Raw genomic sequence first — 71699 nt, 5'->3', positions numbered from 1 at the left:
GGCCGGGCTGCCGACGCTCTCCGGGTCAGAGCTGCCGCCTGTCAACGCCGCGCAAGGCTGACATCCCGGGAGACCGAGTGGGAGGAAGCAAGTCCCCGAAGGCCAGAGGAGCCTTTTCAACCTTTGCAAACGTGTTTGGTCGGAAAGGCCTTTTTGTGCTCTGGCAAGAGCCAGAAAAGACCAGTTTTGAGGAAAGGTTTCTTTTGTTCCCTCGGTGGGGAAAGGTCATGTTTTCTTCTGCTCAGATCATCAGATCAAGGAGGCCTCCTTTTAAGGCGGCCCTGGAGTGAGGATCCATATATCTATATCATGTTCTCGAAAGAGTATTGAACCCCTCTGAAAGGGGTAAGAAGGAGAAGGCCGAGAGGTCTCTCCTGAAATTCCAGAATCTGTATTCAAATGTGGTCCCCGGAAGCATTAGATGTCCCCAAATTTTGTGTTACTGATGACCGAATTGTCCACTGATAAAGAGAGGACATTAGAGGCCAAGTGGCCTGGTGGTAAAGTTCAAGGGCATCCGGCTCCTGCAGACTGGGTTTCCACCTCCTTCCTCCCTAAAGGGGGCAAGCAGAGCTGGTGCCCCCAGGGGTGGGGGGCGGTGGGGGAATGGAGCGGGTGAGGCAGAGCAGTACTGCTGGGTGGGAGCCAGGCAGCGTCCAGGTGGTGGCGGTGGGTCAGCTGTGAAATGGAAGTGTTGTCGCCAACCAGGGACACGCCGTGCATCTACCCATGTTGTCCTGGAACGATGGCCAATAAGGCGCCAAAGAAAAACACAGATTGCAGATCAAAGATGCACAGTATTATTCCAAGTGAGGAGCGATCCGAACCCAAAAGTGTCCATGTATGGATAAAAGATTCGAGTGTCTGGAGAGGTACACGATGAATTATTAACAGTGGTTACTTTTAGGGATACGTTTGGAAGCAGTGCCTTGTGTTTTGGTTTTTGGGTTTTGCTTTGTTTCTTTTCTTTTGGAGATTTTATTTATTTGAGAGAGTGGGAGACCACAAAGGGAGAGGGAGAAGCAGACTTGACAGTGAGCAGGGAGCCCGATGTGGGGCTCGATCCCAGGATCCTGGGATCCTGACCCAAGCCCAAAGGCAGATGCTTAACTGACTGAGAGCCACCCAGGAGCCCCTGTGCTTTTTTTTAACTTATATGTCATTTTTATAGTGTTTCATCTCGAGGCAACTATTTCTTTGGGAAGTAAAGGGGGGAAAAGAAAGAAATCCATGTACTGTCTTATGTGACAGATTGCTAATAGCTGATCACAAAGTAAGGCAGCTGCTGGTCACAGTTTCCTGATAAGCAACAGCAGTCTACAGAGAGATCTACTTGTCACTCTATATACCCTTTAGCACTAATTCGCCATGGGAATGTGTGCATTATTTTTTTACCAAAAAAAAAGTTTTCACTTCTTAAAAACAGGGCAATTTAACTTTGTATTTTGTTCCAACAAAAATTTACGGAGTGTCAAACACTGTGCTAAGCTCTGAAGGTATGGAAATGACCAAGATGGTCTCTGCCGTCCAAAAGTTCATGGTCCAGTTCAGCTTCTTGCACTAATGTGCTTCCAAATCACCTGGAGGTGTTGGGTATTGGTTAATTATTGCCACATAACAAATCACCCCAAAACTCAGCAGCTGAAAACAGCAAACATTTATCATCGAAAGTAGTTGCTGAAAGTCAGGAACCGAGGAGTGGACAGCTGGGTGATCTTGGCTCTGGGTGTCTCATAAGGTTGCAGGCAGGATGTCGCCCGGGACTACATCATCTGAAGGCAGGACTGGGGCTGAAAGATTCACTTCCACGATGGTGCACATCATGGCTACTGGCAGGCGGCCTCAGCTCTTGACCCTGTGACCCTCTCCACAGATTAACTGCTTGAGTGTTCTCACCACATGGCAGCTGGCTTTTCCTAGACTGAGTGATCTTGGAGAGAAAGGTAAAAGCTGCAACCTCTTTTATGACCAGGCAGCCTTGGCAGTCACACTCCATCGTTTCCACCATTTGTGAGAAACAAGTCACTAAGCACAGCCTACACTCGAGGCAAGGGCCATTAGGCTCCACTGAACAGAAGAGTATTCAGGAATTTGTGGACATAGTCTAAAACCACCACATCTTGTTAAAATGCAGATTCTGATTCAGAAGGTCTGGGGAGGAGCTCCAAATTCTGCATTTCTAACATGCTGCCAGGAGATACCACTGCTGTTGGTCTATGGACCACACTTTGAGTAGCAATGGAATCGTATCTCGGGTTGCCTCTTTGGAACTATGCTGCTTGCCAGAATAACATCCTTTGTCCTCCTGGCATCATCTTTGGATGGTGTCCAATTTTAAAATCACATTTTCCCTGAAAGGTCAGAGCAGTAAAGTAAGGGAAAGACAAGATTACCTTGTTAATACTCGAGGACAAGCTGTAACAGAATTAAAAACAACCACAGGGGGATTTGGAAGATCTCTCTGGTCTTGTTCTGGAAGCTCTCAGAAGCACAAAACATCAGCCATCAATTCTGAAGGGGGTGCTAAACAAACAGCAACAAATCTGGGCTTTTAATAAGTATTGTACAAAATATCTTTATATGACTAAGATTCCTGACTGCAATACTTAAAAATTAGCTTTGACATGGGAGGCCAAGATGCAGCATCAGCATCTCAGAAGATCAAGGCTTCTGCATGCTTTGCTGACTTGAAGGGTGGCATGTTAAAAGAAATCATTTCCCCACTCAATAGAGGGGATTGAAACTTGCTCTCATTTACAGCAAAAAACTATAAATCCTGTATTTTTTATTGCATTGCTTCACATACCATAAAATTCGCCATTTTCAAGTGTTTGATTCAATGTTTTTTTTTTCTTCATTATTGTCACCAGGTTCTGTAACCATCACCACCAGCTAATTCTAGAACATTCATCACCCCAAATTCTAGAAACTATCTATTAGCAGCTACTCCCCATTGCCCCCCATTCCTTACAACCTAGGCACCCACTAGTCTATCTCTATGGATTTGCCTCTTCTGGACATTTCATATACATGGAATCATACAACATGTGGCCTTTTGTCTGGCTTCCTTCACTTAGCTTTTCTTTTTAATTGTAGTAAACTATACATAATATTTATCATGTAACCATTTTTATGTGTAGAGGTCAGTGGCCTAAAGTACATTCACATCGTTGGGCAACCATCACCATCTTTCTCCAGCATTTTCATTTTCACATTCTGCAACTTTGTGCCCGAATATCATGTTTTTAAGGTTTATCAATATTATAGCACGTTTAGTAGTACTTCATTCCTTTTTTTTTTTTATATACTTCGTTCCTTTTTACAACCAAATAATATTCCAAGGTATAGATATGCTACATTTTGCTTATCTACAAATCAGGTGATAGACATTTTGATTGTTTCCACCTTTTGGCTATTAGGAATAACATTGCTGTGAGCATTCATGTAGATGTATTTGTTTGAACTCAGGTATTCATTTCTTCAGGATTTATACCTAGAGTTACTGTATCATATGGTAACTGTATTTAATTGACTGAGGAACTGTTACACTTTTTTTTCCCAAAGGGGCTGCACCATTTTTGCATTGGCACTAGCAGTGTATGAGGATCCAGTTCCTCTATACCCTTGCCAATAGGTCATTTTCTACGTTTTGAGTAGTAATTGTGGGTTGTTATCTCACTGTGGTTTTCCCTAAGGACTAATGATTTGGGGCATCTTTTCAAATGCTTATTGGCCATGTGTACATCTTTTTTGAAGACAGGTCTATTCACATCCTTTGACTATTTTTAATGGGGCTATTTGTCTTATTGTTGAGTTGTAAGAGTTCTTTATATACTCTCAGTACAAATCCCTTATCAGATCTATGATTTGCAAACATTCTCTCCCATTCTGTGAGCTATGTTTCACCTTCTTGAAGAGCACAAAAGTTCCTATTCTGATTAAGTCCTATCTATCTAAGCTTTTTTCTTTTGTTACTTGTACGTTTGGTGTCAAATCTAGGAAACTGGTCTAATCCAAGGTCACACAGACTTACCCTTATGTCTTCTTCTAAGAGTTTTAGAGTTTTGGCATTACCATTTGTATTTTTAATCCGTTTGAGTTAATTTTTGTATAAGCTGTGAAATAAGGGTCCAAACTCATTCTTTTGCATGTGGATACCCAGCCTGGTTTTTGTTGCTTTCTTTTTAAATCAGCAAGAAGCACAGAGAATGGCCTTTCTTTGGTTTCTTGGTAGCATGTTTTGCTTTTTTGTGTGTGTGTGTGTGTGTGTGTGTTTTTTCTTCTTGGCTGGAAGATTTTGAGTTTTATAGCAAACCATACTCTATAGATCTAGAACCCAGGGGCCCAGCCTGACTTGGTAGCGTCTTTTCAATAAATCTCTACTGAATTTTGTGGAGAAGCACATGGAGTAGTCTTGAATTACTAGTTATGTGAAAATGACTTCTAACAAGGGAGAGCTATTTCTTCATCCAATCCCACTGATGGCTATTTATGTGCCAGTGATTAAAATGATTCCTGACCTATACAGCTTACGGTCTTACAGGGAGAAACAAACAAAAACCAAATAAGTACAGTATATAATATGCCAGAAGTTGATGAGCATTATGGGGAGAAAAAAAATGGAAGAGTTGAACAAGTGGGATGAAGCATGCAGTGGGATAGGGTTTGCAATTTTGAAAGAGGTGGTCAGGGTAGGCCTCCTTTAAGAAGTGACATGAGACAAAAGTTTGAGAGTTGGTGAGGGATTTGTCCATGTGGCTATCTGCAGGCAGAGGGAACAGCCATTGCAAATGCCCTGAGACAGGAGCTTGCTTGGTGTTTTGAGAAATGGCAAGGAGGCCAGCATGGCTGGAGCACACTGAGGAAAAGGGGAAGGGGTCAGAGGGCCAAATCACGCAGGTTCTTAGAAACCATTTTAGGGACTTTGACTCTGATGCTGAGGGAACTGGGAAAAGCCATTGGGGGGTTTCTGAGCTGAGCAGGAACATGGCCTGGCATACAGTTCAAAGGATCACTGTGGCTGTGGGTGAAGAATGGATTGTGGGAGGACAGGGTAAGGCAGGAAGAATAGTAAGGAGGCTTCTAAAATAATCCAGGTAAGATGAGGGTGGCAGCTCCTGAGGCAGTGAAAAGGCTTTGGCAGAGCCTGTAGGATGTCCGGGCAGACTGGATGGAGGTGTGATTTAGGTAGGTGTCAAAGGTGAGTCTAGAGATTTTAGCCTGAGGACCAGAAGGATGGAGCTGCTATTAACTGTGATAAGGAACGCCGCTGGGGCATCGGGATGGAGGTGGGGGAGGAGTTCAGATGGGGCACGTGGAGCTTGAGGGTCTCTCTGACTTCCAAGTGGAAGAGCTGGGTAGACAGTTGGATATTTGGAAATGAGAAAGCTGGGCTGAAAAGGGAATGGTAGGGAATGAGCCACAAGGCAGGATGGGATACCAAGACAAAGAGGACAGACAAAACTGGGCCATGCAAGACACCCTGGCACCCTCTGGTAAGGAGAAATCTAGAAGAGAGGAAGAGCAGCTAAGGAGGCCGCTGGAAATAATGGCAGTCTTCTATTTAACTAATGGATTTGACAGTCTTGGTTTGTTGATCTTCAACACCCTCATGTTTGAAATTACTTTTGGTTAGGAGTGAAATCAAATTTTCTTTCTTAAAGATTTCTCTTATTTCTGGGACACCTGGGTGGCTCAGTCAGTTGAGCATCCAACTCTTGCTTTTGGCTCAGGTTATTATCTTAGGGTCGTGATATCAAGCCCCTCGCCGCGCTCTGTGTTCAGCAGGGAGTCTGCTTTGAGATTCTCTCCTGCACTCATGCGTGTGCATTCCCATCCCCTCCAAAATAAATAAATAAATAAATCTAAAAAAAAATTTCCCATTATTTTCTTAACGATTCATTCTTAATGTTTTACAAAATAATGGACTATGGAACAAACAAGGAAGAGCTACATTTGTTTTAACTGAAATAAACCCGGTGAGCGGTCAGCCTTCTAGCAGAAGGCAGTACAGGGGAAAAAAAAAACACTAGAGAGTTTTATTAATGAAAAAAAAAAAGCTCCTGCAGTTTATTAACAAGTTTCATATACCAATAATTGCACATTTCCTTTACTGCCAGTGCCACTTGTTAAATCACTGTCATCTTTTGTAGACAGGGAAAAATGGACATACTTTAAAATCTTTCTGATAAATATATCGCCATGCTGCATCCGGCCTGGATAAGGTTCTTCAAAATGGTGTATGCTGGAGCCTGTTAAAAATGATAATAAGCAAACAAAAGAAACATGTTCTATGTTCACTTGTAGCAGGAAGACATGGCCTGGTATGGCAAGGCTGGAACTCTCTGGATAAGACTTAAGATCTAACAATGTCTTTAAATTCATCAGGTTGGGGTGGTTTCATGACTATCAGAGCATTTGAATCAATTGGTTTTTGGTCAGGAAGGGGAAGGAAGCTGCTAGTGGAAATGATGAAGGGAGAAGCAAGAAACAAGATCCCAGCTGGGAGCAACGCATTGGCCTGCTTTTTTGTCAAAGCACTGTTTTGGTTTGTTTTCTTTGGTGGTTACAATGAAATCTACTTCTCAAGACACAAAAACCTCTCACCCCTTAATCTTCCAAATAAGGTGCCCAGAGTCCCACAAGCAAATAGTAAAGGGAGGTCTCCTACCAGTTGTGCATCATGTTCAAGGCCTATGTCATGGTGCTCTAGCTCTTCATCCCGAAATTTCCTTATCACCTGGTTAAATACAAAGAAATCAAAGCAAGTCAGGATCCAACTCTCCTTCTGTCCTATCTCCTCCTGGAGGTTAAATCCTCATACTACCATCTAAGACAGGGGTAGGCAACCTTTCTCTATGAAGGGCCGGAGATCAACACTTCAAGCTCCACGGCAGTATGGTCCCCTTCACACCTACTTAACTCTGCCAGGGACAGCAGCCATGGACATCTAAACGGGCAGGTGTGGCTATGTTCCAATAAAACAATTTACAGAAATAGGTGGTCTGCCCCAGGCCAGGATTTACCAATCCCTAATTTAGACTTAAAAAAAAAAATTAAACAGTTCCCTCATTTGCTATAGAACATCATCTGAAGATACCTATTATTTCATTTATTTATTCTGAGGGTTTTGTGCTCACATTTGTTCAGAATCTTTCAGTGATCCAGAAGTGGAGAATATAGATGTGGGCTCCGGAGACATAGCTTCTGGTCCCAGCTCTCCCTGAGCATGTGACCAGGGCCCACGGCTTTGGCTTTCTGTGCTTCCTACCTTTAGAATGAGGTGCTCTCCTAGGTTTCTAAGGCCTGTCATTCCCTACTTTTCTATTTTTTTTCCTCCTTACCAAGTTGCCCTTTTCTCCCTTGGCAGCCCCTTTCCAGAGTATATTCAAATACCTGAAGAAGCTCCTCGTATTTTTCAGGATCCTTCTCCATCAGCGTCCTGATCTGGTTGTTATAGTGATGTGCTATGGACTCTTCCACAGCCACAGTGCAGGCCATTGCTCCCTCTTTCCCAAGCAGGGCAGTTCCTGCACCTGGAATTGTCAAATCCAGAGCAGAAAGGGATGGGACTGAGACCACACTGGTGAGGAGAGATCATGTCAGGTCAGAGTTCGTCGAGCTCAGTACTCCGGGCTCTGGGGCTGGGTAATTCGCTGTTGTTAGGGCTGTCCTGGGCATTGGAGGACATTAACAGCACCCCTGGCCTCTACCCACTGGATGCCAGTAGCAGCCCTGATTGTGACAGCCAAAAATGTCTCTAGACACTGCCATCTATGCTTAGGAGCAACCTGCCCAGTGAAAACCGGTTTTAGGTGGTATTAGGTCACACTGCTAAATCCCGAATCACATAGTAAGAATGCTATTCTCTTTTCAAGGCTCTTCTGAACCCTCTCAATATAGCAAGAAGAAAGTCTTCATTTGGGGTATGTCTTTGATTCTTTTCTAACAAATAGTCTTCTCCTTTTTTTTTTTTTTTTAGATTTTATTTATCTATTCATGAGAGAGAGAGAGAGCAGGGAGCCCGATAAGGAACTTGATTCCGGGACTCCAGGATCACGCCCTCATCTAAAGGCAGGCACTAAACCATTGAACCACCCAGGGATCCCCAGTCTTCTCCCTTTTTAAGAGTGAGCTGATCTCAAGCTTAGAACCTTTGTCAGAGAATATCAACTGGATACACCTGAATTGCTCTAGTTTTTTTCCTTCTCTGTTGTATTTGCTTTTATCGCACCTTCTATTTATAAAAGTACTGATTCAAATACATAAATATTTAAGTAAATTTAAGTAAAATTTAAAAAAAAAGTAAAGTAAGTAAAATTAAGTAAATTTAAGTCCCCCAAAAAAGTCCATTTGACTTTTAAAAATGTTAAGGAAATAAAAAGGTGGTTAAGAGGACACATAAAGAATTATGAAATCGGTATTTTACCGATTTAATCATTGCCAGATCCCTAAGCTCATGTAAGCTCTTCTGGACAGACACATACCCAGTGCAAACCCCACCACGTTCCAAAAGGGCATCAGAATCGTCGGCCGCACCCTGAATGCAACCATCAACTCGTTGAACTTTTTCAAGTGGTCCTTTTCTTGATCCCACATTTTCTGTAAGAAACATAACAATAAAGACATGCAAGCATCACATAGAGGTCACCGGCTACATACCAAGGAGAAGCTACATGCCCTAAGTCGGGAAAAGGAAGCAATGTGGAAATGGAATGAAAAATGAGAACTTTATAAAAAAAAAAAGAAAAGAAAAATGAGAACTGCTATTTCCCCCTCTCCCCTTGAATTATTGGAGGAAAAAAGCAAAACATCAACTGAAAAGCATCGTGGATACAGAGGGTGCCAACAAACCAAGAGAAGAGTCTGTTCCCTCAATTCCAGATAAGTGGGCCATGAACCACGGCTCCAGCAGTTCTTGGACCCGCATAGCCTATTCAAGGACAAAGTCCACAATTAAGGAGAACTGAGGTGTTCAGCCCATTCCAAAATCAGGAGGGCAGCATATCACCTATTGTGTCATTTCCCTCTAGACTGCTAGAATAGAAGTGTCATTTATGTCAAAGGAAAAAGGGAATTTACCCCAATGATTCAGATGCAAAGAAACGCCGGGACACCTGCACCCCGATGTTTCTAGCAGCAATGTCCACAATAGCCAAACTGTGGAAGGAGCTTCAGTGTCCATTGAAAGATGAATGGATAAAGAAGATGTGGTTTATGTATACAATGGAATATTACTCAGCCATTAGAAACAACAAATACCCACCATTTGCTTCAACGTGGATGGAACTGGAAGGTATTATGGTGAATGAAGTAAGTCAATCAGAGAAGGACAAACATTGTATGTTCTCATTCATTTGGGGAATATAGATAATAGTGCGAAAGGGAATAGAGGGGAAGGGAGAAGAAATGGGTAAGAAGTATCAGAAAGGGAGACAGAACATAAAGACTCCTAACTCTGGGAAACAAACTAGGGGTGATGGAAGGGGAGGAGGGCGGGAGGTGGGGGTGAATGGGTGACGGGCACTGCGGGGGGCACTTGACTGGATGAGCACTGGGTGTCATTCTGTATGTTGGTAAATTGAACACCAATAAAAAAATTTATTATTAAAAAAAAAAACGAAAACGGGAGAATGATGAAAGAGTTAACATATGGCACTTTTTTTTTTTTAAGATTTTATTTATTTATTCATGAGAGACACACAGAGAGAGAGAGAGAGAGAGAGAGAGAGAGGCAGAGACACACGCAGAGGGAGAAGCAGGCTCCATGCAGGGAGCCCGACATGGGACTCGATCCCGGGACTCCAGGATCACGCCCTGGGCTGAAGGCAGGCGTTAAACCTCTGAGCCACCCAGGGATCCCCCAAATTACAGCACTTCTTAAGTGCCAGGCACTCACTATCAAATAGCTTTATGAAGGCAATTCACTTAATCTGCACAAACTATTATTATTATCCCCATTATACAGATAAAGTGAGGCACAGAGAGGTTAGGCAACTTGCCCAAGAACTCAGAGCAGGCAATTTGACTCGTGCTGTCTATTACATGCCAGACATGGTGTCAGTTGCCCTATGCCTGCCACCTCATTTATTCCTCACCCAAACCCAATGAGGTAGATGTTATCAGCTCATTTCACAGATATGGAAATGGAGACCCAGAGAGGTCATGGAACCTCCTCAAGGTCACACAGGTAGGTGGAAGAAAGCTGGAACGTGAACCCGGGTCTTTGTGACAACAATGCCCAGGACCCTCTCTCTGCCTCTCATTATAAAATATAAAATATTGGGGATCGCCCACCTTCAGCCCAGGGTGTGATCCTGGAGACCCGGGATCGAGTCCTGCATCGGGCTCCCTGCAAGGAGCCTGCTTCTCCCTCTGCCTGTGTCTCTCATGAATAAATAAATTTTAAAAATCTTTAAATATATATATAAAAAATATCCCCACTGGGGACAGGATCACCACCTCTCAGCAACTGGTGCTTTCACCAATGCAATTATTCTCAACCCTTTTTTACTGCCCATTCCATGATGTAATTTTAATACTTCAGGTATACTATATATCTGTTTGTGTACTGTATGTCTGTGCTTTACACATAAAAAGGATACTTTTTTTTTTTAAAGATTTTATTCATTCATTTATTCACAAGAGACACAGAGAGGCAGAGACATAGGCAGAGGGACACAGGCTCCCTATGGGGATCCTGATGTGGGACTCGATCCCAGGACCCCGGGATCACAATCTGAGCCACCCAGGTGCCATACACATAAAAAGAATAATATATTTTTCACTGGCTCCACTGCCCACCCTAAAATAACCAATTTTTGCTCTCCCTTGCAAATGTATGACCTCATGTGATTCATGGCTTGAAGGCTTCTGGCCCCCCCTGCTGTTCAGTAAGACTAGGCCAGTGGGTGGGTGGGTGGAGATAATGAAGTACCCACCTGAATGACTGGCCCAACACTTGTCCGACCCAGGACAGCCATCTGTCCTGCATAGATTCGGTTTGCTCCATATTCACCCGCATGATCCACCCGGATTATTCGATCCACAGCTGCCCGATTGACATTGTCTAAGGTCATTCCTGAACTGTAAAACCTGACACCAATTCTTCTTCCATACGCTGCAACACAAATGTTTTTATTCTTTATTACTCCTGAGTAAAACAGATGTTTCCTTTTATAGGCAGAAGAAAGAGGCGCCTTAGAACAAAGGTCACAGATGAGTTCCCCGTGGGTAGGGTATGCTCATAAATGTATTCTGTTTAATCTGCAGTGTTCTTTTGCTTTTTTGCTTTTTTTTTTTTTAAGTAGGCTCCAAGCCCAATGCGGGGCTTGAATTCACAACCGTAAGATCAAGAGTCCCATGCTCTAATGACTGAGCTAGCCAGGCACGCCCCCGCCCATCTTTTTTTTTTTTTTTAATTTTTATTTATTTATGATAGTCACAGAGAGAGAGAGAGAGAGAGAGAGAGGGGGGGGGGGCAGAGACACAGGCAGAGGGAGAAGCAGGCTCCATGCACCGGGAGCCTGACATGGGATTCGATCCCGGGTCTCCAGGATTGCGCTCTGGGCCAAAGGCAGGGGCTAAACCGCTGTGCCACCCAGGGATCCCTATCTTTTTTTTTTTTTTAAATGAATTAGTTACCAACACTTAAAGCATAGATTTTACCTAAAGATCTGGATTTCTGGCTTCACATTAATCACAGAAAGATCTGGAAATACTGAACCTGTCTTTTCACCAGGCAGCTAACGTGGCAGCAAGGCACATGGCCTCTAGATGAACAATTCACCTCCCCACCCGGCCTACTTTATTCCTGACCCTGGCTGCACAAAACCTCCTGAGGAGCTTTCAAAACCATGGATGTTGCTCCCCAATTAATCTCAGGGTGGATTTTTATAAAAGCTCTGGACAAATCTTTTCTGCAGTCAAGGTTGAGAACCACAGATTTAAGTACTCTCAAAACACCCATGGGCATGGGATTTGGAAAATGTGCCCTGGGGCTTAGGTTTGATCTTGTTATGGTATACTATCAGTTCAATGAAATTCTTGTCTTTGAAATGTAAATTATTCAGGACAGATTAAATTTAGTCTTTTAAAAAAAAATCTCCTAGTAGTAACACCTTCAATGTGTTCTCTGAGCCTTACATTAAGGTACCCCCCAAATTTTTTCCCCTAGAGTTTTACAAGTTTAGGTATATAACATGTTATCAGCTCATTTTGCAGTTATGAAAGTGGAGACACAGGGAGGCCAGTTAGTTTGTAATGTGAACTGTGATGTGTGTTGGTATCATCTTGAGATGTGTTCCAAGGCTCTTATGTATGCCTACCATATCGTTAATACATACTTCTTTTCATTTAGGCTAACATCAACACCCTGAAAATGTGCAGAAAACCTCACTTTGAGTACATCTGTAGGGTTTTCATTAAAAGGCTTGAGTACTTTGGACAAAAAGTGATGGGGTAGGCCAGGTAAAATTTGGGGTGATTCTTCATTTGAACTTTTTGACCAGGTGGGATTTTAAATGCCTCACTAAACAAAGGAACATGACATGGGGGTCTGAAGCATGGTGACCCAGCTTTGATCCACTCTTCCATATAATCTGCTCCATCTCACTGAGCACATCTGACTCACGAAACTGGATGGAACCTGGGAAGTAGTCATCAACAATTGGATGGAGTCCAAATGCTGCTAGGTATAATGCACCACTCAGATCTATGCCATCAGACAGCAGATCACTGTGGTTAATGCCCATGTTTTTATATGGAGAACAATTTGACACATTTGACGAAATCAAGGTAGCCTGTCCCAAGTTGTTGCCTCTAAGTCCAAGAACTGGTGCTCCCATTAATTTGACCTCCTTGTAGAAACATGACTGCTAGGAATTAAAACTGAAAATGATGAGCTGGCCCTATTCCTCAAGATAATCTTGTTCACCTTTTCTTTCATTTGTTACTCCTATCTAAAAATATATTAATGGGAAGGAACTTTAAGACAAGCCAATACTCATTTAAAAAAAAAACAAACAAAAAACACATTTAATGAGAAATAGCAAGGGATTGAGTACACAGGATGAGTTCAAACACACAGCTGACTTCTGATGGGCAGCACTATATTTCTGTTAAAAACATACTAAACAGGGGGATCCCTGGGTGGATCAGTGGTTTAGCGCCTGCCTTTGGCCCAGGGCGTGATCCTGGAGTCCTGGGATCGAGTCCCACGTTGGGCTCCCGGCGTGGAGCCTGCCTCTCCCTCTGCCTGTGTCTCTGCCTCTCTCTCCTCCTGTGTCTATGATAAATAAATAAAATCTTCAAAAAAAAAAAAAAAGAAAGAAAGAAACAACATACTAAACAGTTCCCTAGCACTGCACCACTTTCCCAGATTCAGGCACCTAATAGATGATGTTTTGTGGGGTGTGTGGAAGATTGGGTATTGAAATATTTGCCATTTCTACCTTTTCACAATCTCTACAAGGTATCTTTAAAAATTATGGGATGGTTGGTGCACCTGGCTGGTTCAGTTGGTAGAGCATGTGACTCCTGATCTCAGGGTTGTTGGTTCAAACCCCATGTTGGGGGTAGAGATTACCGAAAAAGAAAAATCAAGGAAGGGAGAAGGGAAGGAACAGAGGGAGAGAGGGGTAGGAAGGAAAGAAAGAAAAGAAAAGATGTTTTCTGTCTTTAACACTAACCTTGGGCAAATCAGAATCACCATTTCTTATATATAAAATTGGCAATAATCATCAGGTTATTTCCTTCCTAAGGAGACATACAATAGTAACACCTTTCTTACTGAGTTATAACGATAAAATGAGATACAGGAAGCAAAGTAACTTTATAAATGAAAAACAAGGACTCTTATTCTGTTACGCTCACTGGCTCAACAAAAGAACGTTAAAAGTCACGTTTAACAATCCTCTGAGTTTTGCCTGCATTGTCACACATCTTAAAATTGAGTAAAAATAAAGTTGGGGCTCAGTGCTAAAAGCTCTCAAATGCATTATATCATGTTAGTGCCTTCCCAAAGGGTGAAACACCTAACAATGATGGTACCTAGATTTTGAGCGGTATATCGGAAGATATTAAGTGATTTACGAACATGCATTAAATACACCCATGTAGTAAGAGTTACTTTCTTCTAAATTCCTTTGCAATCTTTTTGATTTCATCAAACAGAATGTCTCAGTTTACAAATACCTTCCTAATACTTGCCAATCTCCTACCCCTCCCCCCCTTTTTTTTTTTAAACCCATAAGGTTCAGGCCTTGGTAGACAACAGTACCTGATACAATTTACTTTTTGTTTTTGTTTCCAGCGCATTTCGTTTTTTGATTACTCTGTTAGGGGCAGGCAATACTGGTTTTCCGTCTTTACCATAAGGATTCAGTTTCCATGAAATTACTGAATTTGAAAACGGAACACGGTTGTAGAAAAAGCACATCTAGTAATCAAAAGTACAAATGGTATTGCTAAAAGGCAAAAAAAGAAAAAAAAATCTTCGGGGGACACTTGATGGGATGAGCACTGGGTGTTATTCTATATGTTGGCAAATTGAACACCAATAAAAAATAAATTTACAAAAAAAAATAAAATCTTAAAAAAAAATCTTTAGGTGGTACACAAATGATTTAAATTTGAGAAAAAGACCTCACAACAATTTTCTGGGGCAGCTCTAATGGAGAAAAAAAAAAAAAAAAGGTTGGAGAAGGACCGGAGATCCTAACCCATCTCCCTAATCCGAATTCTAAGCTTCCTCCACCCCCCTGGTGCTTCTCTAGCTTTAGAGTGCATGCAAGTCGTTCGAGGGTCTTGTTAAAATGCAGACAAGGCGACCCCGTAGGTCAGGGGTGCGACCTTTGAACCTACGCTTCTACCAAGCCCACGCCGCCGGCCGCACAACCGCAACGCGGACTCTGCACTTTCCAGGTCGCCACCTGTCCTCGGCCCGGAACGCCCACCGCTACCGCAGGGACCGCCCGGCACAGGTGCACAATGACGTCATCGCCCAACGCGCCGCCCCGCCTATCAGCGCCCCCAGGTTCACGCCTCCGTCGCAGCCGGATGACGTCTACGAACGTCGGCCCCCGTGACCTCTTCGGCCCAGGACACCGACGAATTCCCTGGCCCACCGATTTCCCACGCATCTGCGTCCACGCTCCTCTTTTACCTGTGAGAGGCCGCAGGGTGCCCGCGCGCAGCCGCCACAGGGAGCGGACCGCCGCCCGCGCGGCGCAGCTCATTGTAACGACAAGGCAACCGCTCCCCGGCGCGGAGCGGGCGAAACGTGTGTTGAGCGCAGACTGATGACGCACAGCAGGCGGCAGAGCGACACTGCCCCCCGTTGCACCGGTGGGAACGCCCCCTCGGCCGCTGCTTCCATTTGATTGGTTGGAACGGGCAAGTGAGAAGACGGTATTGGATGCGATCACCATCAATCACTCAGGACGACGATTGTGTAAGAGACTTGGGTTGCTAGGGAGATGAGGATGCTACATTGGTCTTCCAAAGATCCTGCCCCGGTGTAAATTCTGGGGGAAAAGGATCACGAAGGGATTCTTTATTGGCGCAGCCACTGTATTTTTTTGCATTACTAACATGGAAGGAGAGTTTCCTCTATGTATCCTACATCGACTTTAAAATAGCAGAAATTTTAAAAAGTAGAAATTGCGGAATGAAATTAAATTCACCACATGGTCACTAGTGTCCGTGGTGGGGCTAACAGCCGATTTAAATTTTGTCGTTTTCTCTAGTTTTAGGATTCGTATAGAGAACATTGATTTTCTGTTTGTTTTCACTTTATTCTTGGTATGCATCCGTATTGGTGCAGATGGTTTGGGGCGGTATGCAGGGTAATGGAGAGGAGGTCCAGCGACGCGGATCCTAAGTGAATACCCAGTGCGTGCGTGTAGGCTCATCACCTCTAACACATGTGCCATTCTGGTGGAGGATATGGAGAATGGGGGTGGCCATGCATGTGTGGGGGCCAAGAGCGTACTGGCATCTCTACCTTCCTCTCAATTTTGCTGTGATTCTAAAACTAAGGAAAAAGTTCTATGAAAATATTTTTATTGGATATTTAAAAAATAACACAAATCCCCTGATACAACAGCCCTACTTACTTTAAGGGATCTATCTAATAGGAATAATTTTTCAAATGTAGGATATATGAGAAGGGGAAAAAAATCAAAGATGCATACCTGGGAGGATATATAACAAAGCATTTAATATTGGTAACTTTAGAAGGTTGGGATTGTGAGAAGGGGGCTTTCACTTTCTGCTTTACACCCTTGGATTATATATTTTTTCCAAGTGACTATAAAACATTTAATATACACTATAAAATAATTGAGGTGCTAGTTGCTTTCAAACTACTCTAACAAACTACAATAATTTTATTTATTTATTTTAACAAACTACAATAATTTTAAATTATGGTGAATTGTAGTTTCTTAAACCTAAATTCTTAGTGAAAGTGAGGATGATAGAACATTCTCACTTTATACTGAGTATAAACCTCTCAAAGGCCTTCAAATGTTCTTTTTTTTTTTTTTTTCAAATGTTCTTTCTAAATCTTTGTTGTAATCTCACTTCTAGGTCTCTGCTCCTAAGAAGAAAAAAAAGTTAATAAAAATTTATAGAAGTCCCAGTTATTGTCAGGAAAATTTGAAAACAAAATGTTAAGCAGCAAAGGAATGTTAAAAATTATGACCCATCTGGATATTATATTATGTAGCCAATTGAAATGCTTATAAAGAACTTTTGAAAAACACAGTAAGTGAAAAAGAAATGAGAATACCAACATTTTTTTTTCTTTTCATCCCATCCTCCCTCCCTCTGTGATATCTTAAAAAGAATTTGGCAATAGGGTGCCTGGGTGGCTCAGTCAGTTAAGCAGCTGCCTTCGGCTCAGGTCATGATCTCAGGGTCCTGGGATTGAGCCCCAGTCTAACTCCCTTCAGTGGGTAGTCTGCTTCTCCCCCCACCCCCACCACTCTTCTGCTCTCTCTATCTCTCTAATAAAAAAAAAAAAACAAGTATTTTTATAATGAGAAAACAAAATTTCAAAAAGAAAAAGCATATTAGTCCCTAACTCCATTCTCAAAAATAAAAGTAAATATATGTTTTATTTTCCATTTAAAGATAAGGAAATTTTATCTGAGAAAGGTGAAGACACCTGTACAAAATTATACAATTAAGTAGCAAAGCCATGCCAGGTCCCAAGCACCCTTCTCTATTGGAGAGAAAATACACCAGATGGAATTTACTAATAAAGTCATACCGTATGTAAAGAAGACACATTCAGAAGTCCTATTTTCCCAGGGATTAGACCTTGCAGCTCCACTCTGGCAAAACCCATACCTTTTTCCATCATTATTTACTCATGAGTAGCTGCAATGAGATATTGCCACTTAAGAGTTAATGCAAACTAAAAACTTGCCTAATTGACTTCTGCTCTTCACTGGGATGAGAATATTTTGTGATTTCAAGAATATGGAATCCTGCTTTGATAGAGAACAAGAACCTGTTCTTTAGGAGAAAAAGGCAGAACAGAGAAATAGAGACATGCTTGGCAGGGACTTTTAAGATTCCAGCTCCTCGAGTTTGTAACAGGATGATGGATGGGGAGCAGTGTTGGTGAGCTGAACCAAGTATCTAGCCTAGCAAGGAGCTAACCCTTGGGGCACCTGGGTGGCTCAGTGGTTGAGCATCTGCCTTCAGCTCGGGTCGTGATCCTGGGGCCCTGGGATCGAGTCCTGCATTGGGCTCCCTGCATGGAGCCTGATTCTCCCTCTGCCTGTGTCTCTGCCTCTCGCTGTGTCTCTCATGAACAAATAAAATCTTAAAAAAAAAAAAAAGGAGCTAACCCTTATGGAAGTATACACTGATATGGTGGAATGCTGTGTAGCTATTAAAAAGAATGAAGTGACTATTTATATGGAAAGATCTTTAAGATGCTATAAGGAAAAAAAAAAAGAGAAGCTCAAAAATATATACTTCATACATTCAACCACATACATGGATCTATTTGAATATGTATTATAATTTTCTGGGAGAATAAACATTAGCAGTGGCTCCCTCTAAGGAGATGGGGGGTGAGAAGGGGAGTGCTTGAAATATCTTTTCTCTTTTTTCTTAAAGATTTTATTTATTTATTCATGAGAGACAGAGAGGCAGAGACATAGGCAGAAGGAGAAGCAGGCTCCCTGCAGGGAACCCGATGAGGGATTTGATCCCAGGACCCCAGGATCATGACAGGAGCCAAAGGCAGATGTTCAACCACTGAGCCACCCAGGCGCCCCAACTTATGTCTTTTTAGTATAAAACACACATAGACTCCTCCTTGGAGTCAAGGAGTCTTAAAAGCACTCATCTGGTGATTGCATTAAATAGTTCTGTGATTCTAGGAAGAGGCAAAGAGCAACTTTACAAACTGTTACAGTTTTCCATGATTGCTTGATTGCGATGACAAGAAACCTCCATGAATTCAAATATACACAAACACATTTTTAAACCTTCAAGATACTGTTTAATCAGTAGTTTTAAGGCACATTTGTTAGAGATCTGCGCTTCAGCAATTATACAGACATCACTTGAAGTTATTAAAGTTATCAAAATATATAAACATTCAAGTAAAAGGTATGTAAATCAGCAGCATGTAACCAAAATGACTATATTAGCATACATTAACCAAATTCATTCATTAACCAAATGAACATATTAACATATACCAGTATCAACTTTATAATAGGGAAAGAAAACAGTTTCCATCTCACACACTTACATACATACGCACACACACACACACACACACGCACATACAACACAACTGGACTGTCCTCAGAAGCATGGTGAAGGCAAAAACATATGTGTGCTAGGCAAAAATGCCAACAATAAGAATTTCTTTCAAGTGAGGATAGAGTGAACTTTTGGTTACTCAAAATTCCATGATACTAGTTATTATTAGCTTGAAAAACTCATCAGTTTCACAGGTACATAAATAATCCCATGTTAATGCTAATGTTGGGGGAAGACCAAGAAAATGAGATGGCAAAGGGGCAAATATACAGAAATGTGAAGCTATAGCAAACTTGCTCTGCTCCTCAGAGCAAGGAGGCAATCATTTTTGAGTAATGGAGGGCAGGGGTGCGGGTGGGAAATACTCATAGCAGCAGCTTTCTAGAACATGTACCCAGCTTTAAACTCCAGGATCCTCCCTAGGAAAAGGTTTCGAGCCAGTGAAAGTAAGGAAAACAACAGAAGAAAGGCTCAAACAGTCTGTTCTAAAACTAAGTACTTTGGAAAAGATTCTGAAGATATTAGGATGAGAACTGATGATGTGAAATAATTTAGACTTCTATTAAAAGGTTCAGAGCTATCAATTTCAGGTAAGTTTATGCTGAGGTATTTATTGCACATGTTTGTTTTTTTTTTTTTCTTACTATAACGGAAACCTTAAGCAATACTCTGCATACTTTGTAAAATAAAACTAAAAACTTTAGGCACAAGAAAACAATAGCCCTATATATATGCATATGTGCCTGGAAGACACTGTTCTAGGACACTCAGGTTGGTCTGATGCTGCAACCCACCTCTTCCAACACGCATCATGCACATAAACTGTGGAGCTCTGTGCTCCCTGGATATACTGAACTGCCCTTCTATGCCAGGCTCCAAAATGTGAAGTGTCTGTCAGAAATGGAGACCTCAGGGCAGCAAGGGAAATGGCATTTGGAAGACTTGAAATTTTGCCTCTTAATTTTGATGACCCAGAGCCCTCTACTAAGTCTTTGGAACTTAGGCCCAGAAGGGACTCAGCACCATAGAGGCAGCTTCCCCTGAGTAAGAAGGCTGCAGCAAAATGCCCAGGAAGCTAAGACGTCAAGGCCCTCAATCTGTGGCTGTTCCCCTCCTCCTAAAGCTTAATCCAGGTATTCCTGCTTATTCACACCGCAGGAATGCCTTTTCTCTCTCATATTACAACCAGGTAGCTAGGATTACACAACCATCCTCTCCCATGTTTCCACCATCTGTTCCAAACATCCCAATTCAAGGATTTCTCTTTATGAAAAAAAGGAAAAATCTGGTCTCCTTTTAAATCTACAGAATTATTCAAAGAGGTAACTACCTCTTAAGGAATACTTCTCTCCTAAACCCCCAGAACCTGGTTCCAAAGAAACCAGCCTCATGAACGGGTGACCTCTACAGTTAACTGTAAAAGACAACATAAATAAGCTTTTAGAAATATAAAAGGGCTCTCTTTCCTCAGTCTTTGTTCTAACAGCTTAAACAGCTTAATAAGTTAGTTTTGAGGGAGAGTCACTAAGCTGCTGGTCTATATGCAAACACTTGGTTTGAACCTGCTTTTTCTAAGTCACTGAAGCCCTACATAAGGGCCCGGGTGCCAAAAATACCACCACCGCAGCTGCACATACGGAGTCACCTTCAGAAAACATCAACTCCAGAAAAATATATTTTAAAACTTCTGCTCCGAACCCAGACCTGTAGTCTTGGCAGGTCACTAGGTCAGCTCATGAGCCACACGTGGCGGGATCCTCATTGATAATCCAGTCGGTTCTTCATATCCCTCTGGGCTTCTGTGAGTTTCTGGATCAGGTAACGCTTGTCACGACTTTCCTAAAGATAGAAATCAGTGCAAGAGCACGTTCAATATATTTGAAAACAAGTATCATCATTGCAAACTAATCAATTACCTGTCAGACTCAGGGTTAAGGATCCTAACTATGGACAGTTGTAATGGCCTCCAAACTGGTCTGCCTCTAGCACTTGTGCCCCTCCACAGTGCCTTGTTCACAACGTGGCCAAAAATCTTTTAAAAATGCACATCAGACTGATGGGGCGCCTGGGTGGCACAGTTGGTTGAGTATCTGACTCTTGGTTTCCACTGGGGTCGTGATCTTGGGGTCCTGAGACTGAGCCCTGCATGGGTGGAGTCTGCTTGACATTCTCCCTCTGCCCCCCTCCTCACCCCCACTGGCTCGCACACACGCAAATGCACACACATGCTAAATAAATAATAATCTTTAAAAAATGTACATTAGGCTGCTACCTAACACACTTCATTGGTTTCTCATCACACTCAGAATTAAACCCACACTTGTTAGCAGAGCCCTCAGGCTATGCTGTGACCCCAGCTGATAATCCAGCACCATCTTGTCTCTCCAGCCAGGCCACCTGTCCTTCAGCTCCCAGGAGTGCTCTCGCTGTCCCCTCTACCTCTTATTCTCATCCCTGAGACCTCCCACAATTGGCTCATCATTCAAGCTTCAGCTCCAATGTCACCTCCTCAAAGAGGCCCTCTGAGGCCACCATCTACAGCAGTAGAGGGCTGCTCATCATCTAACTACCTCGTCCGTATTACCTTCATGGCAGCTACTGCTACTGGAATTCATGGTTTTTAACTATTGAGCAGTCTTGTCATCCTTTGTCACCACAGTATCCCAGCACAGTGTGAGGAACAGGTAGTGGTCAATGTACATGTTGAAGGCATGAATGAGCCTGTGACTAGATGAAGCTGGGGAAGGCCTGGCCTGAACACAGTTCAGGGAAGTAGGGGTGAGCAGGGCCCCAGCATTCCTCCCTCTCTCTAGGGAAAGCACCACTTTCTGTTAGGTGTCCTGGGTAGATGTCCTCAGCCATGACCCTCTGCACCTGTTCTTCCTTACCAGGGACAGCTGCTCTCGAAGCTGGACCACCACTCGCTTGTGTGCTCCGGCCAGGGCGATGAAGTAAAACATGATGAGGCTGCAACACAAGGGAGAGGTCACTAGGGAGTTTGTGCCACTTGACAGCCACTGGAAAAACAGCTGGATCCACTTTTCCCAGAACAGGTTTATTTGTGTGTGTGTGTGTGTGTGTGTGTGTGAGAGAGAGAGAGAGAGAGAGAGAGAGAGAGAAGGGAGAGGGAGGGAGGAAGGGACGGATGGATGGATGGAGGGGAAAGAAGAAAGGAAGTTGGGGGGAGGGAGAAGGAAGGAAGGAGAAAGGAGAAATCTGGGGTTGTGGGTGTGAGCCTTGTACTGGGTGTAGAGATTACTTTTTTAAAAAATCTTTTAAAAAGAAAGAAGGAAAGAAAGAAAACTCTCCCAAGCAGAGGGCATCAAAAACAGCCCCAGAGGGGTTTGTAGCTGGCAGTGTAGCAGACACTGATTCATGCCTTGCGTCTTAATAAATATTAAAGACTGTTGGTGTTCTCCTGTCACACACGATATGACAGGGAGAGAGAAGGAAATGGTCTAGACAGCTCAGTGGGGAATGAACTGGCTGTGGATGATCACTGTTGAGACCTCTCTGACCTTAGTTTTCTCATCTGTATAATGGGAATAATATAGTAAGACCAGGGACAACAAGCCTAGGATAATACATCCTTGGATAAAAGCAACTGGCAACTGGTTCCTATCTTCTGCGAGGTCCCAAATCTCAAAATGGGGGTGGTTGAAGTTATTATCTTTGGGGGAGAGGGGCAGTGGAATGACCCCCCCAAGAAAACAGAAGGCAACTTCATTACATTCCCTGAAGGGCAGATGGATTCCTGTCCAATCTCCCTGTAGAGTGCTAAGGAAATAAGGGCCACTGGAATCACTGATATCAATGATACTCTTCTGGAAGACACCATGGCCACAGGACAAGTATGGCCAGATCAAGTAGCCACCACCAGATGGTACTAGCCAAGCGAACACACTAGAATGGAGTAGCTGACCCGAGATACTCAGAATTCCAGCCTGACTGACTGCACAGCTTCCCAAAGTCATTTCATTAATCTCCATCAAAGATATCCTCCTTTGGGGTACCTGGGTGGCTCAGAGGTTGAGCATCTGCCTTTGGCTTAGGTTGTGACCCTGGGGTCCTAGGATTGAGTCCCACATCAGGATCCCTGCAGGGAGCCTGCTTCTCCCTCTGCCTATGTCCCTGCCTCTTTTTGTGTCTCTTATGAATAAATAAATAAAATCTTAAAGAAGTATCCTGCTTTTATTTATTTTTTTAAGATTTTTTTAATTTTTCTGTTTATTATTGATGCTCAACCACTGAGCCACCCAGGCATCCCAGTACCCTGCTTTTAATAAGTAAATTTTGGGGGTTCACTTCTTGCATGGTGGTAGGGTTTTACTGTAAGAATATCTGTATCATAATTGCAATGATGTCATTACAGTTAATACATGCCAGCTACAGTCAATTCCAGTTATGTGTGGTAGTTATATTCTATAAAGTCTCCAGGAACACTGAATTAATGAATTCTGAACAAATGTAGGGGGAAACACAAGGAGGGGGTAGGTTCCTGGAGTCATCTGTCACAACATTTTTGTCAACTGATCAATACCTTGTTTTATGTTTCATATTTATTAAGAAAGAAAGTTATCAATAATAACCTCATTTCTGTTTAAGGACACCTTATCTAGGGGCAGCTGGGTGGCTCAGTGGTTGAGCATCTGTCTTCAGCTCAGGTCATGATCCTAGGGTCCTGGGACTGAGTCCCACATCGGGCTCTCCACCAGGAGCCTGCTTCTCCCTCTGCCTGTGTCTCTGCCTCTCTGTGTGTCTCTCATGAATAAATAAATAATTAAAAAGAAAAAAAAACCTTATTTAAATACTATTGTTGATTCCTTAACGTTGAACTCTGTCACCAGAACTATAACACATCTCAATGAAGCTTATCTAACATACCTATTTTCTTTGTAAGGCACATCACAGCCCTCTTGGACTTAGGAATGACTCGAAGCACTTCAGCACTATGCTCATGGCCATTTTCAACCATGAAATGACCCACCCAAAGCACAAAATGCAAGAAACTTAGGTCCCACATAGATCACAAAAGGACACTTAAGTATAGTACGAGAGGTGAAGCAAGAAGGCAGCCTATTGTGCTGACTCCAGCTGGTAACATGCATGCTATGGTGTGAATCTCTGGGCCCAATCCCCCTCCCCGAGAACATATGTTGAAATCCTAATCCCGAGGTGATGATATTAGAAAGCAGGGGCCTTTGGGAGGTGATTAAGACATGAGGACAGAGCCCTCACAAGTGGGATCAGCGCCCTGATAAAGGGACCCCAAAGAGCTAATCATCTCTTCTGCTATGTGAGGAAAAGAGAAGTCTGCAAGCCTGAACAGGGATCTCACCTAACCATGCTCATTCACACCCTGATCTTGGACTTGCAGCCTCCAGAATTGTAAGAAATAAATTCCTGTTGTTTATAAGCCACCTCACCTATAATATTTTGTTATAGCAGCCCAAACAGACTAAGACAGTGCTTTTTGGGTGATTCAAAGTTTTTGCTACTCTGAGTCCACAAATGACCATGAAACTGCCTTGAGTACTGATTTGGGCAGTTTAGCAAGTAGGCATATTTACAATACACAAACAAAAAATGGAATCCATGAATAATGAGGATAGACTGTAATTAGAACAACACCCAGCACACACTAAGATTTCAATGCACACCTGTGACTAGAATTACTTTTTTTTTTACTCTTTTTTTTTTTTTTTAATGTAGACTCTACACCCAGGGTGGAGCCCAGTGTGGGGCTTAAACTCACAATCCTGAAATTGAGACCTGAGCTGAGATCAAGAGTCAGACATTTAACCAAATGAGCCATCCAGCTGGCCCAATAATTACTTTAACACTGAAAATGATTCACTTGCAGAAAAGACTTGTCACCCTGACATACAATACCTATCATTTACTGAGCCTTTTTACCAAGGGCCAGGTCCTCTGCTAACGCATTTCACTTTGTTAACCATACTTCCTTCTTCTCACAACCAATGCTATTCTTACTCTCGTTTTCCAGGTGAGGAAACTGAGGCACAGAGAGGACGCATACTATGTACAAGTAGTATTGCCAGGGTTCAAGTGCATATTTCTAATCTGGTGCTCTTCTCTCTGCCCAGTAATCACTTCCTTTATCAAAGAGCAAGTGATCTTATAAATAATCAGGAATATTATTTAGCAATGTTTATTGAGTTTTTATGTCGGGCATTGGGCTAAGTGCTTTAGCTGCAGGATCTTACTGAACTCACTCAGTGACCTTCTTAAAGAATCACTATTGGGCAGCCTGGGTGGCTCAGCGGTCTAGTGCCACCTTTGGCCTAGGGCATGATCCTGGAGACCTGGGATCAAGTCCCATGTTGGGCTCCCTGCAGGGAGCCAGCTTCTCCCTCTGCCTGTGTCTCTGCCTCTCTCTCTGTGTGTCTCGCATGAATAAATAAATAAAATCTTAAAAAAAAAGAAAAAAGAATCACTATTATGGAGCCTCTGGGTAGCTTCCCACTCTTGGTTTCAGCTCAGGTCATGATTTCAAGGTTGTGAGATTGAGTCCTATGGCCAGCTCCCCACTCAGCATGGAGTTTGCTTGGGATTCTCTCCCCCTCCTCTTACTTCTCCCCCATTCACGCATGCATACTTTCTCTCTAAATAAATAACTAACTACATAAAATCTTAAAAAAAAAGAACTCACTATTATGATGCCCATTTTAAAGATGGTAACTGAGGCTCACAGAGGTTTGGTAACTTATCACATGTAGCAAATGAGCTCTCACTTCCCAGTAGAGAAGGGTCCCTGTACCTCAATGGAGAATATCTGCAAGGGTCTAGGCAGTTCTTACCAGATGATCATGAAGAAAGGCACTGCGAAGGCTTCCGATGTGACGCCATAGACCAGGGACTGCAGTGAGCTGGGAAAGGTGCTCACCGTCTTGGGAACCACCTCCCAGGTGGTGTTGAAGTTGGTGAATGGCCCACAGGCTTTCGAGGAAGGGATGCTGCTGGGATACAGACCATGGGGCTCAGGGTGATGCATGCAGCCCAGGCTGAGCCTCTCTCCTCTGCATGCCCATATGCTTGTTATCATGACCTGTGAGGAACTGCCTGTTCATAAGGGCCTTTTAGTACATTCAGGTCAAAAATGTTGGGGCACCTGGGTGGCTCAGTGGTTGAGCATCTGCCTTTGGCTCAGGGCATGATCCTGGAGTCCTGGGATTGAATCTCACTTTGGGGCCCCTGCATGGGGCCTGCTTCTCCATCTGCCTCTCTGTGTCTCTCATGAATAAATAAAATCTTTAAAAAAAAAACTCAAAAGAGCCTCATTTTAAAAATAAGGCTATATAAAAGACTATTTCGGGACAACTGGAGATATTTGAAAAAGTAGAAATATGACATTAATATTAATTAGATATAATAATGTTATGATGCATGCATGGGAAGGAGGATGCTCTTATTTTAAGGAGCTGCACACTCTAGTATTGAGCTCCAATCTTCTGTGCACCCCCAGATCTCAAAAGGGGGTGGCTGAAGCTATTACTTAGGTATGTCATGATGCCTATACCAATTTCAAATAGGTCAGCACACACAAAAAAATGTATGCAGAGAGAGAGAAAACAAATGTAGCAAAATGTTAACAACTGGGACATCCAGTGAAAGGTAGAGGAGTTTTCACTATTGCTATTTTTCTAACTTTTCTACAGATTTAAAATTATTCAAAATAAAAAGTGGGGAAAATTAAATAAAATTACAATGGAAAAATTTTGTAATTAAGGCCTAAACGAACTGCCTACATTCACATCACAAAGTTCTGTGTATAAGATTTTCCACTGCCCCTCTCTCTTTATAGATTAAAAAAACATTCTTGGAAGCAACCTAATTATTGCTTAAGAAAATGGATGAGCAATTTATGATCCATTCACAAAACAGAATACTAAAAAACCACTGAAAGAGACACAGAGATGTGAAATGACTGGTTCCCAAACAGAAACTAAGTAGTTGGGAAAAAGGACTGGAAAATGAATTTCCATCATATACTCTTATGCTTTTTTTAAATAAATTTTGTGTCATGTAAATGTATTTATTATATATAAAATCAAAGCTAAAAAAACATTTTAAAAGAATAAGAGTTCTATATGTGCTGGCATAAAAAAGGGCACAATATAAAATTACATGAAAAAAAAAAAACAACAACCAAACATGATTATAGCATTATTCTGTATGTGTTTTTTTTTTTTTAATATTTTCTTTATTCATTCATGAGACAGAGAGGGAGAGGCAGAGACACAGGCAGAGGGAGAAGCAGGCTCCATGCAGGGAGCCCGATATGGGACTCGATCCCAGGTCTCCAGGATCAGGCCCTGGGCTGAAGGCGGCGCTAAACCGCTGAGCCACCCAGGCTGCCCCTCCGCATGTGTTTTTTAAGAATAAATACATTGTTTGTATGAATTTCTGGAAGTATTCATAAGATATTAATGGTGGTTACCTTGGTAGAATGGAACCAAGAAGGGAGGATATGGAGAAAATTTTCTTCTTTAATTTACACCCTTTTGTACTGTTTGACTTTTTACATAACATCTATAACTATAACAAAAAACAATAAAAATATATACACTCAAATTGGTTAAAAAATAAAATCTGAGAGACAGATTCAAAGTTCAAGAATTTTAATTTAAAGATGAAGGAATGGAATTCCCTAAGACTATAAGTCAAACAGATTGGTAAACTATAGCCCATGGGCCAAATCTGGCCCACCATCTGTTTTTTGATAAATAAAGTTTTAATGGAGCACAGTCTCATGCCCATTAGTTTATATCTTATCTATGTTGCTTTCATGATGCCACAAAAGAGTTGAACCGTTGCTATCGACATCATATAGCCCACAAAGCCTAAATATTAGGTAAGCTTGCCCTTTACAGGAAATGTTTGCCGGCCTTTGGTATAAATAGTTATATTCCTAGGAAGTAGGGCCACTGGGGTTTGAACCCTCAACTTCTGATTCTTAGTCTTAAGCATGTCTGCTCTTACCAAATTCTACACTAGATTCTACTTCCTTGTGCCATGTTTGAATCATCTCTATACCCCTAGCACAGTGCTTGTCACACTGAAGACACTCCAAGTCTTCTACAGGGAGCATGTATTATTTTTATAATCAGAAACAAAGAAATAATCCAAAAGGAGACTAGAAGAAAGGCACAGGATAAGGGAGTAGGGTAGGACACTCTCTAAAACAATGGCAACACTACAAGCCCAAATTCTGGAAGTGGGCCAAAACTTTCCAGTGTCCCAAGTGAGATTTCAAAATAAAGGTGGGCCTGGCTACCAAAACTCACTTACTGACTTCTGCAGGCGAAGTACCATGAGGAGAGCTAATAAAGAATGCAAGGGACCCTTTACTATAAAAGAGGGACATGTCAGGATGCCTGGGTGGCTCAGCTGTTGAGTGTCTGCCTTCAGCTCAGGTCATGATCCTGGAATCCTGGAATCGAGTCCCACATCAGGCTCTTGCAGGGAGCCTGCTCCTCCCTCTGCCTGTGTCTCTGCTTCTCTCTGTGTGTCTCTCATGAATAAATAACTAAACTCTTAAAAAAAGAGAGAGAGAGACATGTCAAGAAGCAAGCAAATGTTCTAGAAAACAAAGTCATATTTACCGTGCCATGCTGATTGTCAGAGGTATTATTGCCAAACACAGTCCGATCAACAGCACCAACAGGAAGAAGAAATTAGAATTGGATGCTCTGAACTGCCTTGGGGAGGGTCTGCAGGTATAAAGAAGACTCATCTAAAGGGAGAGAAAGAGAGAGAAAGAAGTATGATAAATGAGCACATTCATGCGTTCCAGTGGGAATGTAAACTGATATGACTTTTCCAGAGGGTAGTCAAAATGAAACATGTTTAACCCAGGCCCTAATCCTGGGGAAATTCATCCCGATGAGAAAACAGAATAAAGGAGCCAAAATACATATGAATGGATGTTTACTGCTACAGTTGTTGATATCTGGGAATAACTGGAAGCAACCTAAGTAGCAATCAACAGGGGCCACTTGAAGGTTGAAGCGCATCTGGACAGTGGGAAATCGTGTAACCCTTAGGGTGAGAGAGCTCTACATCCTGCACAGCACTGTGAAATGTGCTATATGATGTTTACGTTTGTTTTTTTTTTTTTTAAGAATTTATTTATTCATGAGACACACAAGCTCCCTTGTTAAGTTTTTAAAAAAGTAGTACTTGGGCAGCCCTGGTGGCTCAGCAGTTTGGTGCTGCCTTTAGCCCAGGGAGTGATCCTGGAGACCCAGGATCGAGTCCCATGTCGGGCTCCCTGCATGGAGCCTGCTTCTCCATCTGCCTGTGTCTCTGCCTCTCTCTTGCTCTCTCTGAATGAATAAATAAATAAATCTTTTAAAAAAAAAGTATTCCTTATAGGAGTTTAAATATGTATTAAATGGATTTAAAATAACCTATAACAAGTTAAGGGAGATTTTGTTTCAATTTTTAAAAAAGCATATTTATTTTTCCTCCATATTAAAAGGAAATATTTCTGGGGTGCCTGGGTGGCTCAGTTGGTTAAGTGTCTACCTTCAGCTCAGGTCATGATTTCAGGGTCCTGGGATTGAGTCCCATGTCAGGCTCCCTGCTCAGCAGGGAGTCTGCTTCTCCCTCTGCCTCTCCCTCTGCTCTCTCACTCACTCTCTCATGCTTTCTCTATCTCAAATAAATAAAATCTTTTAAGAAAATTAAAATAAAAAATAAAAACAAATATTTGTATCGAGGCAAAAAGACTTGTAGAAATACCAAGTGGAAAGGGGCGAGGGGATAGTAACAGGCATAAAATTTCTCCTTAATATTTAAACAATTTTTTAAAACAATTTTATTTATTTATTCATGAGAGACACAGAGAAAAAGAGAGGCAGAGACATAGGCAGAGGGAGAAGCAGGGTCCATGCAGGAGCCCGATGGAGGACTCAATCCCAGGACTCCGGGATCGCTCCCTGAGCTGAAGGCAGATGCTCAACCACTGAGCCACCCAGGTGCTCCTCTCCTTAATATTTTTAAAAACTACTTTATGGGGAAGGGGACCCAAGCTGTTCTGACTTTAGCAGCCCAGAAAATCTCATGAGCTGGATAGTAATGAGTACCAAGGACCCCTGATGTCCTGTTTGGGGGTGGCTGGCTGGTCAGGCCTGTAGTGTCAGAACTCAGCCCAGTGCCCATGACCTATTCTGTTACCCCCACACGTTTTTATTTGGCCAAATACAAGGAAAGCACTGGGTGACTAATATTTTCTGGAAAAGGAAAAAGTTCTTCTAAGTTTTCTCATACCCTTCTTTCCTTTGGTGCCTTTGACCAATGGAAGTTTCCACATGAAAGCACTAGAACATTCTTCAAAAGCCAAAACATCTGGGTAGGAAGTATGGCCCAATTCAAGACTCTGCTTACTTAAGTATTCAATACCTTAAGTTCACAATGCCTGGGTTGCTAAGTTGGTTGAGCGTCTACCTTCAGCTTGGGTCGTGGTCTCAGGGTCCTGGGATCGAGTCCTGCATCAGGCTCCCTGCTCAGCGGGGAGTCTGCTTCTCTCTCTCCCTCTGCCCCTCCCCACCACTGGTGCTCTCTCTCTCTCATATTAAAAATAAATAATAATAAATAAATAGCTTAGGTTCTAGAGTGAAGTACATCTGGAGTCACTCATAAGCTATGTGACCTTGGGCCAGTTACTTAACCTCTCTGAACTTCAGCTTCCTGATTTATAAAATATGGCTAGTATTAGTACCTACTTCAAAAGATGTGTGTAAGCATTACATGATAACCTGTGTAAAGTATTCAGCAGAGTGGGGGCCGCATGGTATTCTAACAACCATGATTACTGTCATTATTATTAATACTACTATTATTATTATTATTTCCATTTCTAAATCCTTAGGGCTTGGCATAATAGGTAATTAGTGAGCATGGGGCCTGTTAACAGAGGGAATCTCTGGAAGAAGAGATCGAAGTTACCATATACATATATGAATATAGTTTATAAAGTTTTTTTTTTTTAAGATTTTATTTATTTATTCATGAGTGACACACACAGAGAGAGAGACAGAGAGAGAGAGGCAGAGACACAGGCGGAGGGAGAAGCAGGCTCCATGCAGGGAGCCGATGCAGGACTCGATCCTGGGTCTCCAGGATCATGCCCTGGGATGAAGGTGGCGCTAAACCGCTGAACCACCCTGACTGCCCAAGTTTTTTTTTTTTTAAGATTTATTTACTTTGAGAGAGAGAGAGAGAGTGGGTGGTGGGGAGGCAGGGGCAGAGGGAGAGGCAAAAAGAATCTCAAGTAGATTCTGCACTGAGTGCAGACCCAGAAGCGGAGCTCAATCTCATGATCCTGAGATCATGACCTGAGCTGAAACCGAGTAGGACACTCAACCGACTGTACCACCCAGACGCCCTTGTATATAGTTTAATAGTGAGCATAAATTGCCTCTCTAATAAAAAAAAAAAAAAAAAAAAAGAAGAAGAAGCTCAGTTAATAAGCCCAGATCAGTTAGTCCTCCTCAGGGCGACTCTACCCAATAAGCATGTATCTCAGGCACAATGCTTGGAGATCTGCGAGCCATTTGAGGAGCTACACAAATAAGAGACCTGAAAATAAATATACTGGCTCCAACATCCAGATGGAAAATTGCAAAACTTAAATTAATAGGGACACCTGGGTGGCTCAGTAGTTGAGCATCTGCCTTCAGCTCAGGGAGTGATCCCGGGATCAAGTCCCGCATTGGGCTTCCTGCTTGGAGCCTGTTTCTCCCTCTGCCTATGTCTCTGCCAATCTCTTTCTCTGTGTCTCTCATGAATAAATAAAATCTTAAAACAAAAACAAAAACTTAAACGTTTTGTGATCACTAAAATGTGCCACTGTCATCTCATGAATCAATTGTGGCTCAGCTCTTAGATGGTTACTTACAAAAACATTTAAATCACAGAAGCAGAAAAAGAAACCCTTAAACAAAACTCTGGAAATTATAAAGATGTGGAAATCCATTCAAAGTCTTTTTTCCAGAATAAAAATATCTATCAAATAAGGGATGTAATTTTGATAGTTTGATGGGGTGTGTATGGGCTGCAAATATAGGACCTGCCTTGCTAAATCAAGAATGGTCCAGAATATCAGCTCCCCACCCCTGCTCTCTCCTTACCTCTTTCACATAAAAGATGATAATGAATTTCAAGGTTGCAATTGCAGGGAGAAGAGGTGAGAAAAAGGCTCCAATCCAGCAAATGGTTTGCCCATAGACGATCCCCAGAACGTTATCAGGAATGGCAAATTCCTGCTGTCCCCAGCACTGAATCAACTTCCAAGAGGAACAGTAGGTCACCAGGAGCCTGGAAACAAACAGGACAATTTCTCACCAGGATGGCCAGCACCTGCCAAGGCCACAGAACCAGGTCCACTAAATCAGGGCTGTTTCCACACACATTTCTTGTGGAAACTGATGAGTCACATGCCTAGAAGTTGCCGAATACAGTGAACTCTGGAATCCTTAAGACCAGAGGCTGAATCTCAGATCCACAGCTTCCGGCCTAATAAGGTTAGACGAGGCTCAGTATTCCTCATCTGGAAGGGAGGAGAATTATAACACCACCTACTTCACCAGGTTGTGGTGACAATTAATGACATGAGCAGTCTCTGGGCTCTTGCTTGCCACTCAGCCCAAAGAGTAATGCGCATTCACATAGAAAATGTCTTATGAGAACCCTAGCACCCAGCACACCACTTCCTGGAATCCTACAAGTTTCTTACAGAAACCCTAGGACTCAGGGCCCAAGATTAACACACATAGTGGTTCACTATAGATTGCCACATATTAGCAAAAATACCGGAAACGATCTAAATGCTGACCAGTAGGGGCCATGATGACAAATTATAAGGCATGGACTTATACTACACATTCTTTAAAATAAATGAAGAAAATCTATGTGTCTTGACACAGAAAGTTGTTCATGATATTCTGTGTGTACAAGGCGGAAAAAAAGGGCAAGCTACACACCAGTGTGGATGGATTGTGATCCCATTTATATGGGGAAAAAGGACACTTCTTGCAAGACTGTGTGTTTACCTACATATAAAGTTATGTAAATGTGTTTTTATTTTTAAGGACTGCTAGATCTACCCCAAAGTGTTAACAATAGCCACCTCTGAGAAATGAGGTGAGGCTGGGGAGCTATTCTATAAAGTTCTGTATTTATTTAAATTCTAAATATTTAACATCTTTTTTTAATAAGCACACATTCCTGTCATATTTGTGTAGGTTTTTAAAAGGAGAGTTTTGAGGCACCTAACTGGTTCAGTCAGTTAAGTGTCTGACTCATGATTTTGGCTCAGATCATGATCTCAGGGTTGTGAGACTGAGCTCCGTGTCAGGCTCAGCACTGAGCGAGGAGCCTGCTTAAGATCCTCTCTCTCCCTCTCCCCCTCCCCTCCCCCGCTCTCTCATTCTCTCGCTCTAAAATAAATATATATAAGTAAATAAATATATAAATAAATAAATGGAAAGTTTCTTTTTTTAAAGTTTATTTTTAAGGGCTTACTGGACTACTTGACATGCCTGGATAATTTGTACATCTGGGTAAAAAAGTGGTTAAGTGCAGAGTTTCACCTAAGGCTCAAAGAGATGCCAATAATAATAATGCAATGACATCATAATCATGATAGTGATAGTTAATATTTTTTTGAGTGCACAGTACTTTTATCTGCATTTTCTCATGTAATCCTCACAACTGTGCTGTGAAGTGGCTCTGGCTACTATACTATCCCCATTTCACAGGCAGGAAAACAGGCACAGAGCTAAATACCTTGCTCGAGGTTGCATGACCAGCAAGTGGCAGTGCTGGGGTGTGAACCTGGAAGGTCTCCCCGGATAGGAGCTGTGCTGATGGCTGGAAGCCATCTCCATGGAAGCCTCAGGGAACCATTTCTGTTCATCCTACCTTTCAAGGGGGCACCTAATGGACTAGGGGGATTGATGTCCTAGAGCTGGTTGTAAGCCAGTGGATGGTCGTCAGTGATTCTTGTCAGCACTCTGTGAAGAGCAGCTGTGATGGGAGCCCCCACTGGGGATGTGGGAGGTACAGGAGGGGTAGGTGAAAAGAAGAGGGGGTATCCCTCACACTTACTTTCTAGGAAAATCCACAAAAAGTGTCACAGCCAAGATGATGATGAGGTCAAAGATCATCAGCTTGTACATTTCCTGCCCAACCTGGGTTTCCCAACACTGAAACCAAAAAAGATCAAAAGAAAATGAGGCCCAACTGGGGCAGAGAAAGCCAGATTCTCACACTCCTTCCAATGCCCTGTCCACCCTCAGATCCTGTGGCCTCTGGAGGATCTGAGCTCCAGCAGAGACTCTGGTTTTCAAGCCTATAGACATACCTCCAGTGTCAACTCTGCTACACAGTAAGAAAGTGGATCAACTGGGATTCAAACCCATAGCTTTGAGGGCTGTTCTCTTGACGTTGAGCCTGTCGCCCCACAATGACCACCCCCCACAGGACGCTTCCACCCCTACAGGCTCACCGGGTAGAGTTTCTGGTTGTAGCCACAGAGCTCACAGGAGTAGTTATCACAGGATGTAATCTTGGAGCCCAAGGTGAACACCAGCACACAGATGGTAGCCAGCCGCATAAAGACACACCTGCAGGGAAAAGAGGGAGGAGAGAGGATGGGAAGAAGCAGCCTCAGGGCAGGCTGGCTCCTTGGAACTGAGGCTAGAGGGCAGAAAAGCTTCAAAGCAAACCCACAAGTAATTAGCATTGTGGGTCTATTGATTTCGACTCAGGTCATGATCTCAGGGTCCTGAAATCAAGCCCCATATTGGGCTCCACACTCAGCATGGAATCTGCTTGAGATTCTCTCTCTCTTCCTCTCCCTCTGCCTCTCCCCCCTACTTGTGTGCATTCTAAATAAATAAAACAATAAATAAAATCATTTTTAAAAAATCTCTAAAATGGGAGCGCCTGGATGGCACAGTCAGGGAAGCATGCAACTCTTAATCTCGAGGTTGTAAGTTCTTTTTTTTTTTTTTTAAGATTTAATTTATTTATTCATGAGATACAGAGAGAGAGGCAGAGACACAGGCAGAGGGAGAAGCAGGCTCCCTGCAGGGACCCCAACGTGGGACTCGATCCTGCGACTCCAGGATCATGCCCTGGGCTGAAGGTGGCGCTAAACTGCTGAGCCACCCGAGCTGCCCAAGGTTGTAAGTTCTAGTCCCACATTGGGTATAAAGATTACTTAAAAATAAAATCTTCTTAAAAGCATCTAAGGGGCACCTGGGTGGCTCAGTGGGTTAAGCACCTGCTTTCAGCTCAGGTCATGATCCCAGAGTCCTGGGATTGAGTACCCCCCCCCGCTGAGTAGGGAGCCTGCTTCTCCCTCTCTTGCTCCCCGACTTGTGTTCTCTGTGTCAAAAAATAAATAAAATCTTTAAAAAATGACTTAAAAAAACCCAAAAACACCTAAAATGGTAAATTTTACATGATGTATATTTTTTTCTACAATTATTTTAAATGGCAAGGGAAAAAATGCACCAGAAAGCTGGCAATTTCTGAATCCACGATGATAGAGCCACACTGTAGAACATTATGCATTCCTGAAGGGAACTAATTGAATCTTCTAAGTAAGAGGTTTGAGTGATGTCTGATATACTGAGAATGGGAAAAGCATGTTACAGAGTGTCACTTACATATGATCCTATTTCTAAAAGAATACAAAATGTGCAAATGAACAGAAACCCTGCAGATGAGGGCTGCCTGGGGGAGCGGGATTCAAGACAGAAGGGCAGAGTGGGCTAACCATTTTTTAAAGACGCTTTTCTATTGCTTGATTGTAAAAAATAAAAGAAAGAAAGAAAGATGAGGGATGCCTGGGTGGCTCAGTGGTCAAGCATCTGCCTTCAGCTCAGGGCGTGGTCTCGGAGTCCTGGGATTGAGTCCCACATTGGGATCCCCTCAAGGACCCTGCTTCTCCCTCTGCCTATGTCTCTGCCTCTCTCTGTGTATCTCTCATGAATAAGTAAATAAAATCTTTAAAAAGAAAAAAAAAAGATTAAAAAGAAAAAGCAAAGTCACACATCTGCTCACTCTTCTCATTATGCAGCATGCCACCTGACATTGTATCCTTCCTGGTGGAATGCGAGTACCCAACACCACTGAGGAGGGGCCTATAACTAAAAATGGAATCTAGGGGTGCCTGGGTGGCTCAGTTAGTTAACCATCTGACTTTGGCTCAGGTCATGATCTGGGGTATTGGAATCCAGCTCTGCATCAGGCTCCCTGCTCAGTGAGGAACCTGCTTCTCCCTCTTCCTCTCCCTCTGCTGCTCCCCTGACTTGTGCTCTCTTTCTCTGTCAAATAAATAAATAAAATATTTAAAAAATAATAAAAATGGAATCCAATAAAAAGCCAGAATCTACACAGCAGTTTGTATCAACTGTAGGCTACAGAACGACACAACATGAAGAAACAATGAACTACATTCACACTAGGGGACATTCTACAGGACAAATGCCCAGCTTCTCCCACAAATCAATGGCCTGATGAAAGGGGAGGGGAATTCTGAAAAGAAAAAGGGGGCTTAAGAGACATAATGACCAAACATAGCATGCGATCTTTGTTTGGATCCTCGTTTGAACCAACCAATCCTAGAGTCATTTGCAACTTTAGCAGGAAACTGATTTAATTTTATTAGGTTCGCTGATAATCGGTTAACGGGGGGAAAGGTGAAATAAGATTTGCTTAAAATAATCCAGCAAAAGTGTGTGTGTGTGTGTGTGTGTGTGTGTGTGTGTGTGTGAGTAGAGGGGACAGATGAGATAAGTAAATTGTTGGTAATGACCAAAACTAAGTGATGGGGGAGACTGGGTGGCTCAGTCAGTTAAGTGGCTGCCCTTGGCTCAGGTCATGATCCTAAGGTCCTGGGATCGAGCCCTGCATCAGGCTCCCTGCTGGATGGGCAACCTGCTTCACCCTCTCCAATGCTTGTGCTCTCCCAACTCTCTCAAATAAATAAATAAAATCTTAAAAAACAACAACAACAACAAAGAAACAAAAAACCCTGAGTGATGGGCACATGTAAGTTTATTATACCTTTTGTTGTGTTTAAAGTTTTCCATATTAAAAAGTTTTTAAAAATGCAAATGCCATTTGAGGCATGAAACACTATTTCACACAATCCCCTCCCGGTCTTCTTCAACTAATTTGTGTTAGATAAGACCCTGTTAGATAAGACCCTCCTTTACAGCTGTTCTTTCTTTTTTTTCTTTTCTTTCCTTTCCTTTTCTTTCTTTCGTTTTCCTTCTTTCTTTCATTCTTTCCTTCCTTCCTCTCTCCCCTCCTTTCTTCCTAAGAAACTGAGTATTTATCTAGAATGAGAAGAGATATTATCACAAATTATAAGAAGCCCACTGTAGCAAACATAGTCTTGACCTGGCCACACATTCTCGGCATTCGCTATCCCAGCAGATGCCATAGTTTCCTAATGCAAGCACCCCTCTCTTCCCAAGGCCCATATTTGGGGGGTAGTGAGGTAGGAGCATGGGAGAGTTGATGCCTTTGGGAGCCAGCCACTCTTACGGAGTACAGGATAAACACTTTGGTGAGTGGGAACCCACTAAGATATTTCCCACCTAAACTCCCAGTTGCCCGATAGGACTGAGCCCCCACTGCCAATAGCCCCAATAAGACACCCTTAATCAACTGCTTTCCCTTCCCCCCTCTCATTTCTTCATTCCCCTGCTGGTAGACACTTGTCATTTCTAATATCTTCTGAGCAATACCACCTCCCAGGGCCCCAACCTATGCCCTCAGCTGCTGATGCGCTAATACATGAACCAAAAATATAATACCACTGAGTACATGCTTAAGTCAAAGAAATTTCATTGCATGGGCAAACTCTGATTCATTCATGGGGGCTGCCTAAAGGCTGTAGAGGATTCTTGGCTCAGCAGGAAAAGGTGCTACAGTGGATTAGCAATCTCTGCCATGGACAAGAGAGTGGGCAAGTGGTGACCTGCTTGGCATGTCTAGGCATTACCTAAGAATTGTCAGCCGGATCTCAAAGCCTGGGGAATAATCCTCATAGTGGATGATCTTGGCAAAGATCATTGGTGTGATAAAATTGGCCAGCGTGATCACAATAGAAGGCAGGTACAATATCAAGAGGTTCTCTCCAAAAACCATCTTGTCAATTTCCTATAAAGATAACAAAGGGAAGTTGCATCACAATAGAATTGATCTTGGAAGAACTTAACTATATGTACTCAAGTCAGGTTGTACACCTTATATATGTCAATTTTATCTCAATAAAACTGGAAGAGAAAAAAAGAACTCAACTATACATATTTAGATAACAAACAAAACGAAACCCATATGTCATTCAACATGGCCCCTAAACATAAGCCATTTCCGGGAAGCCTGCGTGGCTCAGTCGGTTAAGTGTCAGACTTTTGATTTTGGCTCAGGTCATGATATCAGGATCGTGAGATGGAGCTCCATATTGGACTACATGCTGAGCATGGAGTCTGCTTGGGATTCTCTCTCTCTCTCTCCCTCTGTCCCTGACACTCTCTCTCTCAAAAAAAAAAAAAATTATTTTTATTTTTGTTTTATTTTTCTTTTCCATTTTTTTAAATGAAAGTTCGATTTGCCAACATATAGTATAACACCAGTGCTCATCCCATCAAGTGCCCTTCTCAGTGCCCATTACCCATCCCCTTGCCTGCCTTCCCTTCCACTACCCTTTGTTCATTTCCCAGAGTTAGGAGTCTCTTATGTTTTGTCACCCTCTCTAATTTTTCCCACTCATTAAAAAAAAAAAAATTTTTTTAGGGGATCCCTGGGTGGCCCAGCAGTTTAGCGCCTGCCTTCAGCCCAGGGCGTGATCCTGGAGTCCCGGGATCAAGTCCCACATCAGGCTCCCTACATGGAGCCTGCTTCTCCCACTGCCTGTGTCTCTGCCTCTCTCTCTCTCTCTCATGAATAAATAAATAAATAAAATCTTGAAAAAAAATTTTAATAAAATAAACATAACATAAAATAAAATAAATATAACATAAGCCATTTCCTTTCTTGGGCATTCAAATAGAGGAACCATGCTCAGTACCACAGGAAGAAAAACTAGCTCTATTGGATTAATTAAGGTCAAGTATTAAAAAAAAAATCCACGTAGTCTGTATCAATGGGCAATTTAAAGTATTTTCAAGGCCATAGTAGTCGTTGATTTGGACTAGCCATTCTCTCCTTCTTTCAGGGTAACGGACTATTTGGCCATATATATGGTCATATATAAAACCATGTATAGTTTTATATATATAAAATATATATATAAGTTTATATATATATAGGGCTCCCTGCATGGTGCCTGCTTCTCTCTCTGCCTATGTCTCTGCCTCTTTCTCTGTGTGTCTCTCATGAATAAATAAATAAAATCTTTAAAAAAAAAATTCTGGTCAAAGGGACGTGAGCAGACATTGCAAGTGCAAGCATCAGGTCCTGCCCTTGAAGGAAATGGTGTGCCTTCCCATCCCACTCACCTACTTCCCATTGGCTAGAATGTGGAGGTGTTGAACCATCTTGTACCATACAAAAGAGGGTGTAGCCTAAGGATGTCAGAGACACAAGATGGAAAGAACCTGGGTTCCCCAATGATTGATTTCATGAAGCAGAGCCACCAGACCAATATGGATTTTTAAAACCACTGCTATTTTAGGTAAACTGAGGCCCTAACTAGTAAGTAGTGGAATTGGGGATTAAATCTAAGCAGGCAAATCTGAATTTGAATATTGTGGATTCCAAGAGAAATTCCAAACACCCTTTTTGGATGCTGTTGTATTTTTATTAAAAGTAGAAACTGGAGGTGCTTGGGTGGCTCAGTTGGTTAAGCATCTGCCTTAGGCTCAAATCATGATCTCAAGGTCCTGGGATCAAGCCCTGTGTTGGGATCCCTACTCCATGGGGAGTCTGCTTCTCCCTCTCTCTGTTGCTCATGCTCTCTCACTCTCCCTCTCAAATAAACAAAATCTTTAAAAAATAAACAAGTAGAAACTGGTCACCTCTGATTTTCAGTTCTCTGTCACAGCAGCCAGAAATCCTTATGTATAAAACAGAAATGATGATGGTCTCTACCTCAGAGGCTTGTAATGCACTTGGCATACCTAATGTCCAACCAGAGTAAAAGTTAAACTCACTTTTTTCATGTGCTCTTGTGAGAATATTGTTGCTCTATAGATTGCATAAAAGCACGCCGCCAAAACAGCCAGGACGATACAGTTCAAAAACAGTCTCAAAGAGTAAATCCGTATCGTCTCTTCTGATGTCCTTTCTGCTATCTTTTGCCGTATTCTTTCTTCCTCCAGGTCTGCCTGAGGGCCAAAGAAAACTCATCCGTGAGCACGGGATGAAGGGATATTCAGGGGTGGAATCTGTGATCTTCGTCATACCCCATCCATCCATCTCTAACACCTTCCTGTTAAGAGAAGATACCTCTGCCCAGGTATCTTCCCAGACCAAGCCCAACTAGCTTTCACATCTACTAGGGGTCTATGTCAAGGTAGGGCCTCCTATCTAAGACCACAGGTAGGGGCACCTGTGGCTCGGTCTATTAAGGTCTCCCTTTGGTCAGGTCATGATCTCAGGGTCCTGGGCTGGGGCCCTCAGTCAGGCTCCCTGCTCAGCCGGGAGTCTACTTCTACCTCTCTCTTTGCCCCTCCCAAAACTCGTGCTCTGCACACTCTCTCTCTCTCTCTCAAATAAACAAAATCTTAGGAAAAAAAAAATACTGCAGTTAGACTTTGCAATAAATGTGAAAAAAGAAGCATAACCAATTCATGGCATTACTTATAGGTAGTATGTGTCTCATTCCTTTTAAACAAATAATACATTGGGTTTGGTACCTTCCATCTCACTTTATTACGCTTTTGTTATGACTGTCCCCTCCTTTTCTTGGTGGGTTTGGTCAAGATCCTACTTCTTCCTCTTTCTCCCCTTATGACTCTGGAAATTCTCTTGCACTTTTTTCCCATTCTCTCCACTCCACCTTAGTTCTGTTTCTCCTGGTGTAAGTGATGCGTGACAGGTTCTCATCAGGTGGAAAACTAACAGGATAAGGTGGTGGGGGAAGGAGGGAAGACATCATCTCCTCCCACCAGCTCTTGTCCCTTCCAATCCCCAGTCCAATCCCCAATCCACCTCCCCTCCAACCCCAGTCCACCAGCTCTGGGAAGCTGTTCTGCATGGAAAGTTCTTGAAAACGACACGGGAAACTTGCTAAGCACTGGTGACCGCCTGCCCCCAACCCCCTAGCTCCTCTGCAAGCTGCAATCCCGCCCCCCCACCCCGCTTTCCAAGGCACAACTTTGCTGGCAAGGAACCCGCCAAGAGAAAGCCCAGGAGCACTCACTCGGAGCTCATACCGCAGGCTGCTGTGCTTCAGATCTGCCATGCTGCGGTTGGTGATGCAGAAGTCCCAGCCGGCAAAGATCTTGTTGCAGTAACTCTGGAAGTGTTCCTCACTCCGGATCAGGTTGATTTTGAACCCTTCCACTGACCTGAACCCCAAAACACAATTACCCTTCTTATAAGAACAACAATGGAAATACAGGCCATTGGCTTTGTTTACAATAAAAAAGTTATGCCTGGCTGCCTTTTCCACTCATTTTGACAGGGACAAGTTTTGGACCATGCTATACATGCGTGGCAGCTCACCAGGTAGCTCATTGTTGAAGATCATTTCCTTTCATCTATTTGAGGGCTTCTCTCACAGCTGGAATAAGATCCAAACTCTTTAACACAGCCCAGAGATCCTGCACTATGCCATCTTTCCTCCCATGTGGCCATTCTGCTGTAACTACCATGGCTTTTCTTCCTTCCTTATATGTACAAACTTCTCTGGCCCCAGGACCTTTGCACTTACAGGACCCTCTACCCACTCCTGGGACACTTCTTCCCCTGCATCTTCCCATGGCTGCTTCTTTCCCATCATTCAGGTTTCGACTTAAATATCCCTTCCAAAAACACCTCATCACCCTCTCTAAAGGTGTGACCCCACTGCAGGTTAGTCTATTTTCTTCACAGCAATGCACCTAATCTATAATCATTATGTGTTTACTGCTTGTAGCCCCTTAACCTGACTTAATTTTAAATTCCTTGAGGGCAGGTACACTGGATGTGTTGCCACTTTTATATCTGGAGTGCCTGGACCGTAATATGACCACCATCCAACCTAGGGATAAATGAATGAATGACTTAAATAGTAAAATATCCAAATATTTAGTGAGCACATGTTCAGGTCAGATTCCACTCTGTTTCACACTTCGTAATTTTAATTTATTCAAACGCTTTCCTGGAAAAAATACACCCTAGCATTTGATGATATGAAAACATCATACGCCACACACTGTGGAAATGAAATGGTATTTTTTAGGATTTGCTAGTACATTGTGAAGACCACAGAAGTGTAAGGAATTACAATGATCATTCTGCCAAAAGGTCACAGCAAAAAAATTTATATTAGAACCACCTGGAATGCTCTTCCAAAATGCAGACTCCCAGGTGGTTTCAGACTCTGAGATTCTTAATTCGGTAGGTCTTACATGGGGCCCAGAAATACATTATTTTATAAAGCTCCATGGTGATTCTGAGGTCCTATCCCAGTTGATAACCTCTGATTTACACCAAAACTGTAGTTTACAGATGAGAAGTTTAGAGATACAGAGAAGGGAAAAATTATTTCCCCAGATCCAGAGTTACTGGCAGAAGCAGGGCTCATTTGATGATGATAATGATGATAATTTTAATTCAATAAATGTCTGGAAGGTGCCAGCCCAGTACCGAATTCTTTACCTACCTTGCTTCACTTAATCCTCCTAGTAACCCTTCCATTGTGCACATTTCACAGGTGAAGAAAATAAGGCTCACAGAGGAAAAGTGGTGTGAGAACCATGCATGGTCTCTGGACTCCAAAGTCCATATTCTTTGCCACTTACAGCACTTCCTCATCGAGGGATAGGCCTTTCCCCATTACATTATATCCAGGCCTCCCTCCAATCTTCCCCAGGAAGCAATTACAGCCCTGAAATGAGGAGCCTGAGCAAGGTCTAGAGGTGGACTCACTATTTGACTAATAAAGTTGATTACTTCTGCAGGGCACCTTCCAAGGCCCTGTGAGAGCCTCCAGCAATGTGTTCATTTGGTACTCTATTTTATTTTTTCAGAATTTATACAAGATATTTTTGTAATCTTCATCTTAAAGAAGGCCCCTCCAAATTGTCTAAACCACAAGCAGATACTGGATCTGTCCCTGTCATAATCATAGAGTGGCAAAGCCAGACCCCAATCAACTGACATTTCTTTACCAAGCATTTCTCTGCTCCCAAAATGAACCACTGCTTGTTTGCATCAATGTGCTGCCCATTTCACCAGGTGATGGACACACATCACTTAATTTTCATCTCACAGATACCAACTCAGGGTACGAATGCCCAGCTGGGCTCTGGAGCTTTCTCTAAGGTGAAACTCTAGCCTCCATGGAGGGCAAACTCAATCCTTAACACCCCGGTCCCTTCTATGCCTGTGATAAGGAGCTTCGCAGCCTCGTGGCTTAAAACACCTATACTCTCAAATAGATGGTGAAGTAAGAGAGGTGCCCAACCATGACCCTGCCCGCCAGGCAACATGGTTGGGGTAGAGATAGCAAGCTGTCCATTAAAAACCTGTGGTTCTCCTTCTGTAGTATAATGTTAGTGCTAGGAAGTAATTGCTAGCCAAGAATACTTCCCAGCTTCCTTTGCAGTTAGCCATGTTCTGTGAATAAGCTGTAGCCAATGGAATGTGAGTGAGGTGCATCACTTCCACGCCTAGCCCATAGACACCTTCTATGTGATACTCCTCTGTGGTTGTTTCCCCTTCCAGCCCTTCCAACTACATGCTGAAGATGGTTGAACTTTGTAAACCTGAGATCCAGAATGACTGAGGAGTCTACCCCCCTAACCCGTGTCCCTATTCAGAACTTCATACAAGAAAGATACACATTTTCTATTGTGTTTGTGCTGTCATCTTTTTAGAATAGTTGTTTGTTTAATTAATTAAAAGTGATAATAATTAATTAAAAGTGATGAATCAGGGATGCCTGGGGTCCCCACAAGGAGCCTGCTTCTCCCTCTGCCTATGTCTCTGCCCCTCTCTCTGTGTCTCTCATGAATACATAAATAAAATCTTTTTTAAAAAGTGATGAATCACTGAATTCTACTCCTGAAACCAATATTGTACCATATATTAACTGACTAAAATTTGAATAAAAATTTTAAAAATGCAATTTTCATATTCCTCACTATTCCTTTCTTGGGAATTGGCATCTCCCACTAAACCACTTGCCTACCATGGAAATACAAAGTTTTCATATGATGACATACTGGCTTTAGTTGAAAGGTTAGGGTTGGGTACCTGGAAGAAGCAGAGCCAACAAGTCTCTTCAAAAGGATTTCTGAACCTGTGACCTTGGAAGCTGCCACCAGGAGAATCAGAGATGAAGGAGCCCTTGCTTTTGACTGTTTGGAAGATGTATACCTATATCCTTATCCTTCCTGTAATTTGGAGTGTCCTCCCTTCCTTGGTTCTCTCAAATCCCCTTTACCCCAGTTAGTCACAGTTGGGTTTCTGCCACTTATAACCCAGTAGAGACCTGATTAGTATCCACATCAGCTCAAAGATAAGGTTAATACAGCACTGGCAAATGTGTGCAATAATGATTGACTGAAGAACCCCGAGGTACTGCTTCAGCTCCCAAATCCTGCCTCTGTTTCCTCCAGGTCTCCTCAGCCCACAACATATTCACATACCTTTCTTACTATAGCCCACTCTTGGACTCTGCTTACCTTTTGGGCAATGGCTCCTAAGGTCCATGGACCTCCAACCCCCAGCCATCAAGGGTAATTCAAAAAGAATACAATGACCTGATAAATTTTACCTTTTCACTATCCAAAGAAGGCTCAGAGCCAAGTAGGCAATTGTGCTTAACAAATAAGCCAGGGGCAGATCATATGTGAAGTTCTGAAATTTCACCCCATCAATGGTGTAATGTCCATAAAAGAGGCAGGTCTCCTCCAAGAAACCCTGAAACAAAGCCAAGGGCAATGAGGTCAGACTGGTGAGTTCACTGCAGGGAACCAGATCAGTCTCTGCCTCGAGGAACTCACATGCCAGTTCATCCCTGAATTTCTAGATACCAAAACAATCTCAGGGTCATAAGGAGTGCTCAGTTAGTGCTTGGGGAACAAAGCATCTATAAAACCTGAGCATTAAAAATACAGAGCTGTATGATCTGAAAATGAAATTAAGAAAACAACTCCATATGCAAAACAGCAGAAAGGGTAACATACTTAGGAATGGATTTAACAAATGAAGTGTAAACCTTATATTCTTAAGACTATAAAATATTGTCTAAAAACTTGAAGATCTAAATAAATGGAAAACATTCTCTGTTCATGGATCAGGAGATCCATGGCAATCTCCAAATTGATCTACAGATTCAACACATCCCTATCAGAATCCCCAGTGGCTTCTTTGTAGTACTTTACCAGCTAATCCTAAAATTAACATTGAATTGTGAGGGACCTAGAATAGTCTAAACAATCTTGAAAAAGAATAATAAAGTTGGGAGACTCACACATCTCAATTTCAAAACTTACTATAAAATAACAGTAGTCAGGAGACTGTGGTATTAACATAAGTACAGACATGTAGAAGGTTGTCAAGGTGCCACAGTCAGTTAAGCGCCCAACTCTAGATTTTGGTTCAGGTCATGATCTTATGGTCATGAGATTGAGCCCCCACATCCAGCTCAGTGCAGAGTCTATTTGAGATTCTCTCTCCTTCTGCCCCTCCCACTCATGCTCTTTCTCTCTCTCAGATAAATAAATCTTAAAAATAAAAAAAGAAGAAGAAGAATAGACACGTAGATCAATGGAATAGAATTGAGGCAAAAAATGAAACTATACATCTATGGTCAATGATTTTTGATAAAGGAAAGAATAGTTTTTTCAAGAAATGGTGCTGAGACAACTGGATTGTGCACGCAAAAAGAGAGAGAGAGAGAGAAGGAAAGAGAAAGAGAAAAAGGAAGAAAAAGAAGTTGAACCCCTACTTTATCCCATATATAAAAATCAACTTTTGGATTAAAGACTTAAGTACAAGAGCTAAAACTAGAAAAGAGGACTAACAGAGAAAACAGAGGACTAAAGTCTTTGTGACCTTGAATCTGTCAATGAATTTTTAGATATGACACCAAAAGCCCAAGCAATGAAAGAAAAAATAAATACAGCTTCAACAAAATTAAAAACTTCTGTGCTTCAAAGGACACTATCAAGAAAGTGAAAAGATAAGGCGCCTGGGTGGCTCAGCTGGTTAAGCACCCAACTCTTGAGTTTGAATCAGGTCATGATCTCAGGGTAAGGGACTGAGCCTTGCATCAGGCTCTGTGCTAAGTGTAGAGCTGGCTTGGGATTCATTCCTTCTCCTTCAGCCCCTCCACTCCTCCCTGCCCCCCGCTCAGGCAATAAATAAGTAAATAATAAATAAAATCTTTAAAAAGAAGTGAAAAGAGGGACGCCTGGGTGGCTCAGCAGTTGGATGTCTGCCTTCAGCACGGGGCGTGATCCTGGGGTGCCGGGATCGAGTCCCATGTCAGGTTACCTGTAGGGAGCCTGCTTCTCCCTCTGCCTGTGTCTCTGCCTCTCTCTGTGTCTCTCATGAATTAAAAACAAACAACAAACAACAAAAACCCACAAAGAGATTCTACTTCACAAACTAGGTGGCTATCATCAAAAAGTCAGGTGAATACCAAGTGTTGGTAAGAATGTGGAGACGCCATAATCCTCATACACTGCAGATGAGAATATAAAATGGTGCAGCCACTTTGGAAAAGTCTGGCAGTTCCTTAAAATGTTACATACAGGGTTACCATTTGACCTAGTGATTCCACTCCTAGATGTATGCCCCCAAAGAATTAAAAGGATATGCCCCCAACAAAAACTCACACATGAATGTTCAGGGCAGTATTATTCATAATACCTAAAAAGGTGTAAACAGAGATGCTGGGGGAGGGGGAGGGTGCTCAGTGGTTGACTCTCTGCTTTTGGCTCAGGTCATGATCCTGGGGTCCTGGGATCCAGGCCCCCATCAGGCTCTCCACAGGGAGCCTGCTTCTCCCTCTGCCTATGTCTCTGCCTCTCTCTGTCTCTCTCATAAATAAATTTTTAAAAATTAAATCTTAAAAAAGAACAGGTGTAAACAACCCAAATGTCTATCGTGAATGGATAAACAAAATGCAGTATATCTGCACAATGGAATCTTATTTGGCGGGGACAGGGAATGAAAGACTGTTACAATATGGATGAACCTTTAGAAACTCACTAAGTGAAAGAAGACAGAGACAAAAGACCATGTACCAGACCATGTATATAGATCATGGTTGCTCAGGGCAGGTTAGGAGGATTGGCAGGGGATACCTAAAGGGTACAATATTTCTTTTTGAGGTGATGAAATTATTCTAAGATTGACTGGAGTTACTTCTATTTTTCACTCTACAAATTCTGTATTTTTTATGATAACCATGTATTCTTATATTGAGTATTTAAGCAAATGTTTTATTAGAACAAAATGTAGAAACAGTAGACTCCACCTTTAATGCTTCTGAAAGCTGGACACACAGGCTATAAAAACTTGTCCAACTACGTGAAACCTGTTTTAAATTGCCCCAGGTTGGTATTAGGGCTGTCATCAATATCAACCTCAAAGTAATGTAACATTATTGGCTAAGATTATAGGGCAAAGATCCAGTGGGCCTAGAAAATAATCCTTCTGATTTGATCATGAGCTCAACTCTTTTCAGCAAAGACAAGCTAGTGTCTAAAGATATTAATTAATTAATGACAAAGACAGAGAGTACATGAGAGAGAGCATAAGCAGGGGGAGGGCAGTGGCAGAGAGAGTAGTATACTCCCCACTGATCAGGAAGCCTGATGTGGGGCTTGATCCCAGGGCCCCAGGATCATGACCTGAGCCAAAGACAGATGCTTACTGACTGAGCCACCCAGGTGCCCCAGCAAGCCACTGTTTAATCTCTCTGGCCAAGTCTTCTCTCATAACATATAATTTAGGGAACATTTATGACCAAATGCATCTAAGTGTCCTACAATTTTTCCTCTAAGGAAGGAGGTTATGGTGTGTGGAGAGCCACAAAGAAAAACTTCTTTTGTGGGATATCATCTACAGAAATGAGGCTAACAGCAGTTCTGGGAATCTGATCCCCCTTTGCTTTCACTAATGACCTTGGGTTAGTCACTGAATTTCTTTCCTCCTCACATGTTCTATATAGCTTCCATTTCTTCTTTTGCATAGTGGGAATTTTATTTTATTTTATTTACTTATTTATTTATTTATTTTTAAAGATTTTATTTATTCGTGAGAGACACAGAGGGAAAGGCTAACCCCACAGGTAGAGGGAGAAGCAGGCTTCCTGTGGGAAGCCCGAAGCAGGACTCGATCCCAGGACCCTGGGATCACGACTGGAGCCAAAGGCAGATGCTCAACCACCTGAGCCACCCAGGTGCCCCTAAAGGAGTGGTTCCTAACCAGAGGCAATTCTGTTCCCCAGGAAATATCTGCAATGTCTGGAGACATTTTTGATTGTCACAACTATGGCTGCTACTGGCATCTAGAGGCCAGGGGGGCTGCTAAACTTCCTCCAGTGTACAGGACAATCCCCACAATGAAGAAGTATTGGATCCCAAACATCAATAATGCTGAGGTTGAGAAATCTTGGTCTAGGAGGCAGAGATGGCCACTTTTCATAGCTACATCTTATTTCCTGAAAAAAAGTGGGATAAACAAATGGAAGCACACACCCAAAATTAATTTTTAGAAGAAAGAAGATAAAACACCTTTGGAATTACTGTAGGAAGGATAAGCTTAGTTCCAATTTGGAGCAAGGGCTCAAAACCTAGAGATAAACAGACTTTGAATTTCAAGTAATGTATAAGAACATGTATAAATGTGGTGTGTGCACACACACACACGGGCACATGTATGCATGACTCATATCTTTGTGTGTGATTTCTGGGAGGAAGAGTCATGGCTTTCATCCAGGTGGTCTGGGACCCCAAAATGTAAGGTTTTATAATGTTTGAGAAATTAAATAATTCTATCTGGGTTTATTTTCACTGAAACTTCTTTCTTTGGGAGAACTCAGTATTTGAGGCAAGTCAATATGAAGGTGGCAGAGACTAAGAAAAGGCCAGTGGCTGAAAGCAATAAAATCTATTTCCTGCATATTTTAGCAGCAAGTGAGTGAACATTATCCTTGCTGTTGAAGTCACTGCAAAGCCTGTTTCTTTTTCTAGTTAGTACTTGGGTCAACTCTTGTGTCTGGGTCTAAATGCAGACATTCAGGAATCTGACCTTTAAATTACCCCATGTTCAGTCTATTGAGGGTACAAATACAGAATTAAATACTTACAGTGCCAGAGAGCAAGTCTATGACATAACTATAAAAGTAAATGAGTCCAGAGCTACTTATTGGATATACTGTGCATTGAACATCTGTAAAAAACAAAAAGAAGAACATCAGTAGAAAACAGTTGTACAGTCTCTGTAACTTGTCTATCAAAGTTTGTGTAAATATGCATGCACGTGCATATACATTGAGAGATGTCACATCAAATTATGTATGGATGTGTTTGTGAATTTGTGGTTTTCTATTTGTCATGCAAACCACAATCCACCAAGTAAGGCAGGATTTTCTCCTCTCACTATCTTCCCTACACATCTATAGATATATGTCTTTTTCTATTCATTCTGTACGTGGGTCAACTTAACAGCATGTGTTTTCTGTTTGTATTGGTATGTTGTGGTTTCAGGTTCATGTTTGCACATGCTTTGGAATATGTGATTGATAAAACTGTGATTCCACTGTAAGCACATCCAATTTTAAAAGATCTCTACATGTGGGTAAATAAACATACAGGTTCATTAAAACAGCCTATATATTTATACATGCACAAATAACCAATAAATTATTTGCATACCAATTTTAGTGACACTATTGTATCCTTAAACAGCTAATTCACTTTTTCTGTATCAGTGAGCTATTGCTGTGTAACAAATAACTGCAAAGTCTCAGTAACTGAACATACCAAACATTTATTTTCTCATTCATGGAGCTGTGTTTCAGTTCATTGAGCTGATTTAGGCTGAGCTAGGATGGACTCCAGGCTTCCAATTGGGCTCAGGTCTGCACCATATGCCTTTATTCTGGGGCCCAGGTTGAGGCAATGGTTATCTGGGTGATGCTCTTCTCATAGGCAGGCCAACCACACAAACCATTTCAAGCAAATACTCCACTGGACAAAACAAGCCACATGGCCAAGTGCAATACCAATGAGGCAGAAAGTATTCTCTGCCTACAGTGGGAGGCCCTATAAGGTCACAATTACAGGAGAGGGATACAATGAGGAAATTAACCCAATATACCACTTCTCCTGTAGGCCTTAGCCTCCCCTTTGTTAAAAAAAGTTGGGCCAGTTCCTCCAAAGGCAATTCCAGTTTTTGTATACTTGCTATGGACTGAATTATATTCCCCCTATCTGGCCCAAATTCATATGCTGAAGCCCTAAGCCCTAATATGACAGTATTTCGAGGTGGGGCTTTTGGGGGGTGATTAGGTTTTAGATTAGGCCATAAGAGTAGGTCCCCATGATGGGATAGTGTCCTTTGACAAGAAGAGGTGTCAGAGCTCCTTCTCTCTCTCTCTGTGTGTCTCTCATGAATAAATAAATAAAATCTTTAAAAAAAAAAAAAAAGAAACTATGTCATCCTAAGAGGTATTTTCCTCCTGGCTCTATGTCACTCAAGATTTAAATGTTTTTTCCTAATTTTATATTTTGGCACAATTTCCAGTTTTTGTATACTTGCTATGGACTGAATTATATTCCCAATGGTGCAAGACAGGACTCAATATCTATGGTTTCTTATAGGAGTATCTAGTTGACTCAGCACTGTTTAGTGAAGAAGCTCGCCTTTCCGCAGTGAACTGCAGTAGTGCTTTTGTAACTGACCACAAATGTATGAATATATTTCTGAATTCTCACAAGTCACTTTGTGAATGAAAACCTCCAGAAAGGTCATCACTAAACAAGAAAGGAAGCTGGGCATGGTGGCTAAACTCCTCGGCTCAGAAGCTTTTTGGCCTGGATCAAATCCTTTATTTCCTGGATCCACCTCCTCCTACTCTCTGAGCCATGCAAATGATAAATAACTATGAGAAATGTTCTGAGGATTAACTAAGCCAATATGAGTAAAATGTTTAACACAATGGCCCATTCATAGTAAAGGCTCAATCAGTGTTAGTTCTTATTATATCACATCAAACATCATGATGTACTTAGATCTCAAAAAAGTACAGCTAGATGGTTATATTTTAAGTGAGCTTATGGGGATCCCTGGGTGGTGCAGTGGTTTGGCGCCTGCCTTTGGCCCAGGGTGCGATCCTGGAGACCCGGGATCGAATCCCACGTCAGGCTCCCGGTGCATGGAGCCTGCTTCTCCCTCTGCCTATGTCTCTGCGCCTCTCTCTCTCTCTCTGTATGACTATCATAAAAAAAAAAAAAATTTAAGTGAGCTTATGAAGCCCCTTGTCATTTCATTTACAGTCTCCCAATAAAACAATTTAAAATAGGTGCTTCACTGAGTAAGTTACCAAGAGTAGTTTAAAGATTTTATTTTATTTATTTGAGAGAGACAGAGAGAGAGAGAACACAAGGGTGGTGGGAGGGGCAGAGAGAGAGGGAGAAGCAGACTCTCCACTGAGCAGGGATCCTGACATGGAGTTCGATCCCAAGACTCAGGGATCATGACCTGAGCCAAAGGCAGATGCTTAAGCCACCCAGACGCCCCTGAAGAGTATTTTAAAGGTCTTAAAATATTAACAGTGACAGCATTTCTTCCATTCATCCTGCTACATTCCCTACAAACTTGACAAAATTCCCATTTGAGCAGATTTGAGGAGTTGTCTGTAAATCGTTTTTGCTTTATAGTAGAAACTATGGGGGCAGCCCTGGTGGCTCAGCAGTTTAGCGCCTGCCTTCCACCCAGGGTGTGATCCTGGAGACCAGGGATCAAGTCCCATGTCAGGCTCCCTGCATGGAGCCTGCTTCTCCCTCTGCCTGTGTCTCTTATGAATAAATAAATAAAATCTTTAAAAAAAAAAAAAAAAAAAGAAACTATGTCATCCTAAGAGGTATTTTCCTCCTGGCTCTATGTCACTCAAGATTTAAATGTTTTTTCCTAATTTTATATTTTGGCACAATTTCCAGTTTTTGTATACTTGCTATGGACTGAATTATATTCCCCCTATCTGGCCCAAATTCATATGCTGAAGCCCTAAGCCCTAATATGACAGTATTTCGAGGTGGGGCTTTTGGGGGGTGATTAGGTTTAGATGAGGCCATAAGAGTAGGTCCCCATGATGGGATAGTGTCCTTTGACAAGAAGAGGTGTCAGAGCTCCTTCTCTCTCTCTCTGTCTCTCCTTCTCTTTCCCCAAGAGCACACAAAGACAAGGTCATGCAAAGACACAGTGAGAAGGCAGCATGGTCTTGAACTTTCAGTCTCTGGACTATAAGAAAATAACTTCTGTTGTTGAGGCCACCCTGACTAAGGTATTTTGTTACAGCAGCCAGAGCTGACCGACCATACTATAACCCAATATAGAAAAGTAGGGGGACACCTGGGTGCCTCAATGGTTGAGCACTTTCCTTTGGCTCAGTCCCTGATCCCAGAGTCCCAGGATTGAGTCCCACATCAGGCTCCCTGCATGGATCCTGCCTCTCCCTCTGCCTATGTTTCTGCCTCTGTGTGTGTGTGTGTGTGTGTGTGTGTGTGTGTGTGTGTGTGTGTGATGAGTAGATTTTAGAAATCCTTAAAAAAAAATATGGAAAAGTAGGGATCTTCAGTATTTTCAGGGCCATGGGCACCTCTGGCAGTCTGCTGAAGCCTAATGAATCCCATCTCAGAATAACATCTTAGAGACACCTGGGTGGCTCAGAGGTTAAGTGTCTGCCTTTGGCTCAGGGTGTGATCCTGGAGTCCCAGGATCAAATCCCACATCGGGCTTCCTGCATAGAGCCTGCTTCTTCCTCTGCCTGTGTCTCTGCCTCTCTCTCTCTCTGTGTGTCTCTCATGAATAAATAAATAAAATTTTTTAAAAAAGAATAACATCTTAAATGCACCAAAGATTAGACTATATGTTAACTAACAAGAATTTAAACTAAAATATTGGGGGGTAAAATGGAATCATATATGCAAAAATAAAATAAAATAAAAATAAATGCACCAAATACGGGGCACCAGGCTAGCTTCGTTGGTAGAGCATGTGACCCTTGATCTCAGGGTTGTAAATGTGAATCCCATGTTGGGTGTAGAGATTACTTTAAAAAATTAAAATCTCAAAAAAATAGTAAATGCACCAAATAAAAATGGACATATGGTTATAATATTAAAAACCAAATTTGTGCTGGAATAATACATAAGCATCTTCACCGGCACATTAAATAACAAGACCTAGTGGCAGATCTTACAGATTTACTGCTGCAATTTCAAAATAGTGATAAGCATAAATGATATTCCAAGATAACTGGAAGGGACAGGAAAATATGTGACAAAGATACAGGTTCTGCTAATCCTAACTGGTGCAGTTGTTCCCATTCATCATGGAAGGAAGTGCTAAATTTCATCTAGAAGTTAGAGAAAAGGAAGCTATACTTTCCCCCCAGCCCAGTAGTCTTCTGCAGAGGAGCACATGCAGAGTGGGGGTGTGTGGTACCTTCTATGCTGCGAATGTCCTTCCGCCACAGCTCCAGGTGGGTGGTCATCTCACGAGCCTTCCCTATGAACCTCTTCCAGGATTTGCTGCTATACCGTTTCCACTGGTCCCACTCAGATAAATACTTCATCTGGGTCTCCTGAATGTTCCTGCGTTAATAAACAATCATGACAATGATAATGAAAGTGTCATCAAGCCTCAGCATCAAATAAAACCTCAGCCAAGATGATGTGAAGCCCTCATACACTGCTGGTGGAAATGTAAAACGGGTTGGCCACTAGGGAAAACAGTCTTGATATGCCTCACAAAGTTAAACATAAAAATACCATATGACCCAGAGATTCCACTCCTAGGTAGATATCCCCCAAAGAACTGAAAACAGGGTCCCAAACAAAAATTTGCACATAAATGTTCATAGCAGTACTATTCGCAACAGCCAAAAGGTAGAACCCAAATGTTCACCAACCAATGAATGGAAAAAATGAGGCATATTCATCCCTATGATGAAATATCATTACCATAAAAAGGAACAACATACATGTCACAACTTGGTTGAAGAAGCTTGAAAACATTATGCTAAGTGAAGGAATCCTGGTACAAAAGGTCACATATTGTATGATTCCACTTATCTGAAATGTCCAGAATGGCAAATCTAGAGAAAAGAGTATAGTAGTAGCTGGCAGGGCCTGAGGGAAGGGGAAACAGGGAGTAACTGTAGACAACAGTGAGGTTTTGGGGGATTGCAGAGCCACAAGATGGACAGAGCCTGGGTCCCTGAATGACTACAAAGTTTCCCCTTGATCTGAACCTAGGACTCTTAGGTGAAGAAGAAATAAACTGAGCTATTACCTGTTTGGGTAACTTTGTTACCACAGCTTGGTTGACCCTAAGTAATACATTCTAATTATGTAAACTCTTTAGGAAATGCATTCCATGCATAAAACACACCTCTGCCCAAAACAGACATCAGATGCCTTCTAGATGGCCCACCAAACAAACCTTAGCCTCCGCTTCTCAGAGATGTTCAGTGCATACTTCCGAATCGATTGGCTGTTGAGGTTTTCAGTGATTCTTCCTTCCAGCTGGGAACTGTAAGAGTCTGTCGGCTTCAGCAAAGTACCACTTTGCTTGTCTCGAGAAGGAATGGTTGTCCTCCTGCGTGCAATGGACCGATAGCTTGGCAATTCTTGAAGGAAATTCACAGGTGGAGAAGAAAAGAAACTGGAGTCCAAAGAGAGACTCTCTGGGCAAGAAAAAAAGAGAGAAAGATCCATCATTGACTCCAGTGAACTTAAGAGCCAAAAAAAAAAAATTTTTTTTTTTTTTTTGCATTGAGACTTGTGTCTCAGAGGCTATACCTAAATCTTGCAGATGGTCACTAGCCTGCATCACTGACAAAGGCATTTGTACCTTTGTTATCCTATTTACCAGGTTGGTGCTCAGAACAATGACATCAGCTGCAAATGGGTTCACTTTCAGCAGATGCATGTACAAATATGCTTTAGGTTACATGATAACTGAGTTCCAGTGTTTGGCTGCAGTCACTACCAAATGTGTGACCTCAGGCAATTATTTAAACTCTTCTACATTTGTCAGATAGGGCTAGTACAATTTGCCCCAACTATCTTCACACAGTGTAGGCTATAATGATGTATGGGATAAAACTCTGAAAAGCATAAAGCACTATGCAAATGCATAGTGATAACATCAACACCAATGACAACAATAATAATAGCATTGACAGAGCATTTCCTGTGCACCAGGCACTGTGTTAAAAGCTTCACACAGAATCATGGATCTGGGCTGGCCGTGTGATCTGCTCGGACCAACAGAATGCAGTAGAAGTGATGTTGTCCAGTTCTGGGCCTTGCCAGCTTCTATTGCTCCCTGGATCCCAGTTACTGTCACATGAACAAGCCCAAGCTAACCTGCTGAAGGATATGACCACTGGAACAGGGATGGTCACCCCAGCTGAGACCATCCCAGACAACCTACAGTCAGCTGTCAGCCAGCTGACCACAGATGCCCACACATACTGAGGTAGGTACTACTATCAGTACCATTTTACAGATGAGAAAATAAAGTAGATGGGTTTCCCCAACCCCATGCCCAGGTCCTCAAAGCCATGTATGGTCAGATTCCTGTCTTGTCTCCAGTTCCTCAAGCTCTCTGCCCCCTAATCACATATTTTTTAAGGATCTTTCAGATACTAAGATGAGCCCTGTTCCTTCCTCCTCAGAGCCTTTGCAAATGCTGTTTTCTCTGCCTGGAATGAACTTGTCACACCTATTTATCCTATTAGCTCCTACTCAAATGTCACTTCCTCAGGGAAACTGCTCCTGCCCCACTGCACTATTATAGGTGCCTTGTCACACATTCCCCCACATACACACTAAGTCCTTTACAGCACATCACTATTTGTAAATAAATACATAATATTTGTAAATAAGTTCATTTGTGTGACTGTGTGAGTACATCTGTCTCCTCCAGGAGACTGGAAATTCTCAGAGGGCAAGAACTGTGATGATTTCTTCACCACTGCACCCCAGGACCTAGCACCATTCTTGATTCAGAGAGGAATTCAATAAATACTCATTGGATGGATGGATGGATGGATGGATGGATGGATGGATGGATGGACAGGAAGATGGATGGATGGATGGATGGATGGATGGACAGGAAGATGGATGGATGGATGGATGGATGGATGGAGGATGGATGACATTACTATTTTGCCAATGCTTAACCTGTGAGTGGAGGCGCTGAAAACAGAACCAGGTCTTCCTGACTCAAAAATCTGTATTTGCGGGACACCTGTATTTGGCTCAGCAGTTGAGCGTCTGCCTTTGGCTCAGGGTGTGATGCCAGAGTTGCAGGATCCAGTCCCACATCAGACTCCTTGCATGGAGCCTGCTTCTTCCTCTGCCTGTGTCTCTGCCTCTGTGTGTGTGTCTCTCATGAATAAATAAATAAAATCTTTTAAAAAAATCTGTATTTACTACATCAGGCCACCGCTGGAGGCCAAGTTTTGCTGTGCCTTATGCAGGGGTCTAAGAAGGGAGGGCCTTCCACTGAAGTTGAGGGATGCTACCTTCAAGATGGGTTTTATGCCTGATTCAGTTTTTGTTGTGGAAAGACTACCTTGAATGGAGATAGGACAGAGAGAGAGGAAGTAGAAAATAGCCATAATTATCTAAGCAGTTACCCCCCATAGGCAACAAAACTTCTAAGACTTAATATTAGATGCTTGGTTGGAATCCTGACTCTGTTGTTATTAGTGTTGTGTGTCTTTGGGAAAGTTACTTAACCTCTGAACTTGTTTCCTCCTCTCCAATATTCATTCAACAAATGTATTCATCATGTGTCAGATCTGGAGCTAGAGATACTGCCTCAAACAAAGCAAATGCCCTTTTCACACGGCACTTATATTTAGACGTGGGGGCAGGGGAAGATTAGACAGTAAATAGGTGATGAATATTATGCCAGGAGGTGGTAAGTGCAAAAAAAAAAAAAAAAAAACAGAGTAGGGTCTCTCCCATTTGCAAGGGAGGCAGGAACATATATGCAACGTTGGGATGCCTCCATCTAGGTTCTGATAGGTGGGTCAGGTATGGTCTCTGCACTAAAGTAGCATTTAAGCTGGGGCTGAATAGAGGACATGAGCCCTGCGGATATTTGGGGAAGGGCATCCCAGGAAAAGGAAACAGCAAGTGCAAAGGCCCTGAGGTGGGTGTGTGTACAACATGCTTTAGTAAGAGCATGGAGGCCTATGTGGCTAGAGAAGAGTGAATGAACAGCAGCTTCATAGGTTCTGTTGTTCCTGACCCCTGATAAGCCACACCAGCCTCTCTGCAATCCCCTTCCCTTGAGTCTAGGCTAGATCTGTGACTTGCTTTAGCCAGAGGTTGCAAAAGAAATGTTGCTCAGCCAATTCCAGCCCCAAGCCTTAAAAGGGCCTGGAAGTTCCCACTTTTGTGCTGCTGGGACCCTCAGGCCGTCGTCTAAGAAGTCTGGCAATGCTGCTGGGAGAGGAAGAGGCCCCAAGTGTCCAAGGATGAGAACCAATTCTGGCCAGTGAGAACCAAAGTCTCTGGCTCTGACCCCAGCGAGCTGTTGCAGCCAGTCCCCGGCCCTTGCGTCATCCTCAGCAAGCACTGCCATGGGCATGAAGAGGCCCATATGGAAGCTCCAGACCCAAGAGACATGACACACAGCAGAGCAAACCATCTCTGCCATGCCCTGCTGATTTCCTGATGCACAGAATCAGCAGAAACAATAAAACGCAGAAGCCATCATGTTTAGTTTGTTGATAACAATAGGTAACTAGACTAGGGAGCATGGAAAAGCAGGGGTTCTAGAGAGATGGCTGGGGCCAGATTGAGTCAAACTCTGTGGGCTGGGCATGACACTTGGATGAGGCCAACTGGAAGCCGCTGAGGGCTCTGAGTGCATGCTGAGATCTGACCACATTTTAAAGGATCGCTCTGGAGGCTGCCGGGCTAAGGATGAGCCCTACCACAGGGGCCAGCACTGGGCAGGGGGAGCCAGCCAAGGCCTTGCTCTCTGGATGGGAGTCTGACAGTGCAGATTTGTAACGTTTGCCTCTCTGATGAGCATGTTCAGACACAACGGAACAGCTGTCCCACTGCAGATGACACACAGCCACGCGCCTGGAGCCCTGCCAGTTGCCAAGCCCAAGACTGTGAATCTCACTCAACCTTCCATTTCCCTGCTCAGGAACACCCTGAGGATATGCTACATTTCCTTTAGTAACAGTGGCTCCCTAGTGCAAAGGAGGGGGGGGCAGGCGGGGGCCTGGAGGCTAAAGGGTCCAAGCCCTGGCTGGAGGCCACTCCTTCTGGACAGCAACAAAGAGCTCTTATGAACCACAAACAAAGGTCTTTGAAATGGAACAGCACCAACCAACTGAATCTTCAGCAACTGTAGGGTGAGGGACCAAGGGTTGGGGCTGGAGCCTGGGTTGGCTTGTCACCCACGAGCTGGGCCACAATGACCATCTCTGGGTCACATGTTTTTCTTCTCAGGAATGGGGTATATAATACCACAGACGTCATTGGCGTGATCATGAGGGTGGCATTACAAACGACCCAAATAACATTATGTAGGGTTTACCAAGCAGTAACCTTGTGCCAGGCTATGGGAGGTACGTGTCACCACACTTACAACTCTGAACTACTCTTTAAATAGGATCACCCCATTTTACGGATGAAGAAACTGAGGTCTGGAGAAGTGAAGGGCCCACTCACACAGCTAGTAAGTGCTGGAATTAGGAGCCTCTCACAGGCCTGCCAAATACCAAAGCTGTAGTCCTCACCATAAGATGATTCAGCGGGCCATGGATTTGAAAGTGCTTTGTGAACACTAAGAGAAATTATTTAATTTTTCCTTCATACACTCATATTCATATTTCACAACAGTCCCTGGTAGAACACCATATTTTCAAAATGGCCATCATCGCAGAGGAAGGAAGGATTATTCCTCTTCAGATGTTCTTGGGAAGCGTTTCATCTTCAAATAGAAGGAAAAAAAAATTCCAATCATACCTTTGAACGCAGGCCTCATTATTTTTATCACTAGGATCCACCTCCGCTTGTTTTCATACAGGACCAGACATTGGTCAAAGCATGACATCACCTGATTTCTCACGCCAACGTGCAGCAGTAGACAGAGAAGGCTTCACTGCCCTGGCTTTTCAACGGGGAAAACGGGACCCAGAGAAATGGTGGCTCACCCAAGGCATTGCCATCAAGACAAACTCCTGGTTTTGGCTTCCTAGACAGGTTTCATCATCTCTCAGAGCCTTGCTTTTCTCATCCTTAGAGAATAAGAATGTCTCATTATAGTTCCTGTCAGAGGTTCTCCTGAGGTGGCCCAGCTGGAGTGTCATCCCAGCATGGCCTCGGAGTGCTATGGTCCGTGTGTGGGCTGCCTGTGGGCTGTCTGCGTGGGAGGCAGGAGCATATATGTGACATTGGGATATGCCTCCATCTAGGAATGTCTAGAATCTGGTAGCAATTGGGAGAGGATTATTTAGGTGGGAAGATGAATGGGTAATTACAGGAGATGTGGGGGCAGGGGCAGGAATTAAGTCCTTTTTTTTTTTAAGATTTTATTTATTTATTCATGAGAGACACAGAGAGAGAGGCAGAGACCCAGGCAGAGGGAGAAGCAGGCTCCATGCAGGGAGCCTGATGTGGGACTCAATCCTGGGAATCCAGGGTCATGCCTTGGGCCAAAGGCGGTGCTCAACCGCTGAGCCACCCAGGCGTCCCTTAAGTACTTTTTCTGACATCTAGTATTCTTCTGGGTTAAGGACAAAGGTAGTCTCTCTGAGACTTAGAGCAGCGTCTTGCTCATGGAGAGCCCTCCATCTGAAGGAGGGGCAGAGGCAGGTATACCTGGACAGCATCCTTAGGTCCCAACTACCTTGACAGTTCTTTTCACAGGCCGTGAGATCCTCTACATTCCCAGGATGTGGGCACAAGCCAACCGTGATCCAAATGGGACTAAAACTACCACCAACTTCCTTCGTGTGCCTGCCAAGAACCTAACCCAACCGTATTTGGTGCTGGGTTCACTTCAGGGTTTTTCTTCCCACTCACAGAATCCTGGAAACTCCCGACAAGAAGGGACCTTCTGGGTCATCTGGTCCAGGACTCTCGCCAGCCGCTGGGGAAATTGAGTTCTGTTTGACAAATTGTATGGAACCCCTCTCTGCAGGAGACTCTGGAGAGAAGGAAGGTTTGCAGATTTACTTCCTGTCTCAGTGAGCTTACACTCACTCCTTCAGCCTTATCTCCTGACAGCCCACCCCACTGCACTCATCCCTAATTCTATCCTCCTCCCTAACTGTTCACTTGCACCTTATCTCCAATCCTCTCCCTTCCCCAGTAGGACTGCAGCCCCCAGAAGAGCAGGGACCCCACCTCTCTTGCACTGCTCAGTTCCCAGATTCTAGCACAGAACCAGACACATGATGGATGTTCAATAAACACCTGCTGAACGAACGAATGAATGAATGAATGAATGAATCAGGTGTGTAGGGTACAGGCAATGTTGGCTCATCTACCAGGCAGACCAAAGCATGTGTTTAGCACACCAGCAAAGCAGGGGCATCAAAGAGTGAGAAAAAGGGACACCTGGGTGGCTCACCAGTTGAGCATCTGCCTTTGGCTTAGGGTGTGATCCTGGATTTTGGGGATGGAGTCCCACATCAGGCTCCTTACAGGGAGCCCGCTTCTCCCTCCGCCTATGTCTCTGCCTCTCTCTCTGTCTCTCTTTTTTAAAAAGTGAGAAAAAGATTTAAGGAATGTAAGTACTGAATACCATTCTTTTTTATATGGATTTTTTTTTTTCACAATTGAAAAAAAAATTAGGGCAGCCTGGGTGGCTCAGTGGTTTAGCGCCTCCTTCAGCCCAGGGCGTGATCCTGGAGACCTGGGATCCAGTCCCACGTCAGGTTCCCTGCATGGAGCCTGCTTCTCCCTCTGCCTGTGTCTCTGCCTCTCTCTCTCTCTCACTCTCTCTCCCCCCCCCCACCATGAATAAACAAATAAAATCTTAAAAAAAATTCTAAAGGAGAAAAAATAAGCTGGCAAAAAATAATGATTGGGATGTTGACCGTATATTATATTCTGTACCTTATAGAGGAAGAATATAATATACGGTCAACATCCCAACCATTCTTCCTATTTAAGGTACAGAATATAATATATGGTCAACATCCCAATTAGAAGCCCTATTAGATGTGTGCTTTGCTGTTATGTCTCAAGAAATGATCAAATGGCTTGTGCACATCCCATTTGAGATTACCAATAAAGCAATGTATACACTGATTTCAGAACTTTTTGGGCTTCTTTCCACTCATATTCTTTAAGATTGCTTTTATTTTGGATGCTAACTAGGGGTGGGGTACCCCAAGTAATCTGTGCTCACAGCTAACTCTAACCCTAACCCGAGGGCCCAGGGTCCAGGGCATCTAGTTGAAGCTGCTAGGACATCTCCACCAAGTGGTCCATGGCCACAGTCCTATGACTACCCTCTTCCTGGAAAGGCGACACATCTGCCCATCCACCCATTCATTCAGTTGCTCACTTAAAAACATTTACTGAGCAACTGCTAGGTGACAGCCTTCAATATGACACACAAATTCCCTTGTCTTTATGGGACTTATATTCTAGCCAGAAGAGACCAATAGTAAACAAGCCAAGAACAATATATTGCAGATATTGAGAGCATGTGGAGGAAAATAAGGCATGGATGGGTTTGGGCAAAGCCTATAGGAAGGGAAGGAAAGAGCCACATGGCTATCTGGGAGAAGAGCATCCAAGGGAGAAAGAAGAGTAAGTGCAAAGGGCCCGAGGCAGGACTGTGCCCAGTCAGTTCAAGGAACAGGAGGGAGGCCAGTATGGATAAGGAGAGTGATGAGTGGCAGGGTAAGAGTTTTGGGGAGAAACAAGCCAGACCACACAGGGTCTGTGGGCCATGGTGAGGACTTTGGCTTTTAGTCAAGAAAGGAGGAGAGCTATGAAGGGTTTTGAGCAGTAGAATGACATAATCTGACTCAGATTTAGCAAGAGCTCTCTGGCTGGCCCTGTGGCTATTTCTGTCCTTGAGCTGCACAGGTTGGCATGGCTATTTCCCATGCCAGGCCATCAAATGTCAGGCTGCACTGTCCTTTGGCAATGATAAAAATGTTCTATATCTGCACTGCCCAGTGCGGTGACTACTAGCCATGTGTGGCTCCTGAGCAATTGAAATGTGACTGGTGAGACTAAGGAAATGAATTTTTAATTTTATCAGACTTTATTCAATGTCTATTTGCATAGCCCCGTGTTGCCAGTAGCTACTGTGCGTTTTTCTGAGAGGGGAGGACCCAAGGGCCTTGGGAGCCTCCTCTATCTGCCAGACTTCAGAACTGCCAGCCTGGGAGGACCTGTGTGAGTCATACCACCTGGCACCTGGGTGGGGCCTATGGACTAGCCGGGTCCAAGGCTTTATGACCAGATGAGTAAACAGTCTCCAAGAGGAGTGACTAACAAGGTAATCAGAGTGACGCTGGGCCCTGAACCGGAGTCTCCTGGTTTTCAAGTGAGTGGAGCATCTGGTGGCCTCTCTGGGGAGCAATCACTGTGATTCTCAGTGATAATAAGCATCTGTCTGAGGAGGTGACAGATATAGTGGTTAAAAGCACAGCTTCAAAGGCCCACTCCTTGGATTCGAATCCCAGGTCCACCTGTTACCTTGTTGACCATTCCGCCTCAGTTCTCCCATCTGTAAAATGGTGATAGTAGTTCCTGACATGACCATCTTGAGGATTAGATGGCTATTATATGCTTGGAAAACAGGTCAGCAAGGGGCACCTGAGTGGCTCTGTGGTTGAGCATCTGCCTTTGGCTCAGAGCATGATCCCGGGGCCCTGGGATGGAGTCCCGCATCGGGCTCCCCACACTTCTCCCTCTGCCTATGTCGCTGTCTCTCTCTGTGTCTCTCTTGAATAAAAAAATAAAATCTTTTAAAAAAAAAGAAAAAAAACAGGGACACCTGGGTGGCTCAGTAGTTGAATGTCTGCCTTTGGCTGAGGTCATGATCCCGGGGTCCTGGGATTGAGTCCCACATCAGCCATCCTGCATGGAGCCTGCTTCTCTCTCTGTCTATGTCTCTGCCTCTCACTCTCTCTGTGTCTCTCAGGAATAAATACATAAATCTTGAAAAAAAAAAGATTAAAAAAGAAAAAACAAAAGAGGTCAGAGAACGTTACTATTTCCTTACTGTTATCACCTGAGTCTCTATCACAACTATTCATCTATGCCATCATTACAGGAAGCAGCCATAATCCATAAATGAATGGGCATGACTGTGGGTTTTTTTTGTTTTTTGGTTTTTTTTTGCATGACTGTGTTCTAATAAAATTTTATTTATAAAAATAGGCGGCAGGCTGGATTTGGCCCGTGAGTTGCAGTTTGGCAGACCCTTGGCTTAGAGACCCTTGGGCCCTAGGCTTAGTGCCTGGCACGTTGTGCTACACATCTGGTTATTTGTTGATGAATCCAATGTACAGAAAGATTTTATATTTGCTGTAAGGGACCTTACTACAGACCAAGCTACTTCTTATGTGGAGTGTTTATCTCCCTTGGCCAAGACTTCTACAAAAAAGATTTCTAACATTTCTGGAAGCGACGACAAAAACAGCGAGACTTGATGGAGCATTCGCCATGCACCATGATTATTATACCAAACCCTTTCTATACTTTTCATCTGTGATCCTATTACTTTACCACATGGGTCCTTCTTATGTGTTACCTTCATTTTGCAATAAAGAAAGTTCAGAGAGGAATTCTGGCCAAGGTTGAGCCAAGTTCTGAACCCCGAGGGCAAAGACCTCGGAGTTTCTTTTTCACTCGGACACCCTGGCAATTAGCACGGTGCCTGGCACATCTTAAATCAAATAAACATCTGTCCAATGAACACACAGACACGCGGGTTCTAGAGTCACGACATTAATGCCCTTCTGTTTCAGTAGCTTGTAACTTCTCAGAGCCTCAGTTTCTAGGGGGGGTAAAATGGGCAAATAATACTTGGTGAGTTGCTGTGAGTAATTCAAGAAACTTATCCATTTGAGTCCAAAGTCAAACTGCTGACTGGGGCCAACCAGGTCCTCAGGAACTGGCTTCTGCTCGCCTGACCTCATCCCCACTAGTCCACATCGAGGCTGCAGCCTGCACCCTCCCCAAATACACCAACGTCATTCCCACCTCCACCCTGTGCTCTTGCTGGATGCCCCCCTGGATGCTCCTTCTACTGGATGCATTTCATATGACTGGTGCCTTTACACCCTTCAGCCTCGGCCCCAAAGTCCATGCCTCACAGAGACCTCTCTGACCATCTCAGCTAAGTCAGCCCTCTCCCTCTCTAGCTCCTCACTTGTTTATTTCCTTCTTGGCAGTTATGGCTGGCTATAACTACCCTATATCCCTCTTTACCTGTTCAGTGAGTGTCTCCCCCACTGGACTAGATGCTTCCTAAAAGCATGTCTCTCGCCTGCCTCTTTCACCACTAGGTTCCTCTCCCTGGTACTGGGTCTTGGTTCAGGCAGGCTCAGTTCCCTTCTCCCCGTCCTGCTGGTGTTGGGGAGGGGGGAGCCCCACTGAAGGTCTGGGTGGTCCCACACTACCAACAAAGCTCCTTTAAAAAGCAACCAGATTGCAACAAAGCTTACAACACTGAAAAGTCATTTCCCCCTTTTATCCCTCTAAATTCTTCACTTCCTGAAAAAAAAAAAAAAAAAAAAAACACAAAACAAAAAAAGTCACCAAGGGCCTTTGGGCCTAATCTGGCCTGAGTTGCTGGGCAGAGCTCACTTGGCCTCTTCAGACAGAGGGGAAAAAACAACTCAAGTCAGATGGCTGGCTCACCAGAGAACCATTGTGGCCTTTGGTGGCCTGTGCAGTCTCCGGCTACGTCGAGACCTGCAGAAGATCCCTCCCTCCCAGGAAACCTTTCAGGGTGACAAGTAACCCCGATGTATGGCCTTAGCAGATAAGGACAACAAAATAAACCCTGCAGGATGAACGATAACTTGTCTTCCAGTTTAAGACAATGTGTCAGACTACAACAACCCAAATAGTTGCTTAACCATAGAACTAATAGTGTAACTCCAGAAAGTGCTGGTATGCAGCACATGAAATCATCAAGTCTTATAATATTAAGGCTAGAGAAGGCCTAAGTAATAATAACATAATAATATAATAATAGCAACAGCTACCATTTGAGTGCTCAGTGCCTGCCAGGTGTGGTGCTAAGTCCTCAACCAGGGCACCTGGGTAGCTCAGTCAGTGAAGTGTCCGACTCTAGATTTTTGGCTCAGGTCATGATCTCAGGGTTGTGATGTCAAACCCCAGCCTCATCCTCATCCTCAGGCTCTGAGCTCAGTGAGGAGTCTGCATGAGACCCTCTCCCTCTGCCCCTCCTTCCGCTGCTCCCCCACCTGCACGTTCTCTCTCTCTCTCTCTAAAATAAATTAATAAACCTTAAAAAAAAAAAACAACACTTTCTCAGCAACCCTAGCAGATAGGGGGTATGATTATCCCCATTGCACAGGAAAGAAAACTGAAGGTCACAGAGGTAACAGGACTTGCTCAAGGTTACCCACCTGATAAATAGCCACACTGGGATTTGTACCTGGGCCAGGCAGGCTTCATAAAAACTACTTCCAGATGTTCTGTTTATCTTAAAGACAAAACAAAAAACAAACCAAGTCCTAGTGCTCCTCACAGAAGGAGTCTAAAGAGGCTGTTTAGTTTTTAGCCCTTACCCTTCCAAGTGTTCCTGCTCCAAAGGCCCAGACCAAGTCCCACCTTGTGGAATATGGGGTAATTCAAATAAGTCACCCACCACCCAGAGTGGTGCCCTTTGAGGTGGAGAGAGGTGAGTGGCTCTGAAACCATCCCAGAAGTTGCAATCCCATGTAGTCACAGCATATTGACAATCAGGTCATCTTGGTTGAGTCACTTGGGTTTCCCCAATGAACAATGGGGTAATGGTCACAGCAAACCCCTGCATGAGGGTTAAGAGTCCTGGAGTTTGGCCAATCTTCAAAGAGTTAAGCAGAGAATGACCATATGATCGAGTGATTCCACTCTGAAATTTATACCCAAGAGAGCTGAAAACAGATGTCCAATCAAACACTTGTACACAAGTGCTCACAGCAGCATTTTTCCTAATAGTCAAAAGATGGAAACAATCCAAATGTCCATCAACAGATGATGGATAAACAAACTGCATGCAAAGGAATATTATCTAGCCGTAAAAAGGAATGAAGTCCTAATATGTGCTACCACATGGATGAACCTCGAATATACTACTTATGCTAAGTGAAGCAGTCACAAAAGGTCACACTATGGTATGAGCCCATTTCTATGCAATGTCCAGGACAGGTAAATTCACAGACAGAATGCAGATTGGGGGTACCCAGGGGCTGGGTGGAGGGGGAATCTGGGAGTGATAGCTTATTGGGCACAGGGTTTCCTCTGGGGGGGATGAAAATGTCTGGGAGCTAGATAGAGATAGTCGTTGCACAACACTGTGAATGTCCTAAATGCCACTGAATTGTATACTTTCCAAATGGTTGGCTTTGTTATGTGAATCATACCTCAATTTAAAAGTCATTGAATGCGTGCTAGATGATCTAGTATGAAGTACTTACCAGATGGAATATGGTAAACATTTGGTTGGGAAAAGTCACCAAGAGTCATTCCATTCAGTAAACATGGAACATGCCAGGAACCATGGGGCTGAGGGGCCTGGGGGATGAGCAAATGCCTCCTGTGGGTACTTGAGATAGGGCAGGGTCTTTGGCTCTTCCGGGAGGTGACATTCAAGCTGCAATCAGGCAGAGGAATAGTGACTGCAGGACCTGAGAAGAATAACCCTGGAAGAGACCAGTGGGTGGCTTGGAGCCAGGCGGGGAGTAAGGGAATGCAACAGGGATCAGGAGAGGTAGCCAGGGGCTGGCTCACAGGGGCAATCCTTTCTAGAGGCCCTGGGAGAATGTGGTCTTCCAGATTTTACTTCTATCAGAACCTTCCCTTAGAGTGGTGGAAACTGAGACAAAGTCATTGTCTGAACTTGGGTCTGTTCTATTCCAAAATCCCTGCTCTTAAAGATAATACATCTCAAGAGAAGCAAGAATATAGCTCAATGGACTACACTGGCCAGTGGGCCATGTGGATACAGAGCAGGGACACAGAGTCCAGTCTGTGAGAGGAGAAGCAGTCAGGGAAGGTTTCCAGGAGGAAGTGACACCAGATTGAAAGAAGGAATATGCTTTATAATAGAATAAGGTAATGAATGGCACCCATGGCAGAGGGAACAGAAGTGGCTTCACAGGCTCTAGAAGCATCATAGGACCAAATCATGAAAGGCATCCACTCAACTAATATTTACTGAAGGCCTACTATGCACCTAGCACTGGGGACATGATGGTGAGCCAAACAGGCCAGCTCTTGTCCTCCTAGTAGGCTTATCATCTAGTAGGGAACAGAGGCATTAATAATAACAGTTAACACTTTGATGGTCCTGTGGCAACCAGTCTCCAGGGTGGCTCCCAGTGATCCTCTCCCCCTAAAATACCCTGACACTCACACCCTTCCATGGGTCCTTTCTACACTGAACAGGGCTGGCCCACATGACCAAAAAGATATTGCAGAAATAACAGGGTGTGATCTCCAAGAGCAGATGATAAAAGACCTTAATGGCTTCTTCTTTGCTCTTTCCTGGATCAGAGGCTCCAGAGAAAGCCATGTCCACGGGGCACTTAAGCAGCTTCGGGGAAGTCCACATAGAGAGGCTTCCTGCCAACACCCAGTGTCAATTTGCCATCAATATGAGCAAGCCATCTTTGAAAGGGATCTTCTGGCCCCAGGCAAGCTTTCAGAGGACTGCATCTCTGGCCCACACCATGAACTCAACCTCGCAGGAGACTCTGAGCCAGAACCAGATACGTCATCCCCAAATTCCTGACTTGCAGAAACTGTGAGATAAGAAGTGATTATCACTGTTTTAAGCCTGTAAGTTTGGGGATAATTTGTTACATGGCACAGATAACTAATATAAGTACTTACCAAGCTTTTTATGTAATTAACTCTCTTAATCCTTATACTGACCCCTTGAAGTAGATACTATCATTACTTCCATTTAATACATAAGGAAACCGAGGCACGAAGCACTTAAGTGCCTTGCCTAAAGATAAGGGCAGTACACGGAAAATGAGGAGTTGCATCTAGGAATCCACAGTCCAGATTCTCAACCTCTACACCATAGCTGCCAGTGTGGCTTTTGGTACACTTCATTCACCCATTCATTCATTTATTCATTCAACATATATTTAGCATCTACTAAGTGCCAGACACTTTTCTAGGTCCAAGGAGAAGACGACAAAGTCCCTGCTTTTCATGGCATCCACATTCTACAAGGAGAGACAGCTAATAGACAAGAAAACAATCAAACCAGGTGACTTCAGATGGTGGTAAGTGCTCTGAAGAAATAACCAAGAGAATCAGTTAGGAGAAGAGAGAGAGATGGGGGCACTTCTTCAGACAGGGTGGTTCCAGAGGTCTGCCTCTCTGAGAGGACATTTGAGCAGAGATCTGAAAGGAGGAGGAAGAAGCTTCCATAGGAAGATCAAAGAGAAATGTAGCCCGAGCAAAGTGAACAGCTGGTGCAAAGGCCCTGAGGCAGTAACTATATGTTGGAGGAATGGAAAGGTAGTGAGGATAGCTGGAGCTGGACAGATTAAGGGAGGGTCATAGGTGATGAAGGTCTAGAAAGGTGGGCTGGGATAGAATCACCAGGCCTTACCAGCCACCACAGAAAAGTTTGGCGCTTAGTCTTACTGCAATGGGAAACCACTGGAAAGTTTTTTTTTTTCTTTTTTAAATTTTATTTATTTGTTCATGAGAGACAGAGAGAGAGAGAGAGAGAGAGAGAGGCAGAGACACAGGCAGAGGGAGAAGCAGGCCCCATGCAGGGAGCCCGATGCGGGACTCGATCCCGGGACTCCAGGATCATGCCCTGGGCAGAAGACAGGCGCTAAACCGCTGAGCCACTCAGGGATCCCCGGAAAGTTTTAATTTAGGAGGGGAATGATGTGATCTGTTTTATCATTTACAAGGACGTATATTTCCCAATCTGTAAACGAAGGGCCCTTCGTCTCCAGCCCTGCTCCAACTTTCCTCCAGCAACCGTCCTCCTGTGATGCCCATAGAGCGGGCCACCATTTACAAAGTACAATAAAGTTACAAACGTGGTCCCTTCTGAGCCTCCCAAGACGTTCTGGTGGATACAAGGTCATAAAGCACCATTTTTCCGAGGGACAGGGAAGACCTTTTAGTCAGAGGGGTCAGTTAAGACACTCCTAAAAAGATGTTAAAGAGTCTCCTTTAACACCCAGCAAAAATCCAAGATACATGAATCCCATGCCCTCTATTATGGGAAACCAGGGTCAGCAACTTAAATGTGATGGATTGTGCTCAAACAAGAGGAAGATAAATGGAAACCAGCTAGAAAAATACTTGAATGGCTATCACTGAAAGGCTGAAGTGGGGCAGCCCCAGTGGTGCAGCGATTTAGTGCTGCCTGCAGCCCAGGGCATGATCCTGGAGACCCTGGATCGAGTCCCACTTCAGGCTCTCTGTATGAAGCCTGCTTCTCCCTCTGCCTCTCTCTGTGTGTCTCTTGTGAATAGATAAATAAAATCTTTAAAAAAAAAAAAAATGAAAGGCTGAAGTGGAGCTGGTGTCAGCACTTAATAATGACCTAGAAAATAATAAGGATCGATCAGAACTGACTGCTGTTTTCTGACTCCTGAGCAAGTTCCTGGGGTTTGGATCTCTCTAGATATCTTTCTTTTTCTTCTAGACATGGAGAACACTCCAATCAGAGAGAGTCCTGATGCCCAAATCTCCACTCATGGTTTACTGTAAATCCTTGCAACAAAACTTCTATCCTCAAACTGAAATAAAGGAAACGCTGCTTATAAAACTCACAGCAGGGTCCTGTGTTTTGTTAGGGACAAATGTAAGATGGGAATGCTCTAAGGAAGCCCGCCTAGGTGCTGCCAACTAGGTGGCAGTTGTACATGCTTCTGTAAAAAACAAACAAACAAAAAAAATCAGTGTTTACAGGATACTGTAAGTTTTACTCAGTAAGAAAGGACAAAGATGGGGATCCCTGGCTGGCTCTGTGGTTTAGTACCTGCCTGCAGCCCAGGGTGTGATCCTGGAGGCCCGGGATGGAGTCCCGCGTCAGGCTCCCTGCATGGAGCCTGCTTCTCCCTCTGCCTGTGTCTCTGCCTCTCTCTATGTCTATCATGAATAAATAAATAAAATCTTTAAGAAAGAAGAAGAAAGAAAAGAAAGAAAGAAGAAAGAAAGAAAGAAAGAAAGAAAGAAAGAAAGAAAGAAAGAAAGAAAGAAAGGCAAGAAGAAAGGACAAAGATTGTAACGCTTGGCTGGCCACCATTCACTGTGCCCATGTGAAAGAAAGGAAGAAAGAAAGAAAGAAAGAAAGAAAGAAAGAAAGAAAGAAAGAAAGAAAGAAAGAAAGAAAGAGAAAGAAAGAAAGAAAGAAAGAAAGAAAGAAAGAAAGAAAGAAAGAAAGAAGAAAGGACAAAGGTTGTAACGCTTGGCTGGCCACCATTCGCTGTGCCCATGTGCCAAGCCCTGGGCTACGCAGGCCCTTCACGCTACTTTCCTGGCAGCTGACGCCCCCGACATCCTCGCCCCGGTCTACCGCCGCAGACCCTGAGGCCCAGAGGAGGCAAGCCGCTTTCCTAAGATCACACAGCAACAGGCGGCCAAGGCAGAGCTGGTTTGTAACAGCAAAGCCTCAGGACTTGGGAGGCGGGCGCCTGGAGCCGAGGAGTGGGGCTGCGGGGCTCTCCCCCGGTCCTGGGCGCTGCTAACAGGGAAGGGGTCCCCCGAGCAGGAGCGGGCCGCCGGGGCTCCCCCCGGGAGGGGCGAGGATGGGGAGCCCGGGGTGGGGTGCAGGGGGGTAGGAGGGGCCCGCTTTCCGCCCGGAGCGGGCAGGGGGCGAGCGGCTGGGCCCGCGCCCCGGCCTCGCTCCCGCCGCCCTACCTGGGTGCGCGAAGGGCTGCCCGCTGCGCCGGGCCGGCGGGAGCGCGCGGGCACCGGCCTCGCTCATGGCCGCGCCGCGCCCCGGCCGCCAGGACCCGGACCCCGCTCCCGCCGCCGCCGCCGCCGCCGCCGCCAGCTCCCGGAGCCGAAATTCCAGGTTCCGGCGCGGACGTCACAGAGCCCGGGGCGGGGCGCGGCGCCGAGGCGGCTCTCGGCCCGGGGCGCCCCCGGGGGCGCAGGAGCGGGGGCTGCGGGGGCTGCGGGAGCCCCGGGGCGCGCTGAGAGGCTCCCCCGCGCGGCCGAGACGCGGGGCGACCCAGCCCCGGGGGCTTCCTCCAAGGTCGCGACGGTTATTAGTGCAAGTAA

General features: G+C 43.6%; 2 protein-coding genes across 5 annotated transcripts in view; both read right to left on the bottom strand.

Annotated features, from left to right (window-relative positions):
- Positions 1-15316, bottom strand: part of COQ7 (coenzyme Q7, hydroxylase) — a 17436-nt gene extending 2120 nt beyond the window's left edge. The window contains exons 1-6 of one of the 4 annotated variants that reach the window (XM_041746918.1): positions 14863-15006; positions 10941-11119; positions 8487-8601; positions 7396-7535; positions 6671-6739; positions 1203-2351 (exon numbers count right to left, since the gene is read on the bottom strand). In XM_041746918.1, coding sequence (XP_041602852.1) covers positions 2271-2351; positions 6671-6739; positions 7396-7535; positions 8487-8601; positions 10941-11078 — 543 coding nt within the window. In that variant the 5' untranslated portion in view covers positions 11079-11119; positions 14863-15006 and the 3' untranslated portion in view covers positions 1203-2270. Of the gene's footprint in view, positions 1-1202; positions 2352-5882; positions 6252-6670; positions 6740-7395; positions 7536-8486; positions 8602-10940; positions 11120-14862; positions 15007-15163 lie in introns of those variants that run through there. The other 3 variants (XM_041746914.1, XM_041746915.1, XM_041746917.1) reach the window with 3 other exon arrangements.
- Positions 15317-18500: 3184 nt separating this feature from the next.
- Positions 18501-71475, bottom strand: TMC7 (transmembrane channel like 7). The gene is made up of 15 exons (XM_041748530.1): positions 71334-71475; positions 54679-54922; positions 53680-53828; positions 49319-49401; positions 44771-44916; positions 41207-41354; positions 39996-40169; positions 37844-38001; positions 34328-34445; positions 33928-34025; positions 31950-32136; positions 28419-28549; positions 25614-25769; positions 21681-21759; positions 18501-20631 (listed from the first exon to the last, which is right to left on the bottom strand). The coding sequence occupies exons 1-15, from the start codon at positions 71398-71400 to the stop codon at positions 20551-20553; spliced, it is 2019 nt and encodes a 672-aa protein (XP_041604464.1). The 5' UTR covers positions 71401-71475; the 3' UTR covers positions 18501-20550.
- Positions 71476-71699: the final 224 nt, after the last annotated feature.

The sequence above is a fragment of the Vulpes lagopus genome, chromosome 3 (assembly GCF_018345385.1).
Source record: "Vulpes lagopus strain Blue_001 chromosome 3, ASM1834538v1, whole genome shotgun sequence".
Classification (NCBI taxonomy): Eukaryota; Metazoa; Chordata; class Mammalia; order Carnivora; family Canidae; genus Vulpes; species Vulpes lagopus.
The sequence above is the reverse complement of the archived record's forward strand: the minus strand, read 5'-3'. Positions and strand labels throughout refer to the sequence as shown.

What these genes read in the sequence shown, in the direction of transcription:
- TMC7 (XM_041748530.1), bottom strand. Translation starts at nt 71,400, where the DNA reads ATGAGCGAGGCCGGTGCCCGCGCGCTCCCGCCGGCCCGGCGCAGCGGG. An exon ending in GCAGCCCTTCGCGCACCCAG is followed by an intron (nt 54,923 to 71,333) that starts GTAGGGCGGCGG and finishes TTTCTTGCCCAG; the next exon opens with AGAGTCTCTCTTTGGACTCC. An exon ending in TCATCTTTTATGTGAAAGAG is followed by an intron (nt 28,550 to 31,949) that starts GTAAGGAGAGAG and finishes CTCTCCCTTTAG; the next exon opens with ATGAGTCTTCTTTATACCTG.